The 72,089-nt window shown below is 37.7% G+C and overlaps 2 protein-coding genes and 1 long non-coding RNA gene across 3 annotated transcripts; 1 reads left to right on the top strand and 2 right to left on the bottom strand.

Annotated features, from left to right (window-relative positions):
* Positions 1-12,215: 12,215 nt before the first annotated feature.
* Positions 12,216-15,469, top strand: LOC149148252 (uncharacterized). Its single transcript, XM_089442117.1, has 6 exons — positions 12,216-12,467; positions 12,639-12,876; positions 13,021-13,622; positions 13,794-14,031; positions 14,176-14,745; positions 15,430-15,469. The coding sequence occupies exons 1-5, from the start codon at positions 12,216-12,218 to the stop codon at positions 14,712-14,714; spliced, it is 1,869 nt and encodes a 622-aa protein (XP_089298243.1). The 3' UTR covers positions 14,715-14,745; positions 15,430-15,469.
* Positions 15,470-18,109: 2,640 nt separating this feature from the next.
* LOC149148253 (uncharacterized) lies at positions 18,110-20,610 on the bottom strand. Its single transcript, XM_089440878.1, has 4 exons — positions 20,204-20,610; positions 19,795-20,032; positions 19,081-19,650; positions 18,110-18,396 (listed from the first exon to the last, which is right to left on the bottom strand). Exons 1-3 carry the CDS (start codon positions 20,540-20,542, stop codon positions 19,112-19,114), a joined length of 1,116 nt encoding a protein of 371 aa, XP_089297004.1. The 5' UTR covers positions 20,543-20,610; the 3' UTR covers positions 18,110-18,396; positions 19,081-19,111.
* Positions 20,611-20,698: 88 nt separating this feature from the next.
* Positions 20,699-21,059, bottom strand: LOC149148254 (uncharacterized). Its single transcript, XR_016263803.1, has 2 exons — positions 20,895-21,059; positions 20,699-20,805 (listed from the first exon to the last, which is right to left on the bottom strand). It is a non-coding gene; the product is annotated as an uncharacterized LOC149148254 (long non-coding RNA).
* Between the last annotated feature and the right edge of the window lie 51,030 nt (positions 21,060-72,089).

Raw genomic sequence — 72,089 nt, forward strand, 5'->3', positions numbered from 1 at the left:
TTATAATACACTCTTACCCTTATTCTAGTGTTGAATAAAAATGCCGTGAAAAATAATGTGTCTCTAGTTTTGGATGAAAGGACCCTCAACTTTCTTCGCAACTTTTGTGGTCACTAGCCACTTGTGAAAGGAGTAGGCATCTTTAGAGATGCGGTGCCATTTAGAAGGGAAATAATAATAGCAGCAGGGCAAGGGAAATTATTCCATTCGTTTAATTATATCTCATTTGTCTGGTCATATTGTGAGTTGCATTATATATCATGAAATTGTATATATGAGATATGGCTACAGAAATATTGTGGGACATATAAGATGACTAACATGGTAAAAATTATAAAAAACAAAACTCTAGAATAGAGTAATTAACATGGTTTATGTTGTGATTTACATAATCTAATATATACTATTGGATCTAAAGATAAAGTATGCATTTTACCATATATATTTTAACATTGTTTTGGATAATGAGAAATATATTAATACCTTAAGATGCAGAAAGATTTGATCCCTTTTGGTAGAGTTAGAGTTAATATGGATCTAGACTAGTTTAATTCCCCCCTTTAAATAGTTTATATTCCACATGAATATCGTGGGCAATACGTGGGGTTCTCATAAACTTTGAATTCGAAAACCACATAACTTGACCTAGTAAAGTTTACCTAACTACCCAACAAAAATCAATTAAAAAATAATAACATAGAATTTTTATTCTAACATAGGGTTATTTTTATTTTTATTTCAAATTTACCTTAACTACCCAACAAAAATTGATTAAAAAGAAAATTAACTTCAAATTTTTATTTTATTTTGAGTCAAAATGTTTACATAACATAGGACACAACAACATCTCTTACATACAAAGCTTGTTGGAGAGTGTCCCTCAACCCAATTAATAAGATTGAATACATAGTATTTAAACCTTTTAAAAATTAAAAGACTAAACTTACAGTAAATGAACATTGTGGATCTCTTAAGATCATGTTATATGTTATAGAATTATGTTATGATTTATTTCTATATTATTAGATTCTAGAGAACAAACACCTATAAATATTAAATGTGGTAAAAACATGCTATGATCAGATCCTTCCTTCTATTTATAACAAAATGTAAAAAAAATATATTTCAAACTAATGTTTTGCATTATTTTCTGTAACATAAAAATCTAATAGATAATAACAAAGAAAAAAAAAACCTTATTGCATTTAAAAAAACATGAAAATTTAGAAATCTTAAATTGAAACTCTCAATGCTTAGACATAATTTCTTATAAATTATCTCCAATTCTCAAGGTATCTAGTGATTGTGACAATTGTTCATCATAGAATATGAAGATTTAAAATGCATAATTTCATTCCACTATTTTTTTTATAACCCAACTAAAAATTTCTAAATTTAAACACTTAAGAAAAATAAAACTACTAAAGTTAAAAATTAAATTATGCATTAAGGAATTTTTAAAACAAGTAAAGGTTTACATAAACCAAACATAGCAAATATCTGTTTTAATCCGTTGAAGGGCATAAGATTGAAATTATTAAAGAGTTAAGCGCATATTTTATATTAAAAAAAACTTCAATTTATTTATTTATTGATGATATGCATAATTAATCCGTTCACACTTCCATATGAGACCGCCATGTAGGTACACCCTGACTTGATCAAAGATGAGCAATGGGATAAAGTATGCGGTCGAATGACTAGGCATCCGAACCTTCGTACACACTATTCATCCGGCAACCACTCCTTTGACGGGTTATAGGAGAAAGATAATGCTTAAAACTTGTCGTAGAACTATTTTTAAATCACTACGTTCAAAATTTAAACTAAAATGTTTAGTAAATTATAATTCATTTTAATTAATGGTAAAAAAATTATAATTTATTATAAGTTAATAATAATATAATCTTTTAATTATAATTCAAATATACTTAAAATAATTAATCATAATTTTTATCTATACCAGTAATAATAATAATCAATCATACTTTAATTACCATAATCCCCTCTCGCTAATCTCCACCACTCAAATATTACGATGCAATCACAAATGTTGGAAATGCCAGCGACCAAAAATGCCATGTGGGTATTAAATCTCGATGCAACATCTTTTTTTCTGCATTTGGTATTGTCTTGATGAGCCTGCTGGTGTGTTCCACATCGAAACAAATAACCATAATAGAAATGAACGAGGCAGAATATTACAAACAAATAAATTGTTTAAGAGAAATTTTTCGGCGTAAATTACAAGATAAATCATTTGTCGACGCATTTCGAATCAACAAGTATAGTTCGTGGTTCATTGTGGAATTTCACGTCTCATCCTAGCATGCCGAGAGGAGTAAAGAGCACCAAAAGCTGATTTCCTCAAAAGTTGCTCGTTCTGGGTTTGAAATGGTTGATTAGAGCTTCGCCACTGAGCTGTATCAGTGTCCTCGACGAGGTGTGCTCTCTTAAAGCCCTCATTTGATGGTGGTAAGGATGGGAGGGGATTCTTTAGATCTCAGAGAATAGCTTTTCTATGGAAATCAAGCGGCAAGGCTTTCCCTTTATCTTTTAATTTGTGCAGGGTTTTTTACCTATCCATCAGAAAGAGATCTATTTCTGTGAATTTTTGGAAATATACTCGTCTCTGCTTAGAACGGGGAAAAGGGTGCGGCGCGAAATCTTGGTACAGGCCGGGCAACTTGATGTAAAGACGGAAACGTGGCGGGTGAAAACATGAGAACTGGACGGGTTGCTACGTCATGCCTCCGAGGATAGGATTGGAAGAACATAATTTGTATGGACGTCTTGGTGTAAGGTATGACGGTTTTACCATACTATTTTGCTTCTTCTAGTCAAAATTGTATACCATAGTGTTTGCATTCCACAAATTGGCCTTTTATTCCGTTTGTGTCTATCCTCTGAGTTTTTTTCCTATCAGGATTTAGTTTTCGTCTTCACAAAATTTAGAGGATTCATGCTTTTCTGTAAAAATTTCACAAATTGCATGTCTTAAGTTCCCTATCTTCCAACCATCCATGGTCCATCATTTCTGGTTTTGGCTATCTGAAATTTGTATTATTTCCCGTCCTGTTGAAAATGTAATTTCAACCGCACATCAGTGGACCCATGCAGCAACATTAAGGAAATAAACGTGCAACATTTAATTTGCCAAAACCGCTTCAGCAAAACCACCAAAGCATATCGGACCACCTTTGGTCAGTAAGCAGTTTCCGTATAATCGAGCCCGATCCAATTATCCTCAGCCACGTGGTCCTCTATATACGTCAACAGAACTGACATTTCGGAGCCTAAAGTTCAGCATAAAAATGCCTCCCGAAATCCTCCACCGTCGTCCGATCCGCTTCATCGTTCTCCGTCGTTGATTGTTTTAAACCTGCATATGAGCCAACATTAAATACTTGCGTGGAGTAAAAACGAGTTTGGTTGACCGCCGATATTAATTCAATGCATTAATTATGCCCGTAGAAAGTAGATAAGAGTTTTAATTTTAATGTTTTTTTTATGCTGGAGGTATGGGCAAGCCAACGTATGTTTAAAAAAATCCTTTTGTATATGTTTTGTTTGTGTGTTCATTTTTGATATAACGAGCCAAATGAAGATGTGCTCTATGTGGTAATACATTTGCACATGGGATGAACCGGAAGCTCGCGGCAGTGAAAGAACAAGGGAACAGCATGAAATTTTTTTTGTGTTGTTGATTTTTGAAAGGAGGATATGCACAGCAGTGTGGGGAGTATGAACATATAATTTCTTTTGGAGATGCATATGTAAATTTATTTTTACAGCAGTATGTAAAAGAAGACTTTTACACCAGTAAGTGAAAAAGGATTTTTACAGCAGTTTATGTAAAATCTTTTCACAACAGTAAATGTAAATGGGTTTTTACACACCAACAGTGTAAATTCTCAGGTGGAGACAGCGTTTTGTTGAATGTATTTTTTTGGTGAATCCCTCTCAGCAAAGAGGATGAATATGTAGCAGGAATTTTGTTTTAATGAATAGAAATCTTTTTCTGGGTATGTAATACTCTGTTCTCAAGAATTATTTTTTTTAAAAGCTTCCCTGTGCAAAGGATCTTGTGGAGTGAAAGAAACAGAGCATTGCCTCTGTGTGTAGAGTTTTTTTGTTTTGTTTTTGGGATTTTACCAGAAAAATCCCCAACAGTGGTATCAGAGCAGGCTTAGGCTCTTTGAAGGTGTTCAAGAAGCTGAAGGGAGGAGTCTTTTGTTGCAGCAGTAAATCTTCTCCAGCAAAGTGAAGTCTCAGGCAAAAGATTCAGGTATTCCTCAAATTTTTATTTTTGTTACTGTTGAAACAGTCAGTGTTTTAAAATACACAGTCAAGAAATTGAAGCATAGTTGAGGATGCAAGGAATGGCTAGCACCAGCACTAGCATGGGTATGTTTAACACCCAGTTCCCACAATTTAATGGGAAGAACTATGACTACTGGTCAATAACCATGAGAGCTTTATTTATCTCTCAAGATTTATGGGAATTAGTTGAATATGGGTTTGAAGAACCAGCAGATGAAAATCAATTTAACAACTTAACTCAGGGAGAGAGAGATCTGTTGAAGAGCAATAGGAAGAAGGATGCAAAATCCATTATATTGTTGTATCAAGCAGTGGACCAAAGTGTGTTTCCAAGGATAGCAGCAGCTAAGACATCCAATGAAGCATGGCAAACCCTCAAAACAGCCTATCAAGGCATGGAGAAAGTAAAGACAGCAAAACTACAGTTGCTGAGGAGAGATTTTGAAAATCTGAGCATGAAGGAGTCAGACACCATTGACTCATTTTTCACACATGTAATTGGTCTGGTCACACAGATAAGGACTCATGGAGAAACCCTTGAAGAAAGGAGGATTGTGGAGAAACTGTTGAGGGTCCTACCCTCAAAGTTTGATGTGATTGTCACCACCATAGAAGAGACAAAGGATCTCTCAAACTTTTCAGTTGATGAGCTTCATGCATCACTGATAACACATGAGCAGAGGTTGAGTAGAAATGAAAACTCATCTCTAGAGCAAGCCTTTAAAACCCAGATGTCCTTTGGAAGAGGAAGAGGTCAAGGCAGAGGAAACAAGAGAGGAAGAGGCAGAAGCCAGAACAGAGGTGGAAGGAACAGTCCAGCAAATGCTCAAGGAAGAGGCAGCAATCCAAATCAGAACCAAAGCCAAGGCAGCAGCCAACAAAGAGGACAACATCATGCTCAAGGACAAAGGTATGAAAAATCCAATGTCCAATGTTATTACTGTAAAAAATATGGGCATTATGCCAGTGAATGTAGGAAGAAGCAGCATGATATAAGTAATAGACCAAATGCAAATGTCACTAGAGAAAACATCAGCCAAGATAATGTGTTGTTAGCTTGTAACATGGCTGAAACAAACAATGAAGACATATGGTTTTTAGACTCAGGTTGCAGCAACCATATGACAGGAAACTTAGCCCTCTTTTCTGCCCTAGATAAAAATGTGAAATCAGAAGTCACACTAGGAACTGATAGCAAAATTTCTGTTATGGGAAAAGGAGAGGTAAAAATATTTACAAAGAAGGGTGAGAAGAAAACCATAGCAGATGTCTACTATGTCCCTGGAATGAGATGTAACCTCTTGAGTATTGGACAACTTGTTCAAAAGGGTTACAATGTTTTCTTTGTGAATGATGTGTGCACCATCATGGATATAGCACCCAGCAAAAGATGCATTGCCGAAGTAAAGATGACGAGGAACAAGATGTTCCCTCTTAGAATAAGGGCAGATTTGAAAAACAAAGGAGAAATTGCAGCAGTCACCCAAGAGGCTTTCCAAAGCGTGCCAAAGGATGAAAATTGGTTGTGGAACTTGATATTTGGACATCTCAATTTTGGAGGTCTAAACTTGTTAAGCAGAAAAGGAATGGTAAGAGGATTACCATTGATAGAGAAACCAGACAGCCTTTGTGAAGGTTGCATTTTGGGGAAACAACATAGAGAAAGTTTTCCATCAGGTAAAAGCATAAGGGCAAAGGCACCCTTAGAGATCATCCAATCATATTTATGTGGACCGATGCAAGCTCCATCATTAGCAAGTAGCCAATATTTCCTAACATTTATTGATGACTTTACAAGAAAAACTTGGGTATATTTTCTTAAAAACAAAAGTGAAGTGTTTGAAAAATTCCGAAATTTCAAAGCACTTGTGGAGAACCAAAGCGGGCTGCATATAAAAGTTTTGAGAACTGACAGAGGAGGTGAGTATATCTCCAAGGAATTCCTACGATTTTGTAGAGAAAATGGAATTCACAAACAGTTTACATCTAAGTACACCCCACAGCAAAATGGAGTTGCTGAAAGGAAGAATAGGACCATCATGGATATGGCGAGGAGCATGCTGAAGGCAAAGCATTTGCCAAATGATTATTGGGCTGAAGCTGTAAATTGTGCAGTGTATATTTTGAACAGGTGTCCTACAAAAGCAGTGTTGAACAAAGTGCCGGAAGAAGCATGGAGTGGGAGAAAGCAAGGTGTCACCCACTTGAAAGTTTTTGGATGTGTGGCCTATGCACACATACTAGATCAGCTAAGGAGGAAGTTGGACAACAAAGGGGAGAAATGTATTTTCATTGGATACAGTGAGGAATCCAAAGCTTACAGGTTGTATATCCCATCTACCAAGAAGTTTTTTGTCAGCAGAGACATTCAGTTCATTGAGGAGGAAGATTGGGATGGAAGCATAAAGAAAACAGTGAATGTTACAAACTGTTTGTCTCATGATGAAGATGATGAGGAGGTGGCTGAAATGCATCCCCAAACAACAGTGCCAACACAAGGACAGCAAGGGACACCATTGAGGATAAATGAAAGTGCTTCTTCAAGCACACCACAAGGAGGAAATTCAAGTGCGTCTTCAAGCACTTGCACACCAAATGAAAGAGGTAAGAAATTTAGAAATCTAAGTGACATTTATGATGAAGGAATGAATTCCTTATTTGCCTTGTATTGTCATGTTGATGATCCTATTCATTTCGAAGATGCAATTAAAGATAAGAAATGGATAGAAGCTATGGATGAGGAGATGAATGCCATAGAGAGAAACAAAACATGGGATTTGGTTGAGCTACCAAAAGGTAAAGAAGTCATTGGAGTCAAATGGGTTTACAAGACCAAGAGCAATGCTGAAGGGAAAATTGAAAGACATAAGGCAAGGTTGGTTGTCAAAGGGTACAAGCAGCAATATGGGAGAGATTATGAGGAGACTTTCGCACTAGTTGCAAGAATGGAAACCGTGAGAGCAGTGCTGTCTATAGCAGCTCAAAACAAGTGGAAAGTTTACCAAATGGATGTGAAGTCAGCATTCCTAAATGGAGTGTTAATGGAAGAGGTTTACATTGAACAACCTCTAGGCTATGAGAAGAAAGGTGAAGAGCACAAAGTGTGCAAATTGAAGAAGACTCTTTATGGGCTGAAGCAAGCGCCAAGAGCATGGTACAGCAGGATAGATTCCTATCTATTGGATAATGAATTTGACAAGTGTGAAGGAGAACCCACCGTCTACATCAAAGAAAAAGATGGTAAAATTTTAATTGTTGTCTTATATGTTGATGATGTTATTTTCATAGGTAATGATGATCAGCTCATTGAGAATTTTAAATCAGTCATGAAAGAGGAATTTGAAATGAATGACATGGGTTTCTTGAGATACTTCTTAGGCATAGAAGTAGATCAAAATGAAAAAGGAATTTTTATCTCACAAGCTAGATATGTAAATCAAGTGTTGGGCAGATTTAACATGCAAGAATGCAAAGCAGCGATCACTCCCACAGTAATGGGATTAAAACTCAGCAGAGAGGACAGCAACAAGGATTTTGATCCTAGTTTGTACAAGAGTATTGTTGGCAGCCTTATGTATTTAACAACAACTAGGCCTGACATTATGTTTGTTGTTAGTTTAATTTCCAGATTCATGGAGAGGCCAAAGGAGGCACATTGGCAGGCAACAAAAAGAATTCTGAGGTATGTTAAAGGTACAAAAATGTTTGGCATTTTATATACTGTCTCAGAATGTTCAAATTTAGTTGGATACACTGATAGTGATTGGGCTGGAAGTGTAGATGATCGGAAAAGCACTTCCGGTTATGTTTTTCATATGGGTTCAGGGGCCATTTCATGGGCTTCTAAGAAGCAGTCCATTGTAGCATTGTCTACAGCAGAGGCTGAATATGTGGCAGCTACAGCTGCAGCATGTCAAGCAGTTTGGATGAGAAGAATGTTGAGGAGCTTAGGCCAAGAGCAGGCAAAAGCAACAGTGATTTTTTGTGACAATAGCTCAGCTATTGCATTGTCAAAGAATTCAGTGTTTCATAAGAGAACGAAACACATTGATACAAGGTTTCACTACATCAGAGAATTGGTGAACAATGGAGAAATAACCACCAGAGCATATCGGACCGCCTTTGGTCAGTAAGAAGTTTCCGTATAATCGAGCCCGATCCAATTATCCTCAGCCACGTGGTCCTCTATATACGTAAGCAGAACTGACATTTCGGAGCCTAAAGTTCAGCATAAAAATGCCTCCCGAAATCCTCCACCGCCGTCCGATCCGCTTCATCGTTCTCCGCCGTTGATTGTTTCAAACCTGCATACGAGCCAACATTAAATACTTGCGTGGAGTAAAAACAAGTTTGGTTGACCGCCGATAATAATTCAATGCATTAATTATGCCCGTAGAAAGTAGATAAGAGTTTTAATTTTAATGTTTTTTTTATGCTGGAGGTATGGGCAAGTCAACGTATGTTTAAAAAAATCCTTTTGTATATGTTTTGTTTGTGTGTTCATTTTTGATATAACGAGCCAAATGAAAAATGTGCTCTGTGTGGTAATACATTTGCACATGGGATGAACTGGAAGCTCGCGGCAGCGAAAGAACAAGCGAACAGCATGAATTTTTTTTTGTGTTGTTGATTTTTGAAAGGAGGATATGCACAGCAGTGCGGGGAGTATGAGCATATAATTTCTTTTGGAGCTGCATATGTAAATTATTTTTACAGCAGTATGTAAAAGAAGACTTTTACACCAGTAAGTGAAAAAGGATTTTTACAGCAGTTTATGTAAAATCTTTTCACAACAGTAAATGTAAATGGTTTTTTACACACCAACAGTGTAAATTCTCAGGTGGAGACAGAGTTTTGTTGAATGTATTTTTGGTGAATCCCTCTCAGCAAAGAGGATGAATATGTATCACGCATTTTGTTTTAATGAATAGAAATCTTTTTCTGGGTATGTAATTCTCTATTCTCAAGAATTATTTTTTTTAAAAGCTTCCCTGTGCAAAGGATCCTATGGAGTGAAAGAAACAGAGCATTGCCTCTGTGTGTAAAGTTTTTTTTTTGTTTTTGGGATTTTACCAGAAAAATCCCCAACACGTCCAGGCCAAGGTTTCAAGTTCAGAAAAGGGAAATATTGGGGTAATTGCAATGGATGTTATTGTTGCTGCATGGTTTTCTAAATTATAGTCAGAACGATATTTCGTTCTGTGTTTAGTATCCCTTTTCTGCATGAATTTTCCCTTCCTATGTCATTACTGTTCTTGAATTGCATCTCTGGTTGTCATTTCCCGCCCAGCATGAATGTCACTGGTTTTTCCAGTGACCGGAATTAGTTCTCAAGTGTCGTGTCATTTTAAACTTTGTCGAGAAGGTGAACGCGTGTGGGATGTTACAAGCCACATGGAAGGCTATGGTATTTGTCCCTTTTCCCCAACCTGACACGACCAGAAAGTTTGGCGAATGCCATTTCCAACCCTATAGAATCATAAATGCCCATGCGATGGAAATAGCGCTCGCCCTCTCTCTCCACGCTCCATTCATTTGTTCATGTGTTGTCACTCAGAGGGCGAGCGCTATTTCCCTCGCATGTCAGAGGGCATTTATGTTTCTATAGGGTTGGAAATAGCATTCGCCAAAAAGTTTCGTCCCACGTCATCCATTTCACAATCCTTGTTCTCATCTCTGACATTTCTCTATCCTATTTCAGGAAATTTGTAATGCGGATTGTATACGTGTTTCTCACAAATGCATATGGTGGTGTACTTAAGGAGTAATCTATAATGCGACTTGTTGATGATGGATGGGACGTTGCTATGCATGATAGTCATACATAGCCTGGTAAGTATCTTGATTTGCTGGTAGCTCCTTTTTCCTTCGTACACCGGTTTGCATGTCCCGGAGGTCTGACAATGAGCCGCCGCCATTTTTCTACAAGGACGACTCATTAAAGCACGCATGCAGAACAATCTTTTACTTGAAATTCAAAATTTGAAATTTGAGCGTGCTTCATGAAAGCCCATGCCCTGGGGTGAATGCATGAATGCCTGTGGGGTGGAGAGGATGGCAATGGGGATGTCGATCGATTCTTTAGCAGAAGGTGGCTTCACAAAGAATCTATACCTTCCCTGCTTCTGCAACAACTACACCAATATCATCAACCTTTACTTCAATACCTATCCCTATCCCATCTGTGCGAGGCTCACAGAACTGAATACCTTCGGATGATAAGCGAGGTTAGATCATTTGTTGTTGCTCCTACAACAATTGGTTTTGGTCATATAACAATTTCTCCCACTTCGGCTCCATCTCCAGTCTCTTCATAGCTCAGTTATTAGGCCTTGATTCCAACGCAATCGGTGCCCTTTTATGGTGATAGCGATGGTGTTGTCTCCCCGCAAAATCAAACTCCCCCACCATTGTAGTCGATGTTCATCAGAATGCCACGCCTACGGAATTTATTTCATTTTCTGCGATAGAAGCATACTATAACAACCTATCCACGATTTCTGTGGGTTTCTCTTTTCGTTGCCATATTTTCTTGTGTGCGCCAAACCGAGTCAATAATTGGGTGTGACGTCTGGTGGAATACGCTCATTCTGTCCATCCTTGTTTTTTCGACCATTGTTTCCACAACGACGATCATAGTGGTCGTCCTTCACAAATTCGTGGACGATTCAAGCTGCTCAAACTTGAAAGGCAACATCAACAAGAAAGCAATCCGCTACTAGGCAATTGTCTTCAAGATGGAAGATTGACGAGGAGTTTGGCGATTTCTGCTGTTGAACTACAGATGAGGGTTCGCTGTATCTGGAGATCATGGGGACTTTTGTTAGTGGCTACTAAGATGTGCATTTATTGTCATTTTAATCGTCTTCTTAGCATTTCTCTTTTTCGCCTGGTCCCATCTCGTCTGCCCATGGGACAACGCCTCAAGATTTCCAGTTTGTCTAGTTTTGTGGAGTCAATGTGATTTCCAGTTTGTCTATTTTATGGAGATAATGTATACCTCTTGTTGTTTTTCCTTCAAGTCGCTATTAGAGTTTACTTCTTGAATAAATGTGTGGCTACTAAGATATGCATGTCTTGAAAGTTTAATCGCTTTCTCATTAAGATGTGCATGTATTGCGATTTTAGTCGCTTTCTCAGCATGCCTCTTCTTCGCTTAGACCTGTTTTTTGGGGAGTAGTCTACCTAGGCTGTAGAATGGCCCTTTTTCCGGCACCGGCCGGAAAATCGTCCGGCTCTGGCTACCGGAAATCTCTCCCTCCTCCGCCACCATCTCTCAGCTCCACCACCCTCTTTCTCCGCCACCCTCCCTGACCGCCCTGACATTCTCTGACAAAAAAACAGGATGCAGGCAGAGCGCCTGACATCCCTGACCGATCGGGGATGAGCTGGAATTCATTCCATGCGGGGGAGTAGAATGGCGGTCACGAAAATACTGAAGAACTGATAGCAAAAATCCTTCATGTAATCAGCCAGGACAACGTGAGAGCAGAGTATGTCCACGAACCTATGCAAACACGGTGAAACCGAATGAATTCACCTAGGTTCAACTTGGGGAACCATAAGTTTGTAATGGAGTTTCCTGGTTCGAAGCATAGGTAGCAGAAGCATAGGCAGGTGCAGGAGAGACAGTAGTTTACCATAGGCAGGTGCAGGAGAGATAGTAGTTTACCCCTAAAACCCTAACCGGAGGCGTTACAAAGATACGTTACACTCGGCGAAAAACCAGTGAAATGCTATTATTTATTGTAGCAAATGGAAGGAGCTATATAAGGGTAGTTCCGGCAACAAATAGGGCTATCTACATAGAAATTAGAGCAATAATTAGGGAAAATTTAGTATTGCAGGCGAGCTCTTGTTTTTGGGTTTCTCGTCTCATTTCAGTTCTTGAAATGGTGCATCCTGCGCAGATGTTCAAGAACAGATTGCAAGAATATGCACAGAAGAACTCTTTGCCATTGCCTCTCTATGAAGTTGTAAATGAGGGCCAAGACCATCTTCCGCAATTCAAGTGCACTGTAATAATCAATGGGGCAAAGTATGAATCCCTTCCTGGTTTCACCAACAAGAAGGAATCACAGAACGCTGCAGCTAAGGCAACTGTCGAAGATTTGGAATCGCAAGGGTTGATTGTTGAGTTCAAAGTAAGTTTCAATTCTTACTCAAATTCTCAAAATCTTTTCAAATGCTGGTTTTGCTTTCTATTTTATATTTCTTTTTCTGTTCCAAGTTTGTTTGCAAATTTAATGATTTTGATTGAATATGGTGGAGTATGTTATAAACTTCCTTTTATTTATTTGCTGACAACCAAAAAGGAGAAAGTACGGCCTAAAGGTATCCTTGCGGAAGTTGTTACAAGGAAGAATATGCCGCCTCCGAGTTATCGTTTTACAGGGATTTTTACAGCAACTGTGGTTGTTAATGGGGTTTCCTATACTGGAGGTCCTTCAAACAATCAAAGGGATGCTCAAAACAAGGCTGCACTTGAAGCACTTCAGGCAATCGACCCCAAGGCTGCATTTGAAGTACTTCAGGCAAACGACCCCCAATATTGTGAGTTGATGTGGATGGAGAACTAACTATTTGCATTCTTCTCGGCTATCCTTATGTAACTTCTAATATCCTTACATTTCTTTTGCTCTCAACGATGCTATATGTTACTGATCTTGCCACTGTTCCATTGGAATCTCATGTTAGGTAATTCGTTATCGCATGTTGAAGTTAATGCGAAGAATGATTCCAAACAGCCAACTGCACAACCGGATAACTTGGCATCTGATAATCAGCTATTAGAAGGAACTGAATCTCAATCGGCGGGAAATGGTCTAGAAAAGTCAATTGTCGACGGTGCACCTGCTACTGAAAAGGACTCAGAGAAGACAGATGTGGAGAATGCATGTGCAGCTGGACATGGTATAGAAAAGACAAAGGTGAAGGATGCCCATGAAGCCGGAAGGGGAATGTCAGATATAAATGATGCACATTCAGTGTCAGCCCCGCAGCCTCATAATCATATTCAACAGGATCCTTTGTCTGCACAACAAGAAATGGTGCATCCTGCGCAGATGTTCAAGAACAGATTGCAAGAATATGCACAGAAGAACTCTTTGCCATTGCCTCTCTATGAAGTTGTAAATGAGGGCCAAGACCATCTTCCGCAATTCAAGTGCACTGTAATAATCAATGGGGCAAAGTATGAATCCCTTCCTGGTTTCACCAACAAGAAGGCATCACAGAATGCTGCAGCTAAGGCAGCTGTCGAAGATTTGGAATCGCAAGGGTTGATTGTTGAGTTCAAAGTAAGTTTCAATTCTTACTCAAATTCTCAAAATCTTTTCAAATGCTGGTTTTGCTTTCTATTTTATATTTCTTTTTCTGTTCCGAGTTTGTTTGCAAATTTAATGATTTTGATTGAATATGGTGGAGTATGTTATAAACTTCCTTTCATTTATTTGCTGACAACCAAAAAGGAGAAAGTACGGCCTAAAGGTATCCTTGCGGAAGTTGTTACAAGGAAGAATATGCCGCCTCCGAGTTATCGTTTTACAGGGATTTTTACAGCAACTGTGGTTGTTAATGGGGTTTCCTATACTGGAGGTCCTTCAAACAATCAAAGGGACGCTCAAAACAAGGCTGCACTTGAAGCACTTCAGGCAATCGACCCCAAGGCTGCATTTGAAGTACTTCAGGCAAACGACCCCCAATATTGTGAGTTGATGTGGATGGAGAACTAACTATTTGCATTCTTCTCGGCTATCCTTATGTAACTTCTAATATCCTTACATTTCTTTTGCTCTCAACGATGCTATATGTTACTGATCTTGCCACTGTTCCATTGGAATCTCATGTTAGGTAATTCGTTATCGCATGTTGAAGTTAATGCGAAGAATGATTCCAAACAGCCAACTGCACAACCGGATAACTTGGCATCTGATAATCAGCTATTAGAAGGAACTAAATCTCAATCGGCGGGAAATGGTCTAGAAAAGTCAATTGTCGACGGTGCACCTGCTCCTGAAAAGGACTCAGAGAAGACAGATGTGGAGAATGCATGTGCAGCTGGACATGGTATAGAAAAGACAAAGGTGAAGGATGCCCATGAAGCCGGAAGGGGAATGTCAGATATAAATGATGCACATTCAGTGTCAGCCCCGCAGCCTCATAATCATATTCAACAGGATCCTTTGTCTGCACAACAAGAACATTTGAAAAAGGAGACAAAGGATACCTATCAAGACAAAGTACATGGATCTAAGGGGATGCAGCAAATCAGTCAGGAGCTCGATCTAACTGAACCCATCAGCAAGAGGAGTAGAAGTGAATCTGAGAATGCTGAACAAATTTCTCAAAAAAAGAAAAAGAACAGAAAGGAGACTGATAGCACAGCTTGACAAAGCCTAGAGTGTGCATTGTCTCATTCTGGTATAACACAGTGAAAACTTTCTTCATATTTCCAAATCATTGATTTTTGTCTCAATTCTTGAGCTATTTCGTTTTATTGATTTTAGCATAGAAGGACATTTAGTCAGATTTATTATATTTATAGGACTCAGATTTCTCAGAAACCTCATCATCTTGAAGTTGAAACAAAATGAACTCTTTATGGCTGTTACTCTTGCTAAATAAATATATCACGAGTGCATATCATATATTTCCTTGTTTTGCAATGACCCAAGAAAAATCTGTATAAGATGACGCAACATCGCAAGGTCATTTTGCAACAATCTGTCATGTGATTTGGCTTGGTAACCATGATGTAGTAGCTATTGATTAACATTTTTTCTTGGTTCTATGATTACTTTGTTTCAATAGTTGTGAACTATGGAATTTTCCGTTAGAGGTTTGGTTAATCAGCTAACATGAATAAAGAATATTGACTTATATATGTGTATCGTTTTCTTTAATTCCAACGTTTGAATTTCAAATTAGAAATTGGGTTCCTGTTCATTTATTTTCTTCTTGAAGCATAGAGTCCTAGATCTAATAGGGTGTACCATAGCAAATTCGGCCGAATAGACCTAAACGATCCAAAACTTGGGAATTTTGATTTGGCCTTTGAATAATTCACTATAATTCAATTCGTTTGGCATGTGTTGCATGGTGCAGCATTTTCCAAGAAGATCCAGTCTTTCGAAATAGTAAAGAATGCATAATCTCAGTGCCTGTGTCATGGAGATCAACTTATTCTCAAGAACAAGAAGCTGATGCAGAGCCCTGTGATACCATATCTGACGCTGGAATTTTGTCTATTCTCCAACATGCTGCTTGTCCCTAGAATGTTGTTTGTTGCTCCAGTTTTGTGTAACTGTATAAAGAATATGATGTTTACATATTACTTTGCACTTGGCTTGTACATTCTGCTGCTTGGCCCGTACATCCTGGAATGAAACTTACAAAGTTTTGTTGCCTGCTGCTTTGCCCATATATTCTGGAAGGAAACTTAAAGGATTTATAGTGCTTTTAAGTGGTATATTCTGAGCTTTTTTCCCAATTTTCTACTGGACTTTTTTTGTAATTGTATTGAATTTGTCCAAATTTGAATTTGGTGAGTACTCTGCTGCATAACATATTTCCATTCCGTTCTCCACTAGAATGGCGTTGCGTACATGTAGCATACAGGATATGTATGCTGCGTACCATATTATGCTATGAATATTGAATCATATTAATATACTCTAGAGTCCTTGTTTCTATGATCCGTCAAAACTGCTATAGCAAAAAACATTGCTCCCTTTTCTCATCTTTTAGCATTTGGAAAATAATTTTGCCGGACTTCATTTTTTTCTTTGTCATTTTAGCTATCACAAGATGCTTCTCAAATATGGATTTTTAGCATTCTAGCTATCACTAGAGTAGTTACTAGGAAATGCCTTTCATTCCTATAAAGATGGTTTTTTCCAATATCGATCTCAAGTATTATGAAGTAAAGCTCATTTTTTTTCTTATAGATTTTATAAACTCGTGAATGTCAGTGAGGTTGAATGATAGTTCGCTTTCTTTGACATAATGATTGTCTAGAGTCTTGAAAATATCTCTTCTGGGATACCATCTTGGCAATATAGCAATTTAGCTCTATTGCTGAAAATGTTTAACTTGCATGTACATGGAAAATTACTACCTTATCTGAGTTGATAGAAATATTGAATCATTTTAATATTCTCTAGACCGGAAATTTAAGTATGAAATTCAAACTAGCTTCTAATATGCAAACTGTAAAATGTATTTCTAATGATTTTATGGGTTAATGTAATATGAAAATTATTACACTAGCTTTTAATATGCAAACTGTAAAATGTATTTCTAATGATTTTATGGGTTAATGGAAAATTAGCCCACCTGCTGGTATTAGCCTAGCCCCTAACACTAGCTTCTAATATGCAAACCGTAAAATGTATTTCTAATGATTTTATGGGTTAATGGAAAATTAGCCCACCTGCTGGTATTAGCCTAGCCCCTAAAGGATGTTGTTGCCTTCTAGCACCTTGTCATCCTAGCTACTAGTTTGGAATATGATGTAAGAAAAAAATGGAAAATTAGCCTACCTGCCAATATTAGCCCCTAAAAATGGTGTTGCCTTCTAGCACCTTATCATCCTAGCTACTAGATTATAATGAATGGCCCTTCAATCTATAAAGATGCCTTTCCAATATCCAAGTATTCTGAATTAAATCTCATTTTTTCTTGTTAATTGCCTAAATTCATCAATGTCGGGAAGATTCTTTGATATATAGTGATTTAGGTCTCAATCTCTAAAAATGCAGAACTTGCATTACCATTTTAAACCAGTGGCTTAAAAATGGAGTTCAAATTTGGAAAGACGGATACTAAATGGAATGCCTTAGAATCTAGTGTAATAATTTTCATATTAAAATCTAGTGTAATAATTTTCATATTACATTGACCCATAAAATCATTGGAAATACATTTTACAGTTTGCATATTAGAAGCTAGTTTGAATTTCATACTTAAATTTCCGGTCTAGAGAATATTAAAATGATTCAATATTTCTATCAACTCAGATAAGGTAGTAATTTTCCATGTACATGCAAGTTAAACATTTTCAGCAATAGAGCTAAATTGCTATATCGCCAAGATGGTATCCCAGAAGAGATATTTTCAAGACTTTAGACAATCATTATGTCAAAGAAAGCGAACTATCATTCAACCTCACTGACATTCACGAGTTTATAAAATCTATAAGAAAAAAATGAGCTTTACTTCATAATACTTGAGATCGATATTAGAAAAAACCATCTTTATAGGAATGAAAGGCATTTCCTAGTAACTACTCTAGTGATAGCTAGAATGCTAAAAATCCATATTTGAGAAGCATCTTGTGATAGCTAAAATGACAAAGAAAAAAATGAAGTCCGGCAAAATTATTTCCCAAATGCTAAAAGATGAGAAAAGGGAGCAATGTTTTTTGCTATAGCAGTTTTGACGGATCATAGAAACAAGGACTCTAGAGTATATTAATATGATTCAATATTCAGAGCATAATATGGTACGCAGCATACATATCCTGTATGCTACATGTACGCAACGCCATTCTAGTGGAGAACGGAATGGAAATATGTTATGCAGCAGAGTACTCACCAAATTCAAATTTGGACAAATTCAATACAATTACAAAAAAAGTCCAGTAGAAAATTGGGAAAAAAGCTCAGAATATACCACTTAAAAGCACTATAAATCCTTTAAGTTTCCTTCCAGAATATATGGGCAAAGCAGCAGGCAACAAAACTTTGTAAGTTTCATTCCAGGATGTACGGGCCAAGCAGCAGAATGTACAAGCCAAGTGCAAAGTAATATGTAAACATCATATTCTTTATACAGTTACACAAAACTGGAGCAACAAACAACATTCTAGGGACAAGCAGCATGTTGGAGAATAGACAAAATTCCAGCTACCAATCACCAATCCTCTCAGATAAGCATAGTCCAGCGTCAGATATGGTATCACAGGGCTCTGCATCAGCTTCTTGTTCTTGAGAATAAGTTGATCTCCATGACACAGGCACTGAGATTATGCATTCTTTACTATTTCGAAAGACTGGATCTTCTTGGAAAATGCTGCACCATGCAACACATGCCAAACGAATTGAATTATAGTGAATTATTCAAAGGCCAAATCAAAATTCCCAAGTTTTGGATCGTTTAGGTCTATTCGGCCGAATTTGCTATGGTACACCCTATTAGATCTAGGACTCTATGCTTCAAGAAGAAAATAAATGAACAGGAACCCAATTTCTAATTTGAAATTCAAACGTTGGAATTAAAGAAAACGATACACATATATAAGTCAATATTCTTTATTCATGTTAGCTGATTAACCAAACCTCTAACGGAAAATTCCATAGTTCACAACTATTGAAACAAAGTAATCATAGAACCAAGAAAAAATGTTAATCAATAGCTACTACATCATGGTTACCAAGCCAAATCACATGACAGATTGTTGCAAAATGACCTTGCGATGTTGCATCATCTTATACAGATTTTTCTTGGGTCATTGCAAAACAAGGAAATATATGATATGCACTCGTGATATATTTATTTAGCAAGAGTAACAGCCATAAAGAGTTCATTTTGTTTCAACTTCAAGATGATGAGGTTTCTGAGAAATCTGAGTCCTATAAATATAATAAATCTGACTAAATGTCCTTCTATGCTAAAATCAATAAAACGAAATAGCTCAAGAATTGAGACAAAAATCAATGATTTGGAAATATGAAGAAAGTTTTCACTGTGTTATACCAGAATGAGACAATGCACACTCTAGGCTTTGTCAAGCTGTGCTATCAGTCTCCTTTCTGTTCTTTTTCTTTTTTTGAGAAATTTGTTCAGCATTCTCAGATTCACTTCTACTCCTCTTGCTGATGGGTTCAGTTAGATCGAGCTCCTGACTGATTTGCTGCATCCCCTTAGATCCATGTACTTTGTCTTGATAGGTATCCCTTGTCTCCTTTTTCAAATGTTCTTGTTGTGCAGACAAAGGATCCTGTTGAATATGATTATGAGGCTGCGGGGCTGACACTGAATGTGCATCATTTATATCTGACATTCCCCTTCCGGCTTCATGGGCATCCTTCACCTTTGTCTTTTCTATACCATGTCCAGCTGCACATGCATTCTCCACATCTGTCTTCTCTGAGTCCTTTTCAGGAGCAGGTGCACCGTCGACAATTGACTTTTCTAGACCATTTCCCGCCGATTGAGATTTAGTTCCTTCTAATAGCTGATTATCAGATGCCAAGTTATCCGGTTGTGCAGTTGGCTGTTTGGAATCATTCTTCGCATTAACTTCAACATGCGATAACGAATTACCTAACATGAGATTCCAATGGAACAGTGGCAAGATCAGTAACATATAGCATCGTTGAGAGCAAAAGAAATGTAAGGATATTAGAAGTTACATAAGGATAGCCGAGAAGAATGCAAATAGTTAGTTCTCCATCCACATCAACTCACAATATTGGGGGTCGTTTGCCTGAAGTACTTCAAATGCAGCCTTGGGGTCGATTGCCTGAAGTGCTTCAAGTGCAGCCTTGTTTTGAGCGTCCCTTTGATTGTTTGAAGGACCTCCAGTATAGGAAACCCCATTAACAACCACAGTTGCTGTAAAAATCCCTGTAAAACGATAACTCGGAGGCGGCATATTCTTCCTTGTAACAACTTCCGCAAGGATACCTTTAGGCCGTACTTTCTCCTTTTTGGTTGTCAGCAAATAAATGAAAGGAAGTTTATAACATACTCCACCATATTCAATCAAAATCATTAAATTTGCAAACAAACTCGGAACAGAAAAAGAAATATAAAATAGAAAGCAAAACCAGCATTTGAAAAGATTTTGAGAATTTGAGTAAGAATTGAAACTTACTTTGAACTCAACAATCAACCCTTGCGATTCCAAATCTTCGACAGCTGCCTTAGCTGCAGCATTCTGTGATGCCTTCTTGTTGGTGAAACCAGGAAGGGATTCATACTTTGCCCCATTGATTATTACAGTGCACTTGAATTGCGGAAGATGGTCTTGGCCCTCATTTACAACTTCATAGAGAGGCAATGGCAAAGAGTTCTTCTGTGCATATTCTTGCAATCTGTTCTTGAACATCTGCGCAGGATGCACCATTTCTTGTTGTGCAGACAAAGGATCCTGTTGAATATGATTATGAGGCTGCGGGGCTGACACTGAATGTGCATCATTTATATCTGACATTCCCCTTCCGGCTTCATGGGCATCCTTCACCTTTGTCTTTTCTATACCATGTCCAGCTGCACATGCATTCTCCACTTCTGTCTTCTCTGAGTCCTTTTCAGTAGCAGGTGCACCGTCGACAATTGACTTTTCTAGACCATTTCCCGCTGATTGAGATTCAGTTCCTTCTAATAGCTGATTATCAGATGCCAAGTTATCCGGTTGTGCAGTTGGCTGTTTGGAATCATTCTTCGCATTAACTTCAACATGCGATAACGAATTACCTAACATGAGATTCCAATGGAACAGTGGCAAGATCAGTAACATATAGCATTGTTGAGAGCAAAAGAAATGTAAGGATATTAGAAGTTACATAAGGATAGCCGAGAAGAATGCAAATAGTTAGTTCTCCATCCACATCAACTCACAATATTGGGGGTCGTTTGCCTGAAGTACTTCAAATGCAGCCTTGGGGTCGATTGCCTGAAGTGCTTCAAGTGCAGCCTTGTTTTGAGCGTCCCTTTGATTGTTTGAAGGACCTCCAATATAGGAAACCCCATTAACAACCACAATTGCTGTAAAAATCCCTGTAAAACGATAACTCGGAGGCGGCATATTCTTCCTTGTAACAACTTCCGCAAGGATACCTTTAGGCTGTACTTTCTCCTTTTTGGTTGTCAGCAAATAAATAAAAGGAATTTTATAACATACTCCACCATATTCAATCAAAATCATTAAATTTGCAAACAAACTCGGAACAGAAAAAAAATATAAAATAGAAAGCAAAACCAGCATTTGAAAAGATTTTGAGAATTTGAGTAAGAATTGAAACTTACTTTGAACTCAACAATCAACCCTTGCGATTCCAAATCTTCGACAGCTGCCTTAGCTGCAGCATTCTGTGATGCCTTCTTGTTGGTGAAACCAGGAAGGGATTCATACTTTGCCCCATTGATTATTATAGTGCACTTGAATTGCGGAAGATGGTCTTGGCTCTCATTTACAACTTCATAGAGAGGCAATGGCAAAGAGTTCTTCTGTGCATATTCTTGCAATCTGTTCTTGAACATCTGCGCAGGATGCACCATTTCAAGAACTGAAATGAGACGAGAAACCCAAAAACAAGAGCTCGCCTACAATACTAAATTTTCCCTAATTATTGCTCTAATTTCTATGTAGATAGCCCTATTTGTTTTCGGAACTGCCCTTATATAGCTCCTTCCATTTGCTACAATAAATAATAGCATTTCACTGGTTTTTCGCCGAGTGTAACGTATCTTTGTAATGCCTCCGGTTAGGGTTTTAGGGGTAAACTACTGTCTCTCCTGCACCTGCCTATGGTAAACTACTGTCTCTCCTGCACCTGCCTATGCTTCTGCTACCTATGCTTCGAACCAGGAAACTCCATTACAAACTTATGGTTCCCCAAGTTGAACCTAGGTGAATTCATTCGGTTTCACCATGTTTGCATAGGTTCGTGGACATACTCTGCTCTCACGTTGTCCTGGCTGATTACATGAAGGATTTTTGCTATCAGTTATTCAGTATTTTCGTGACCGCCATTCTACTCCCCCGCATGGAATGAATTCCAGTGTTAGAAATTAAATGGAAGTTTCTAAATCTTAATGTGACCCAACTAATTAAGTCATTCTATAATTAAAAGCATTAAAGCATTAAAGGATTAAAGCATTAAAGCGTTGAATTGGTATATGATGGACGTACCAGACTTAAAGTTAAATATATAAAGGATTGGGTCCTCTCTCTCCCACACAAGAGTTGTATTCTTCTCCATCAAGAAACACATAAGGAAGTGAGGGCAAGAGGAGAGAAACCGAATTCTGAGAAGAAGACAGAAGACAGAAGACAGAAGATGGCAGCCATTACATCTTCCGCTGTTAGTCAAGGTATGTCATCTTAAACAACATATTAAGTTCTGAATGTGAAATATTTGGTGTTGATGATCTTTGGGCTGTTAGTAGTTATATTTTACATTTGGTATCAAAGCAAATCAATAACTGAATATTTCCTATGATTGCAATTGAGCTTTACTCATGATGTTAATCAAATCCGTAAGCGCCCTTACTCGCTCAGCATCGTTTCGATTTTCAAGCTCAATTCTTGCCTTCAAAATCCGAGCCATGTAATTGCGCTGCCGGTGTCAAAACGCCATCCTTTAGGCCTTCGCCTGTAATGGGATCCTTCAATCCGCCTTTGGCAAACTCGTGCGAGATCGCTTCCCTCTCGTAGGTATGGCCATTTGAAATGAGAACAGGGTCGTCCTTCACTTTACCTCTCAGGCGGATCCGAATTCCATTGACTGAACTGTGTACTCTTTTCCGAGTTTCTGAAGTGATGTCCGAACTTGTTTCTCCCATTATGCACGTGATGTCATATTTATGCATTAATTTAAAGTATTTGCAAGTAGTAAGTATAATTGATGGCGCGGAGATGTATTAAAGCAAGATTTTCACGCTGGTCAAGGTGAACTGATTTGGTTTGACGCCTGCTCTTTGCATTTCATAAAACAACTGCAAAGCCAATGGATTCGATCCTCTGACCTCTGAAATCCAACTAAAAAACCGACCAAGAAATTAAAATTTCCGTCTGCTTCACGGATACCCAATTCCATAAACATTCACATCTCCACTTGCGTTAGTTGTTCCTCTCATTAAATGTGTGATGCTGAACTCCCACCAACTTAAGGTTTATTATATATGTAATGTGTATATATTTCTTGGCTCGCTATAATGGAAGAAACCTGTACTTTGCTGGCCAATAAATAGTAAGACGCGGTGGGGTTTCCCGATGGGCCATTGGATCTGGAGGTTTTATTGAAAACATTACATGCGGTAGACCATTGGGCCTTAAGATTTTATTGAGTGCGCGGCATTGCGGATTCGGTGTTTGGGAGCTTGGTCACATGGGACCAGATTGAGGCCGCCAATATTGGGTGTTTAGAAATGCATGATCTGAATATTTGAAGTATGAAATAAAGGGGTTTCAATCGGGTCTTTTCGTGCATCATTTACTGTTTTGGTAAAGTTTACTGGTGCAAAATAATTGTTTGAAATTTGGGCATAAAAGTAATTGCTCTATGACTGATTGTTTTGCATAAGGTATGTGTTATAAATTATTTATGCACATGAGATTTATGATTTTGTTAATCACCAAAGTGGTCAAAATCAGAATGTTGTTTTGCAAATTATTTATGCACATGAGATTTATGATTTTGTTAATCACCAAAGTGGTCAAAATCAGAATAATCATTTAGTGCATAAGTGACATAATGATTATTGATAGAAATTGCCAGTTATAATAATACCAATTAAAAACTGGCGTCACTAATGATAGAACCTGAGAACTTACCCAAAGGAAAGTCTTGTTCTATAACTAGTTGACATGATGAGGTTTGATAGATATTTTGATTAAATAAATATTGATCATCCAAAGATGTCAATTCTATTTAATTGAATATATTTATTACCTACTTATGTTTTGGTATTTAATTATGTTAAGTATAAGATAGTATCTACCCAAAGGAGTGCTATATTATACTATTATGTCTACATCTGAATCGCGTTAGTTATGAGCTTATAGTTATTTCATTTTTGATTTGCAGGTTGTCTATCTTTCGTATGTTTTGAATCAAATTTAGTTGAAGTTCCTATTAATACATGGTGGCTTGATACTGGTGCTACAACTCATGTTTCCAACAATATGCAGGGATTTCTTACGATCCGAACCATAAATCCAAATGAAGATCGTTTTCTTTTTATGGGAAACGGAATGAAATCTTCAATTGAAGGCATTGGGACTTATCGTCTAATTCTAGAAAGTGGATATGTATTAGACTTATACAGTACCCTTTATGTACCTTCATTATCTAGAAACCTTATTTCCGCAAGTAAATTGGATATTTCTGGTTTTAGATGTATGATTGGATCTGGTTGTTTTGATTTATATAAGAATACTGATAATGTTGGTTCTGGTATTCTAATTGATGGTTTATATAAATTGAAACTGAATGACACTTATGCGAATTCCTTGTTGAATGTAGTAAATAATGTTGGATGTAAACGTAGCAGGTTGAATGAAAATTCTGCTTTCTTGTGGCATAAACGACTAGGTCATATATCCAAAGAAAGAATGATGAGATTAGTAAGTAATGAAATTTTGTCAAATTTGGACTTTAGTGATCTAGAATTATGTGTGGATTGTATTAAAGGCAAACAAACCAAACATAATAAGAAAGGAGCCACTAGAAGCAGCCAGCTTCTTGAAATAATACACACTGATATTTGCGGACCTATGGACACTCCAGCCTTTAATGGAGAAAAGTATTTCATCACTTTCATTGACGATTTTTCCCGTTATGGTTATGTCTATTTGCTTCATGAAAAATCTCAATCTGTGAATGTCCTTGAGACATTTGTAAAGGAAGTTGAGAGGCAATTAGATAAAAAGGTGAAAATCATAAGGTCTGATAGAGGTGGTGAATATTATGGTAAATATGATGAGTCAGGCCAGTGTCCAGGTCCATTTGCAAAATTCCTCGAAAGTCATGGCATATGTGCGCAATACACAATGCCAGGTACACCACAGCAAAATGGTGTAGCAGAAAGGCGCAATAGGACGTTAATGGATATGATTAGGAGTATGATGTCAGATTCTACACTACCTAAGAATTTGTGGTCGTATGCTCTCAAAACCACTAATTATTTGTTGAATAGGGTTCCTAGTAAAGCTATTCAAAAGACTCCTTTTGAGTTATGGACTAACAGGAAACCTAGCTTAAGACACCTGCATATTTGGGGTTGTCCAGCGGAAGCGAGAATTTATAATCCACATGAAAAGAAATTAGATTCTCGAACGATCAGTGGGTACTTTTTAGGTTACCCTGAGAAATCTAAAGGGTATGTGTTTTACTGTCCTAATCATAGTCCTAGAATTGTAGAAACTGGTAATGCAAGATTCATTGAGAATGGTGAAGTCAGTGGGAGTACTAGAAGAGAAATAGTAGAAATAAAGGAAACAAGGGTAAATGTTACATTGCCTAGAATAGTTCCTCCATCTACTATTACTCCAAATGTTGTTCCAGCTGTTGTAGAACAGCATGATGATAATGAACAACATATAAATGAAGAAGTACTTCCTAAAGGAAATGACTTACATAATACTGATATGCATGAACCACAACAAGTAGCATTAAGAAGACCTCAAAGAAATCGTAGGTCAGCTATTTCTGATGATTATGTGGTTTATATGCAAGAATCAGATTATGATATTGGAATCAATAAGGATCCAGTTTCGTTTTCACATGCTGTAGAAAGTAAAGAGTCAAAGGAATGGATTAATGCCATGAAAGAAGAAATGAAATCCATGCAACAGAATGAAGTTTGGGATCTTGTTGAGTTACCACATGGCTGTAAAAGAGTCGGATGTAAATGGGTTTTTAAAACCAAACACGACTCTAGTGGTAATATCGAACGGTATAAAGCTAGACTTGTTGCTAAGGGTTACACTCAGATAGATGGTGTTGATTACAAGGAGACATTTTCTCCTGTTTCGAAAAAGGACTCACTAAGAATAATAATGGCATTAGTAGCTCATTATGATTTGGAGTTGCATCAAATGGATGTGAAAACAGCCTTTCTGAATGGAGATCTTGACGAGGATGTTTATATGGATCAACCTGAGGGTTTTTCTGTAGAAGGTAAAGAACAATTGGTGTGTAAACTTAAGAAATCAATATATGGGCTTAAACAAGCATCCAGACAATGGTATATTAAGTTCAATACCATTATTACATCTTTTGGTTTTAAGTAAAATACGGTTGATCACTGTATATACCTAAAGATCAGTGGGAGCAAGTTTATTTTTCTGGTCCTTTATGTTGATGACATCTTGCTTGCTGCAAATAATTTAAGTATATTGCGTGAGACTAAGGAATTTCTCTCAACGAACTTTGAAATGAAAGACATGGGAGAGGCATCCTATGTGATTGGAATAGAAATATTCCGTGATCGATCACAAGGAATATTGGGATTGTCTCAGAAAGGATATGTCGAAAGGATTCTAGAGAGATTTGGAATGAGTAAGTGTTCACCTGGGATAGTTCCTGTACAGAAAGGTGATAAATTCAGTCTCATGCAATGTCCTAAGAATGATGTTGAACGAAAGGAAATGGAATCAATTCCATATGCATCTGTTGTTGGTAGCCTGATGTATGCTCAAACCTGTACTAGACCGGATATCAGCTTTGCGGTCGGTATGTTAGGGAGGTATCAAAGTAATCCAGGAAGGGAACATTGGCAAGCTGCAAAGAAAGTTTTGAGGTACTTACAAGGCACGAAAGATTACATGCTCATGTATAGAAGATCCAATGAATCAGAGGTGATTGGATATAGCGATTCAGATTTTGCTGGATGCATCGATACTAGGAAATCGACTTTTGGTTACCTGTTTATGTTTGCTCAAGGTGCCATATCATGGAAAAGTGCGAAACAGACTATCGTTGCTTCATCCACTATGGAGGCAGAATTTGTGGCATGTTTTGAAGCCACAATTCATGCGTTATGGTTGCGGAACTTTATTTCAGGACTTGTGGTTGTCGACACCATTAGCAAGCCGCTGAAAATTTATTGTGATAACTCTGCAGCAGTATTTTTCTCAAAGAACGACAAGTACTCTAAAGGTGCCAAACACATAGATCTGAAGTATCTTGTTGTGAAAGATGAGGTTCAGAAACAAAGAGTGTCAATCATGCACATCAGGACAGAACTTATGATTGCAGACCCTTTGACGAAAGGGTTACAACCAAGACAATTTAAGGAATATGTTCAAAGATGGGTCTTGGTTGTATTAATAATAATTGATGTGTGACATTCTGAGCTCTTTTATGTGTTTCTGATATACAATTATGTGTCTCTTGTTTTAATGTAGTAGTACGTATTTTATGTAATTTTAAACAAGAAAGAGTCTTATAAAGATATTATGTTTAATCATTATGATATAAGACATTATGTGGACCATTATGCTGTTTTATATAAATTATGAGTATGAATTGATGGATTGCTGGTATTGTAGTATATGGAAGGGAATGCATTGAATTAATAGTGCACAACCGCCATAACTCTCAGCAATTTATCATGGTATGATGTTCAACACTTAATATTATGAATAGTCGGGTCAAGTGGGAGAATGTTAGAAATTAAATGGAAGTTTCTAAATCTTAATGTGACCCAACTAATTAAGTCATTCTATAATTAAAAGCATTAAAGCATTAAAGCATTAAAGGATTAAAGCATTAAAGCGTTGAATTGGTATATGATGGACGTACCAGACTTAAAGTTAAATATATAAAGGATTGGGTCCTCTCTCTCCCACACAAGAGTTGTATTCTTCTCCATCAAGAAACACATAAAGGAAGTGAGGGCAAGAGGAGAGAAACCGAATTCTGAGAAGAAGACAGAAGACAGAAGATGGCAGCCATTACATCTTCCGCTGTTAGTCAAGGTATGTCATCTTAAACAACATATTAAGTTCTGAATGTGAAATATTTGGTGTTGATGATCTTTGGGCTGTTAGTAGTTATATTTTACATCCAGCTCATCCCCGATCGGTCAGGGATGTCAGGCGCTCTGCCTGCATCCTGTTTTTTTGTCAGAGAATGTCAGGGCGGTCAGGGAGGGTGGCGGAGAAAGAGGGTGGTGGAGCTGAGAGATGGTGGCGGAGGAGGGAGAGATTTCCGGTAGCCGAAGCCGGACGATTTTCCAGCCGGTACCGAAAAAAGGGCCATTCTACAGCTTAAATAGAGTACTCCGTTTTTTGGAATAAGAAAGAACATTATGTTCTAGTTTTATGTACGTTCCATATTTTTCTAAGTGTAGGTGAAATGGGGCCTGTTCTACGATTTACTTTTCTTAACTATGGACGTTGCATGTATCTTTAAATCATAACATTATGATACATATATTATGATACGATTTATTATGATTTAAAGATACACGAAATAACGTTGGATGCTTTATGTTAAAAAACTAATAATATTAAAAAATTAAAAGAAAACAGGGGTTGTCACGCAAAGTTAACTGTTAATAAAACATGATTGATTAAAAAAACACAACAAAAATTTATATTTAAAATTTAAAAAAATACAAATTGCTATATAAATTGAATTTAAATTAAATAAATTTATATAAATTGAATTTAAATTAAATAAATTTATATTAATTGATTCAAGAAATTATTATAGGTTAAGTTTATTTTTTGAGTGGAGAGATATCTAATTTTATTTGTATTTAAAAAGAGATTTACACTTTGAAAGATTTGATATTTTTTTGTTTGATTGATCTTTATTTAAATTTTTTAAATATATATAATACAGAAAGCAATATTATGGCAATTTTTAAAAAATTATTTACCAAGTCACAAAATAACTATTACAAAATTTCTTAAATATATATAATATAGAAAAAAAATATTATAGAAATTTTTAAAAAATTATTTACCAAAACACAAAATAGCCATTACAAATTTTGATATCAAAAGAGACATTTACTCGGAGTTTTCTCCCTTGGAGTTTTTTCCCTTTCTGTCATTAATAGATTCCTAGTTAAGTTGTATCTAAGCTGATTTAATTTCTTAAATATGATATGGAAAAAAATATTATAGCAATTTTTAAAAGATTACCCACCAACATACAAATAAGTAGATAGAAAACAGTAAATAGAAATTTTGATTTTTCACCCAACATTGCCAAAGGACACAATTACTTGGAGACTTTGCCTCCTTTAAATAGACTATATTCCATCAATACCATGGGTCAATACCATGGGTTCTCGTAAACATGGAGCTCAAAAACTGCCAGTAACTTGACTAAGTTTAACTACCCAATAAAAATTAATAAAATAAAATTACCTAGAGTCTTTGCCTACTTTAAATAGACTATATTCCATCAATACTATGGGTCAATACCATGGGCTCTTGTGAACTTGGAGCTCAAAAATTGCGAGTAACTTGACTAAGTTTAACTACCCAATAGAAATTAATAAAATAAAATAGTAACATACCATTTTTATTTTTATTATTTTAGTTTGAAGTTGGGTTATTTTGTTTTATTATTTTATTATTTTTGTTTATAAAACATAAGATAACATTACAACATCTCTTTCAAAAGATTTGATCTCAAGTTAAGATGGATCTATAATTTCCCCCTTTAAATAGATTATATTCCACATGAATACCATGGGTCATTTTTATTTTTATTATTATTATTATTTTATTTTTTTTGTTTTATTCCCTCCACACTGCATGCTTAAACACCGCAGAAACGGGCACTTTAAACATTTAACTAATTATTAAAGATCCTTCTGGCGGGGTTGAATGATGTAAGTTACCAGTAGGAGGTGATCGCTAAATTTGTAGCCAAGGATTTTTTTAATGTGTATTATGGTGCTATAATATATCTTGAGTAGATTAGATTATAAAAGGTGGAGTTTAAAGGTTTGATTATTTTTCATTTTCAATATTTTTGGTGAGTGAATAATTTTTAGATTTCAATATTTTTGGTGAGAGAGTAATTTTTAGATTTCAATATTTTTAGTGAGAGAGTAATTTTATATTCTAAATTGCATGGTTGAAATGAATAAATGATTCAAGGTGAAACACTTTGTCATTCATATTCATAAAATTTATATATATATATATATATATATTAATTATATTAAGAAATTATAAAATCTAATTCAAAAATTAAATAAAATTTGAAAGTTTATTTATATTAAAATAGTGTACTTATCTCTCATTTGGATTATTAGAGAAGTGGGTACAAGGAGTGAGATTCTATCGCCCCACTTAACCAATAAGTAGATGTGGAAACATGCCCCTTGTAGATGGCATTACATGGCAACAACTCTACTATCCAAATCCTAAACCAAATGAAACATCAAGGGAAGGATATGATGGGTGAACTCGCATGTGAAAGGGAGTTGGAGATGGTGTTGAGCATGTAGACTAATGGATATGGAGGAGACAACAATCATCATAATATTGGTCATTTGTTTAAGCTTGAAACCAACCTTCATTCGAATAGCTATAAGTTAGGTGAATGGAGGTAAATGAAGAAGGGTAGTGACAAGATTCATGTAAGGGAGGTGGTAATAATGTTGAGCGGGATAGAAACCATGGAGAAAAATGTTGTCCAATGAGCATAGTTGATTAAAAGGGTAGAAAACTAATTTGTGCAGGATAAGGAGACAACTCAGGGAAATAGTGAGGATGAGCCTGCATGGATTCATAGTCTACAAGTGATGTCCTCTAGACAGTTACAAAGTTGTGGATAGGTTGTGTTAGTGGGTGGAGAGATCATGTGATTTTGGCCCTTACCATGCCCAAAGTTTGAGTTTCTTTGGGGAGTTTTAGTTAGCCAAAATTGGAGCTTGCATGACCTAGTAATCAAGCGAGTGAGTAGGCATTGAATTTTCAAAGGCTTGGGTGGCATAAACATGTAATACGACCTACCAAGGCATCTAACCCATGTAACAATTACTCTAATATTTGGCATTCCTTAGAAATATATAACTACAATCCATCCCTATACAATTTTATTTGGAAATCATCCTCCCTTTTAGTTGAGACTCTAAATGAATTGGAAAATGTTTATATCCATATTGTTTTTTCTTTGTGATTAAACTAGGTGCAAAGAAGCATGTGGAAGCTAAAAGGAAATTGGGCCAATACTTACCTAGGGAAGACACGAGTTGTTGGGATTTGGTTGGTGGAGGGGGGCCCTATAGGTTATAGGGCTAATGCTAGCCTAAGGTGCTAGAAAGGGTTGTTTGAGGTGTTTAATTTCATATATCTTTGGTGGAACTCGTTCAAGATTGGGGGTGTTTCAGATGAAATCAATTTAGTGCAATTGCGAGCTTACTTTGTGTTGATGTGGCTCTTTATTTTCTATATTGGAGTTTGGGTTGAGCAATAAAGTATTCCTTATTTACTTTCATCGAAGTGGGAAGGAAGGTGGAGTTTTGTTCTTGCTTTAGGTTAGGGTTTTTTCTCAGGAAGGGGGAACAAGTGGGTAAATTTTCTTGTATCTCGGCGTGGTTGGGAAGCTAGTAATTTGTGCTATAGGCCAATAGTTTCTTTGGCCGCAGACTACCTCATTTAGATTTCCCCGTTGGTCATCGCAACTTGGTTTTCGCAAAATACTCATATTTTTTGGCCCTGGTCATTGAGGGAAATTTCACTATGCCAAAGGAGAGGGGCCCAGTGAGGATAGGAGCTACATATCATGAAGAACAAGCATGTAAATGGAATTCTCACCTACATAACAAGGTTGCAATATTTGCAGCAAGGTATTAGAATAGATCCTTGTGGATGTGCAAGAAGAACTAAACTGGGTGGAAAGGGAAGTTGCTTCTCAAATATCTTTACTTTCTGATTCTGCAATGAGGGAGGAAAGGGAAGAGTGGATCCTAGAAATGAGGAAAATGAGGAGTGGGGAAAACTAATACATGCAAGCCATAGATCTCTATTAGAAGATGAAGTTTCTTTTGGGATGAGTGGTACTGGATAGCCAAGAGTCGAGGAGGGATATGTTATAGACTCTGGAACATATACATGGTCATTTGAAGCATAATGCTTGCATACTAGATATGATTGATTGTTGAGTGGCTAGAATTGAACACCTTTGTATCCCTCTAGTAGACCTAGCAACCCCAACCCCTATAGCAGGCTCATATTCTGAGCGAATCACTTGATTATCTAATGACTCATGTTTATGATTTTATTTTTTTCATTGGTTTTTCTCGTGGTTGGATGGGCCAACAATGTAGTATGGGCCTATTTAATTTCAGTTATGTTGTGTTCTATCTCTCACTTATGACCCTTCGCATGGGTCCATTTTTGGGTATGGTATGGTCTGGTCTCCCTAGTGAGAGACCATAATGAACTATGAAGTTTTATTGATGTAAAATCATGCTTTGAAGTAATAGAATTCACTTTACATGAAAAGAAAAAAATAATATCGTAGCTATATAAATTAAATGGATGATAATAAAGATAAACATCAATTTATAATAACCATCACACAATTACCTCATGATACATCTAACATTACAACAACAAGAAATCATAAAAACTGACTAAATAGTAATTTATTTTAAATTATTATTGATTATTTTGATGTTCAAAATTAGGGTCACTCCAGCATCAACACCTTGAACTTCCAAATCTATTAATTAAAACAAACTTCATCAACATCGAGTAATGCATATTGTGGGGGCACTTGTAGCTTAATGCAACTAAGTGCTTCCAGTGATTTAATGAGCTCCCCAATCCCATGAAGCACAAGACGACACTAATGTTTAGTAGTAGCTGGCGACCACTTTGAATGGGTGAGTGCAGTGTTGAGTGAGTTTCTTAGGAGAAAAACATCATGAAATATTTTGTAAAGCTTGCTTAAACCCAAATAAATTTAATTTGCATAGATACCTTCTTTAGAATCACCTAAATTTGAGTACTTAGAGGAAGAAGGAGTTAGATCAAGGTGGGTTGGTCCTTCCTCCATATGTGCATAAACTACATAGAGGGAAAGTTTCCAATTGCAATTGCACCTTTGGTGCTGGTTCTGCAACAATAACTTCCTCTTATCAATGGAAAGAAAACATGCTAAGGGTTATAACAATCTTCCTTCATACACTATCATTTTGCTTGATGCCATCAATGGCCACCTCCAACTTGCATGTTATCTACATGACAAGTTTACTCCTACTACAGACATTGCATCTTATCTAGCTCCTCGTTTTAGGCTCATTTATTGTTGCTTAACGTGTATCTAATTGGGAGGAGGCTCTTGCCATGTTGCATCCCTTATTTTCTAAACAAATTTGAAGCCTTATTAAAATACGGACAATGGGAATACATAACGATGGGTTTGTACGTCTCACTTTTAATTATTATAAAATTCCTACGTCTACTAAATTATATTATTCATACTTTATCATGTATGGTGACTGTCACGATAAGTCCTTTTCTAGGAAAAGGTACTCCAGTGACGTTACATGTCACGTTTATGATGCCTCCATTTTGCTTTGGCGTTGACGTTGTCTATTGAGGTACAAAATGAATTTGACGGGTAAATTACCCGTCAATGGGTGATTTGACTGTTATATATAGGTAAGAAATTTACAAAATCGTCAATTTTTTTTTGGTTAAAATTGTAAACACTAGTAGCCAAAACCGTCAAAATTGATAAGTGTGCCTATTCTAAAATTCCAACCCATTCCCCAGGTGATCAGGTGCTCATGTCCTAAGTGTCGTAAAATGCTCAAAATTTAAAATGCTCAGAACTGGTTCAAAGTTGAACGATTGGGAAAGTGCTCGTCCTCCTGATTCCGACACCGCGAATGGTTTGAAAAACGGTCGCCGTATGAGAAAGTTATGGCAAAAAGAAGAATTTCTCACTAACATTGAAATTTTGAATTTTTCAAAAAAAAAGTTTAGAAAAGAATATTCCACATAATATTCCTTGGAATATTCCTTTTTGGGCAGCCAATCACAGGTTGCCACGTGGCAGGCTCGGAGGCAGCCACGTGGCCTGGATGACATCAGCAAATGTACGTTGAACAACAAATGGCAAGCTGCCACGTGGCAAGCCCGGAGGGCGCCACGTGGCCCAAGGGTGACGTCAGCAAAGCTGAGCGCATGTTTAAAATTTTGTTGGCAGCGGAGAGGTTTGAACACACGACCTCCTTGCCACAAGCATCAGACCTTACCATTGGGCCACAACAAGAAGACTTGACATGAAAGCGGTAGAATCTCTTTATGAAGTTTAAACTTCATTTGGGCGGGACCTGAACGGGGCCAGCCCCCATGCCATACGACCCAGCCCTAGAACCGTGGGCCTAAACCCTTAACTGCTGGCGCGAAATCCAATGCAAATAACCACCACCGAAATTTTTGGTCACATGCGCATTCATCACAAGCAGTTAGACTGGCGGAAATTTTGGCGGAGCGCCAAATTTGGGCGGACCCACCATATTTGGCGGGCTTAACTGGCTCCAGCTAAAGTTAACTAGAGTTTTTCAAGGGCAACTAGCAGTGGGGAGTAAATGGCCATAACTTTGACTAGGAAAGGCGGTTTTGGACGAATTTTTTTTTTATTTTGGGTATTTTCGACCTTTTGAAGCCATTGGTGCAGGTCTTACAGCCATATGAGGTCATTTGCAGATGTTTTGGAGCCGTTGAAGTTCTAGGAGCCACTAGGGCCCAGTATTGGGAGAACTGTATAGGGTTGCAGGTATCCATTGGAGGTGAACTAGTAGTCAATCCTGAAGGATTCAAGTGTTCTGAATCCGTTTTTACCATATATTCCACCTGTAGATGCTTCTATTCAGCTGTATATTCAATTTGAGCATTTAATTAAAACAAGGACAGGCCCAATTGGGAGCCTTGGACCCAACAGACGTAGCCCAGGAGGGGTGAACTGCTTTATCAACTTCTTTTGCATCTGTGGTTGATTTATTTTGCAGAACAAATTCGTTTTAGTGTGTTAAACAGTAAAAGGAAATAATTCTACTATACTTAAATGGGTCATGAACAACTGAAAATTTCATTTGTTTTCTTTTTGCAAGACATGGACATCTTTTAAACATGTATATATCTGAATTGATACCTTGCAAACCATTTACAAGTAGTTTCAAATTCAGATCAAGTTGGTATCAGAGCTATGTTGTTGTTTCTTTGTATCAAAAGCAGTCAAATAAACTATAGACAGAGCCTGAAACGAGCCAGGAAGCCTTCGAAATGCTCTTGTTATACAATTGAAAAGTAGATAAATGCTCTTTCAGTCAATCTCTGGTGTAGTTGTCTTTTGATTGTTTTTGTGCAAAGATCTTCTAACTGTCTTGCAAGTATTGATGCTTACCAGGTAGAAACTTAAAAGAGGGGAAGGATAGTTGACTAGAGAACGAGAGAATCTTCAGTAAAGGAAGGCCAGAGAGCCATCACCTCCACCTTCAATTTCACCCTCAAGAATCTCAGCAGAAGCTTCAAGAATGTCTGCACATGAAGGAGAAATTCCTGCAGACATGGATCCAAAAGAAGAAGAAAGAGTCTTCAGAAAGGCTTTCTTGGACCTCAATGAAATGGTGAGGATATTGTACCAAGAAAGAAATGAGAAATTGGCTGGAGAAGGGTCCAAACATCCACATGAAGGAGAGGGCTCTTCAGGAGGTAAGAAGGATGATGATCATTCCAAGAAAGGACATGGAGGTAATGGTGATCCACCACCCCCATCGTCACCTTCTTCCTCTTCATCCTCGTCTTCTTCTTCTGTGCATAAGCATAGATCCTCTGGAAATATTTCCTTTTTTGAAACTTGATGTAAAATTCGAATTACCTATGTTTAAAAGTGAAGTGAATGCAGAAAAGCTTGACAACTAGATTAGGCAGTTGGAAGTTTACTTGAGGATCCAGAATATGCATGATGATGCCACAAAGATTCAATTGGCTTCTTTGAGAATGGATGGAGCAACATTAGTCTGGTGGGAGGCCAAGACTAAAGAGGAGATCAAGGAATTTGGTAAGGTTACCTTAACATGGCCTGAATTTCTGTTAGCCATTAAAAAACAGTTTTATCCTCTTGCTCACATGCAGAAAGCCATTATGAACTAGCAAAATTTCAGACAACTTAAGGGTCAGAGTGTCCAAGACTACACCCAAGAATTCAGGAGAAGAGCTCTCTTGTTAGGGATAGATTTATAGACCCAAGAAACCTTGCTGAAATACATTGGTGGCTTGCATAGCTACCTTAGACACACCATCTTGATGTTTAACCCTACTAGCCTGGATGAGGTTTGTGTCCAAGCTACCCATTTAGAGGCAAGGGGAAAAAACACATTTGAAGAGGGTAGAAACAAGACCCCCAAGGGGAAAAACAAAGAGAAAACCTCCAAGGGAAAGGGCAAAAAGAATGCATCTGTCAAATAGGAGAGTGAGAAAGTGATCTGTAAACACTCTTCTAAATCAGGCCATGAGGAGAAAAACTGTTGGAAATTACATCCTGAAAAAAGACCTCAATTTAACAAATCCAAAGGGAAACAAAAAACTGCTGCTACTACATCTACACCACAAGATTTAGGGGATGATTCAGGTGATGAAACCAAAATTGCAGCCATGGGTTTGAAAATCTTGAAGGGAAAAGAAATTGAAACTCAAGCCAACACTAGTACCTCAAACTGTCATGTACAAGCTCCTAATGAGGAAGAAAGAATTGAACTGTTTCATGTGAGGGTGATTTCAAAACATACTAAAATTGACACACTTTTTGATAGTGGGTCTCAAGAAAACCTTATATCAGAGGACTTGGTCAAGCAGCTTAAACTTGAGACCGTTCCACATCTGAAGCCATATCCACTTGGATGGATTTTCAAGGATGCAAATTTACAAGTTTAAAGAAAGTGCACATTGCGCTTTGCAATTACTGCACATTTTATTGACACAATTGAACTTGATGTGGTACCTTTTGATATAGCAGGAATTGTTTTGGGAAGTCCTTACTTGTTTGACAGGAAAGCTATCTTTCATCGCCATGAAAATAAATATCATCTTTTCAAAGATGGCAAGGAGTTCATTGTTAGAGCTCATCGCAAGAAGAAAAATATAGCGATGGTGAATGCAGGACAGGTAAAAAGGCTGGTCAATTCAAGTAAGAATTTTGTTCTTCTTATGATTAAGCCCAAGGTTGATGTGAATCATGAGTCATTTGACAATTTTGATCCAAAACTTAAGTCAGAACTGTATGATGTAGTTGATGCATATCATGAGATGTTTCAGGAGCCAACAGGTTTGCCTCCTAAGAGGGAGATTCAACATGAAATCCATTTGCATCCAGATTGTCCTCTTCCAAACATAGGCATGTACCGCATGTCTATTATGGAGAATGTTGAAATAAAGAAGCAAATCAAGGACTTGTTGGACAAGGGTTTCATAAGGCCAAGTACTTCGCCATGTGGGTCACCGATTGTATTGATTCCAAAGAAAGATGGCACTTGGCGTATGTGTGTTGATTTCAGGTCCTTGAACAAGATAACGGTAAAGAATCGTTACCCACTCCCAAGGATAGATGATTTGTTAGACAAGCTGAAAGATGCTCGATATTTCACTAAGTTAGACTTGCGCTGTGGATATCATCAAGTAAGAATTGAAGAAGGTGACATTTGGAAGACAACCTTTAAAACCAAACAAGGACTCTTTGAGTGGCTTGTGATGCCGTTAGGTTTGTGCAATGCACCTGCAACTTTCATGCGGGTAATGGATGATGTCTTGCGTCCTTTTCTTGATGATTTCATTATTGTCTACTTAGATGACATCTTAATTTTCAGCAAGTCTAGAGAAGATCATGTCATGCATGTTAGGAAAGTACTTGATGTTTTGAAGAAGAATCAATTATTTCTTAAAATGTCAAAGTGTGAATTTGGAAAGACTTCTTTGGTTTATTTGGGACACATAGTAGGAGGAGGTGCTTTGAGAATAGATCCTGCTAAAATAGAGGCTATTGTGAATTGGCCTACTCCCAAATCCATAACAGAGGTAAGAAGTTTTTTGGGTGCAGCTCAATATTGGAGGAAGTTTATCTCCAACTTCTCTTCTATAGCAGCTCCTATGCATGCAGTGACAAGTGTGAAGCATGCTTTCCAATGGGGAGGCAAGCAGCAAAAATCTTTCGAATCTTTGAAAGAGAAGATTAGTTTAGCTCCAGTCCTTGCATTACCGGATTTGAGACAGCCATTTGAGATACAAACCGATGCTAGTGATTATGCCATGGGTGCAGTTCTTCTACAGCATGGTAAGCCTATTGCTTTTCATTCTGAAACTTTTAATGGTGCTGTTGTAAATTATCCTACATATGATAAGGAGTTGTATGCGTTGGTACAAAGCGTCAAAAAGTGGAAACACTATTTGATGGGCAAAGAAACTGTTATACATACCGACCATTAGCCCTTACAGTACTTGCAATCACAAAGCGAGTTACAACAGTCACGACACTTCAGATGGATGGGCTTCTTGCAACAGTTCCATTTGGTAATAAGGTACAAGAAAGGTACTTTGAATAAGGTTGTTGATATGCTTTCAAGGCCTATTATTGGTGCTATTACTTTACTTAAGAATGATTCCATTGTACATGATAGTTACATAGAACAATATGCATCTGATGATGACTTTAAAGATGTGTATGCTAACTTGAGTAAAGGGAATCATGTAGAGGAAAATGACTATCACATGCATAACAATTTGCTGTTTCATTTGGGCAAGTTGTGTATACCACAGGGGGAGAGAATAAATGTCATAAGAGAAGCTCATTCTTCTCTTATTGCTGGCCATTTTGGGGTAAGCAAAACAGTTGCACATTTACGGAGGTATTGCTATTGGCCTCGCATGGTAGATTCTGTTTTAAGGTTCATAAGAGGTTGTTCATTATGTGCTACAAGCAAGCCTAGTAATAGGAAGCTTGGCTTGTATACTCCTTTGCCGGTACCTTCTAGACCATGGGAGAGCATCTCTATGGATTTTGTAGGAAGTTTTCCAAAATCTAGAAAGCAGCATGATTATTTATATGTAGTAGTTGATCGTTTCAGCAAAATGTGTATACTTATGCCTTGTAAGAAAACTATAACTGCTGAACAAACTGCTGAATTATTTTTTCATCATGTATGGATTCACTTTGGTTTGCCTACTTCCATTATTAGTGATAGGGATTCCAGATTTGTGGGGAATTTTTGGTCCAACCTATGGGAGATGATGGACACAAAGTTGAAGAAAAGTATTGCTTTCCATCCGCAAATAGATGAACAAACTGAAGTTGTGAACAGAACCATTGTGCACCTCTTGAGAGGATATTGCAGCAAGCATCCCAAGCTTTGGGATGAACATTTGCACTACATACAGCATGCTTACAATCGTGCCAAGCACTCTTCCACAAACACCTCACCGTTTGAAGCTTGTTTTGGTTACTTGCCAAAATCACCTCTTGATTTCATTCTTGAGAAAGATGTCGCCATTGAGGGACATAGTGATATTGACAAAGCTCGTTCATTCATTGAAATAATTCAGCAAATACATCAGCAAATTCAAGAACATCTTGAGAAGAGTCAAGGCAAGTACAAGGAAAGACACGACAAGCATAGAGTCGATCACAAGTTTCAAGAAGGGGATGAGGTATGGTTGTACATTAGTAAGGAAAGGATGCAAGGAGAAGGTAAAAAGCTTAAGCCTATTTGTTATGGTCCATTCAAAATCCTCAAGAAGGTTGGAAATAATGCTTTTCAATTAGATTTGCCTTCCTACATGCAAATGTATTATGTTGTCAATGTGGAGAACTTACGTTTGTATGAACCTCCTTTGATTGTTGATCATGAAAGTGTTTTTCAGCTGCCATCTATAGAAGATTTCTCGCCAGAATTATTAGATGAGCTGAAAGAAGATACAATCCTTGACAGAAGGACACGCACTTCAAGGAGGGGCAGTGTAGATTATGTTCGGGTTGGTTTCAAAGGCAACAAAACGAACAAGGCAAAGTGGATGGAGGTGGACAGAGTGAGGGAGCTGTACCCTCACCTATTTAATAGGTAGTTGAAGGCTTTTGGGGTCCAAAAGCTTCCCAATGGGGAGGCGTGATCAGGTGCTCATGTCCTAAGTGTCGTAAAATGCTAAAAATTTAAAATGCTCAGAACTGGTTCAAAGTTGAACGACTGGGAAAGTGCTCGTCCTCCTGATTCCGGCGCCGCGAACGGTTCGAAAAATAGTCGTCGTATGAGAAAGTTATCGAAAAAGGAATAATTTCTCAATAACATTGAAGTTTTGAATTTTTCAAAAAAGAAAATTTAAAAATAATATTCCACAAAATATTCCTTGGAATATTCTTTTTTGGGCAGCCAATCACAGGTTGCCACGTGGCAGGCTCGGAGGCAGCCACGTGGCCTGGATGACATCAACAAATGTACGTTGAACAATAAATGGCAAGCTGCCACGTGGCAAGCCCGAAGGGCGCCACGTGGCCCAAGGGTGACGTCAGCAAAGCTGAGCGCATGTTTAAAATTTTGTTGGCAGCGAAGAGGTTTGAACACACGGCCTCCTTGCCACAAGCATCAAACCTTACCATTGGGCCACAAAAAGAAGACTTGACATGAAAGTGGTAGAATCTCTTTATGAAGTTTAAACTTCATTTGGGCGGGACCTGAACGGGGCCAGCCCCTAAGGGCCAGCCCCCATGCCATATGACCCAGCCCTGGAACCGTGGGCCTAAACCCTTAACTGCTGGCGCGAAATCCAATGCAAATAACCACCGCCGGAATTTTTGGTCACATGCACATTAATCACAAGTAGTTAGACTGGCGGAAATTTTGGTGGAGTGCCAAATTTGGGCAGACCCGCCATATTTGGCGGGCTTAACTGGCTCCAACTAAAGTTAACTGGAGTTTTTCAAGGGCAACTGGCAGTGGGGAGTAAATGGCCATAACTTTGGCTAGGAAAGGCGGTTTTGGACGATTTTTTTTTTTGATTTTGGGTATTTTCGACCTTCTGAAGCCATTGGTGCAGGTCTTACAGCCATCTAAGGTCATTTGCAGAGGTTTTGGAGCCGTGGAATTTCTAGGAGCCACCAGGGCCCAATATTTGGAGAACTATATAGGGTTGCAGGTATTCATTGGAGGTGAACCAGTAGTCAATCCTAAAGGATTCAAGTTTTCTGAATTCGTTTTTACCATCTATTCCACCTGTAGATGCTTATATTTAGTTATATATTCAATTTGATCATTTAATTAAAACAAGGATAGGCCCATTTGGGAGCCTTGGACTAGCAGACGTAGCCCAAGAGGGGTGAAATTCTTTATCAACTTCTTTTGCATCTGTGGTTGATTTATTTTGCAGAACAAATTCATTTTATTGTGTTAAACAGTAAAAGGAAATAAATCTGCTATACTTAAATGGGTCATGAACAACTGAAAATTTCATTTGTTTTCTTTCTGCAAGACATGGACATCTTTTAAACATGTATATATCTGAATTGAATACCTTGCAAACCATTTACAAGTAGTTTCAAATTTAGATCACCAGGAGGCCCACCGAAAGTAAATGTGAAGCATGTCTGCCATGGATCTATCGCTGTGTCGGCTTTTACGTTAAGAAACAACCATTTACAGCTATTGCCTCCAGAGTTGGTGGGACCAGCCTTATCTTTGTGTGCAGTGGAATATTTTTAAAATTTGATTAACGGTAGCGAAGTCAAACTGTTACAAAGGTGTGAACAATTAGTTATAAGAAAGTTTATAATATAGCCTCGTATAGTTGTTAGGCCTGTAGATGTAATTATTCAGACTTTAATTTTTTCTTTAATTATATTTGACAAACACATCGCAACAATTTGCCCTTCCATTAGTATTTGTAAATATATTTCATTTTTAATTATTATAACTTAATGCAATCTACCAAATTATATTTATATTTTTCTAGATGTACGTCTTATTTTCCATCATTATAATTTAAAGTGATCTAGTAAATTAAATGTGCTTTAATTTAGCATGTTTATAGTGCCTTTGCCGTACAAAAATATTTTTAATTAAGATTACATGTCGCCATTATCACGTCACCCTTATGATCCCCAGAACACGTCACTTGTATGACGTCACCTTTATAATGCCAAGGAGGCCCACTGAAGGTAAAGGCGAATATATGAAATAATAGCAAATGATCTTTTCGAAGAATAAGTTCGCGCTGAAAGGCTTCCCACCAAACGTCTCGCGTTCGATTCCTACGCGTCTACAACATGGATGACACGCGGCCGACTCCTGAAGCAGGTACCCCCCTGGGCTGAAACACAACCCATTCATTATGTTTTTACTGAATTTCCATTAGAAGAATTTATGTTTCTTGCTATTTTCATTTAAATATTGCCGATTAAAGTGTGAGTTCTATAGAGAGTTGTGTTTAGGGTCCATTACAGCTCACAGATGAATTTAAGTTGAGCTTAAAAACCCTCGATGTGATTATTTGCAATGAAAGGAGGACTTCCAAATCACACGAAGTACTGTAAATCTTGCGAACTTATAAATTTGGATTAAAAAATATTAGTACTAACAGGTCTATTAGTGAGCATATTTTTCATAGTCACTCAGCCATGATTATAATAAGTTATTCATCTAGCCACCAGGGGTTGTTAAGCCAGGAGTAGAGGCTTCCATTAGGCAGGAGGATTTGATTGATTGATATCAAACTTTAGGGATCTAATCTGCCTATATAGTTAATAAGACTTTTGTAATGACGCGTAGAATGTATTAATAAGATTTTACATTAATTTTCTAATAATTAATCTCAGTAAGGATTGATCAAAAAATTAATGTGATTTATCTAGAAACGTTTTGTTTAATAAAATTCCACATTTAAAAATAAGTACCGTACACAAAATGGATCTCAGAGTTGTACATGTTTATTATTCATCATCTTTCGCATAGTGGCTAAGCCATGATTATAATAAGTTATTCATCTTGCCACTAGGGGTTAAGCCATTCTTATGTAACTTATTCAACTTTCACAGTCCTTTTTAGGCCAAGGCAGGAGCAAAAACTTCCATTATGGAGGGGGCTTTCATTATTTGATGTCTCTAACTGCAGTAGTTTTATCTGCTGAGATAGTTATCAGAGCTTTGTAAGGACGCATAGTATTTTTATCTGCTGAGATAGTTACCAGAGATTTGTAAGGACGCATAGAATATGTGCTAATAAGATTTCACATTTTAAAATGGTAGTAGGTGGAATTGCCTGGAAAGTTATGGAAATTCTAGTTATATCTAGAGAGAATCTGGCAAGGGTTTTTGTAAATCTAAGTTATAGTTGTTAAACTTTAAAATTTTAAGTGTTCTAGATGTTTTTGATGGTGCTGAATCTATTTCCACCAGCAAAAGCATGATTTAAACAATGCCTTTACAAGATTTTTTGAAATTTTTTTACCTGGATTCCGGCAATTTTTGACCATCCTAACAATTCCTCTGACTCTATAAACCACTCCTTTAACATGAGCACCATATGAAATGGATAAAGATGTTAAACTCCCTCTCCCAACGGTTGTTAATTTCTGGAAACCAACTGCAGTCATTTCCTTAAATTACGGAAATCAACTGCAGTTAATTAATTTTTGTTGGGAGCTTCTAGAGTGGTCCATTACTCCCTCTGCGATTCTCTACCATGATTTGTGGAACACTTGACACATAGCCAACAAAAGCTTGATGGAAGCTTGGCTATAAATACTTCTGTTTGGTCCCCAAGCTCACAACTGAATCTCCTTCAGCCTTACACCATCAAATCTGAGTGTGGAGAGTTTGGAAGTGCCAAACAGGATTTGGGAACGATCTTTTGTCTTTATAAATCCTTTGCCTAACCTCCCCTCTCACATTGCGTTCTCGTCTCTCTATCTTTTTTCTGTTGTGGTGTGATCTTTGGAACACTCCTTCTATTTCCGGAGCCCCTTCTATTTCTTAAAGTTGAGGCTATGTGCGCAAAAGTCTCAGCGGGGGTGTAGTGTTGCAGAGTTTGTAATTGCAGATACAAGTAGTTGAAGGGTGCCACCTGTGCATGGGATATTATAGCATATCAATCCGCAGGAAGGGGCCGATCTTACCCAGAACAACATTGTGAAATGGAGCCGCAGATGACGTGCATGATATAAGTGTTGGTGCAGGTGCAGAAATTATTTGGTGTAAATCCGGAAGTGATCTCCAACAGCTATAAATTGTACATCGTATATTGAGAGCCGAAAAGCAGATCAAGGTTTTAAGAGAAAAGGTTGAAGCTGTACCCAGTGCCAAAACGTGAGGGAGAAATAGTGAAAGATTGTGAGCAGTATCAATGGCTGGAGGTATTTTTCTTGGGCATTAAAGTTTATTCCGCATTAAAGTTCAGATTTAACATTGTTAAAGTTTTCGATTCTTTTTAAGTGTTTATTCCCCATTATAGAATCGTTATTTATGCTATCATTTGGTATCAGAGCCCATATTTTATCTTTGTCTTGGTGTTTACCATTAAAATGAGGGTTTTCTGGAGTTTTTTTATTTCATGTGTTTTACCCGATTGAATGAGGTCTCTTGTTTCCGTCTGTTGTCGTCATTCTGTATTTTGGTCTGTCTATCAAATTAATTGTAATGAGAGTGCAATCCAAACTACGTTCGAAACCCGTTTGTAAGATCTCAGGTTTCAATTTAACACCATTGTTTGGAGGATTATTTTAATTGCGAATCTCTAAATTTAAAGTCACTTGTAAAAGTACAAGCTGAGCGATTGTACAATTTGTTTTTACTTGAGTAAAAAGAGGAATATAATGAAATCAATGAGTGGCTTTATAAATAATGATTTTTTTTTTTGACATATAAAGAATTTTTAGAATGTACAGGGGAATTCCAGACTCTTCACTAAACACTAAAACGTAATGCATTACATAACAGATTCCCATTACAGAACCTAATTAGAGTTTTAAGAATGTACAAACTAAATGCTTGTAATATTTATTTGGTTTAATTATATGCTATTTTGGATGAGTATACGAGACCCATCATTGAATGTTATGCATGAATATTTTAGTTTTATTTATGCAATTTATAATTATTCTCATATCAAGTTAATTTTTATGAAAGAAATAATGTCTAGTGATTCATATAATTTTAATTGATTAGAGAATAGCCACAACATCTCTAATTAAATAATATTATGATTGATTAGGATCACAAAAAGATTATTTAGACATTAATTGTAATTAATTATACTAAATATAATAAATTTTATCCCACGGGAATTTTTATTATATTTATATAATTAATTAGGATAAAATATCAAATTATTCGTAACTTACCCATAGGAATTATGAATTAATAGTTTTATCATAAAATTTAAATCTAAGATAGAATTTATATCGAATTATAATCATAATATACCCTTTAGAATTATGAATTAAGTAAATAATTTGATAAATTCTATCATAAAGAATAATTGAATCTGCTTGAATTGGAAAGTTAGCCCACAGGCAATTTTTATGTCATTAGATTCAATTTTAAGCATGATTTACATTGGTAAAGCATGAAATTTATTTTTTTAGGCCTCAATTTTAACACATGCATGTTATTTTTAATTTTATGCAGTTGTACAACCTGCAAATTTCTCTGAAATTCGTTGTGATATCCCTGAACTTCAGGAAGATAACTATAAGGTCTAGAAGGAGAGGCTTCTCCTTCATTTTGGGTGGATGGACATAGACTATGCTATTAGGAAAGATGAACCACTAGCACTCAATAATACCAGCATTGTAGCGGACATCATGCTTTATGAACGATGGGAGAGATCTAATCATCTAAGCATGATGTTCATGAAGACTAAAATTTCAGCTGGTATTCGTGGTTCTGTTGATCAGCATGAAAAGGTCCGAGACTTGCTGAAAGCCATTGATGATCAATTCGTCACTTCAGACAAGGCACTAGCAAGCACCCTAATCATGAAATTCTCATCTCTAAGGCTCACAAGTGTGAAAGGTGTGTGCGAGCACATCATGCAAATGAGGGACGTTGTGGCTCAATTGAAGAAACTCGAGGTTGAAATATCAGAGTCTTTCCTGGTGCACTACATTCTGAACAACCTTCTGCAACAATACGAACCCTTCAAAATCTCATACAACACACATAAGGATAAATGGTCAATTAATGAACTCATGACCATCTGTGTTCAAGAGGAAGAGACACTGGTGATGGAACTGGGAGAAAGTGCAATGTTGGCAATGGGAGGAAAGGGTAAATCTCAATCCAATCGGAAAGGGAAAGGTAAAGTACCTCCCCAAGCCGATATCAAGAAGGATTCCAAGTGTTTCTTCTATAAAAAGAAGGGACATATAAAGAAGGAATGCACCAAATTTCAGAAATGGCTTGCGGACAAAGGTAATCCAATCTCATTTGTTTGTTATGAATCTAATATGGTTAATGCCAATATTAACACCTGGTGGATTGACTCTGGATCAACAATTCACATTTTGAATTCCTTGCAGGGTTTGCAAAACCTAAGGAAGCCAGTGGGAAGTGAGCAAAGCATATTATCAGGAAACAAGATGGCCTCGCATGTGGAAGCTATAGGAACATGATATTTAACTTTAAGTAGTGGCTTTGTTTTAGAATTAGAAAAGACCTTTTATGTTCCAAGTTTTTCTAGAAACTTTATTTCAGTTTCAAGACTTGTACCTTTTGGATATTCCTTTAACTTTTTAGAAACATCCTTCAGTTTATTTTATAAATATGATTGTGTTGGGAATGGTATTTTGTCTAATGGTCTTTACTGCATTAATTTACAAAACAATGTCACTTATGATTCAATGCATGTTCACACTAGCACTAAAAGATGTGTTATTAATGAAGATTCCTCTAAATTATGGCACCAGAGACTAGGTCATATCTCCATAGAAAGAATTAAAAGATTGGTAAATGGAGGGGTACTTAATACTCTAGATTTTTCTGATTTTAAGACTTGTGTGGCCTGCATAAAAGGAAAGCAGACCAACAAGTGAAAGAAAGGTGCCAATAGGAGTTCGGACATATTAGAGATCATACATACTGATATATGCAGTCCAGACATGGACTCACATGGTCAGAGATACTTCATTTCTTTTATAGATGATTACTCACGATATATGTATCTCTGCATGCTTCATAAAAAGAATGAAGCATTAGATGCCTTTAAGATCTTTAAGGATGAAGTAGAGAAATAATGCTGCAAGCAAATTAAGATCGTGAGATCAGATAAAGGTGGAGAATATTATGGTAGATACACAGAAGATGGACAAGCACCTAGGCCATTCGCAAAATTTCTTCAAGAGCATGAAATTCTTTCCCAATACACCATGCCAGGTTCACCCGACCAGAATGGTGTAGCAAAAAGAATAAATCGATCATTATTGGACATGGTGCACAGTATGCTTAGCAGCTTCAATCTTCCTAAATCCTTGTGGATTGAAGCACTTAAGATGACAGTGTATATATTAAACCGAGTTCCAACCAAGGCTATTCCTAAAATGCCATTTGAATTATGGAAAGGTTGGAAACCGAGTTTGTGACATATGCACATTTGGGAATGCCCGTCTGAAGTGGGAATATATAATCCACAAGAAAAGAAGCTGGACCCAAGGACCATTAGTGGGTATTTCATTGGATATGCTAAAAGGTCTAAAGGTTACAAATTTTATTGTCCATCTCACAGCACTAGGATTGTGGAATCAAGAAATGCAAAGTTTCTTGAAAATGACTTGATCAATGGGAGCGATCAAACCAAGAACATAGTTTCTGAGAAGGATCATTCAGAATCTCAACCTTCCACCTCAAGTGATAGATTGGTTATTGTTCACAGCACCCCTCAAGTACAGACTGGTGTTGAACAGCCAATCGTTGAAGTTCCACAAGCTACTAAAAACATTCCAGTAGATCAGGGAGTTCAAGAGTTGCCAAGAACTTTTGAACAATGAGTTGAACCACATACTTCTCAGGAAGATGTTGGTACAACATTAAGAAGATCTACTAGACCAAAGAGGTCAGCAATTCCTGATGATTATCTTGTGTATCTGCAAGAATTTGACTACAACATTGGAGCCAAAAATGATCTTGAGTCCTTTTCACAATCCATGAATTGCAAAGAATCAGAATTATGGTACGATGCCATGAAGCAAGAGATGAATTTTATAAAGAGCAATGAAGTCTGGGATCTTGTTGAGTTGCCTAATGGTGCAAAATCCATTGGATGTAAATGGGTCTTTAAAACAAAGAAAGACACATTAGGCAACGTTGAGAGATACAAGGCAAGACTTGTTGCTAAGGGATTCACTCAGAAAGAAGGAATCGACTATACAGAGACTTTCTCTCATGTATCTAAGAAAGATTCCTTGCATGTTATTATGGAATTAGTAGCCCATTTCGACTTGGAGTTGCAACAAATGGATGTGAAAACGAAATTTCTCAATGGATATCTAGAGGAGGAGGTTTACATGAAACAACCTGAAGGATTCCCCTCTAATGATGGTGAGAAATTGGTTTGCAAGCTCAAGAAATCATTATACGGTTTAAAACAAGCATCCCACCAATGGTATTTTAAATTCCATAATGTAATTTCTTCGTTCGGTTTTGTAGAAAATATTATGGATCAATGTATATACCTGAAAGTTAGTGGGAGTAAAATTTGTTTTCTTGTTTTATATGTGGATGACATTTTGCTAGCAACCAATGATAAGGGTTTGTTGCATGAGGTGAAACATTTCCTCTCTAAAAATTTCGATATGAAGGATATGGGTGAGGCATCTTATGTCATTGGCATTAAGATCCATAGAGATAGATTTCGAGGCATCTCGGGTCTGCCACAGGGAACCTATATTCATAAAATTTTAGAGAGATTTCGGATGAAGGATTGTTCACCAAGTGTAGCTCCCATTGTGAAGGGTGATAGGTTCAATTTGAACCAATTCCTGAAGAATGACTTTGAAAGGGAACAAATGAAGAACATTGCATATGCTTCTACTGTTGGAAGCCTAATGTATGCTCAAGTCTGCACAAAACCTGACATATCATTTGTTGTGGGAATGTTGGGACGATATCAGAGTGATCCAGGTATAGACCACTCGAGAGCTGCAAAGAAAGTAATGAGGTACCTTCAAGGAACCAAAAACTACATGCTTATGTATAGATGGACAGACAATTTGGAAGTAATTGGCTACTCAGATTCTGATTTTGTTGGATGTGTTGATTCACGCAAATCAACATCAGGATACATTTTTATGATGGCTGGTGGAGCTGTATCATGGAGGAGTGCCAAGCAGAGCTTGATTGCGACTTCCACTATGGAAGCCGAGTTCGTCTCCTATTTTGAAGCTACTTTACATGGTGTATGGCTTAAGAGTTTCATTTCTGAGCTTAGAATTATGGATTCTATCTCTAAACCATTGAGAATATATTGCGACAATTCAGCTGCTGTTTTTATGGCGAAAAACAACAAAAGTGGGAGTCGAAATAAACACATCTACATTAAGTATTTAGCTATAAGGGAATGTGTTAAAGAAAAGAAAGTGGTCATTGAGCACGTTAGCACTGAGTTGATGATCGCTGATCCTTTGACTAAGGGCATGCCACCATTTAAATTCAGGGATCATGTAATGAATATGGGACTTGGTTCCATTATATAGTTTCTCATTGTATGGACAATGTTATTTTAATGAAATTCTTAAATATTGTGATGTTTTTCTTATATTTATGTGCACCTTAATTTGATTTGAGAAAATTCATATGTGTAGGACCAAGAATAAACACAAGGTTTATTCATTAAGAAATTATTGCCACATAAATTTTAATAGAAATAAATACATAGTAATACATGGAAGATAATACTCGTCATTAGAGGACTTATCGCCATGATTCATGTATCTATTACTTAATACAGATTATCAATGGGTTTTAAGATGAGACATTAAGATTGGAAGTATGGACCATGTGGGAGAATGTTAAACTCCCTCTCCCAACGACTGTTAATTTCTGGAAACCAACTGCAGTCATTTCCTTAAATTACGGAAATCAACTACAGTTAATTAATTTCTTGTTGGGAGCTTCTAGAGTGGTCCATTACTCCCTCTGCAGTTCTCTACCATGATTTGTGGAACACTTGACACATAGCCAACAAAAGCTTGATGGAAGCTTGGCTATAAATACTTCTGTTTGGTCCCCAAGCTCACAACTCAATTTCCTTCAGCCTTACACCATCAAATCTGAGTGTGGACAGCTTGGAAGTGCCAAATAGGATTTGGGAATGATCTTCTGTCTTTATAAATCCTTTGCCTAACCTCCCCTCTCACATTGCGTTCTCGTCTCTCTATTTTTTTCTGTTGCGGTGTGATCTTTGGAACGCTCCTTCTATTTCTGGAGCCCCTTCTATTTCTTAAAGTTGAGGCTATGTGCGTAGATGTCCAAGTTGTCAGCGGGGGTGTAGTGTTGCAGAGTTTGTAATTGCAGATACAAGTAGTTGAAGGGTTCCACCTGTGCATGGGAGATTATAGCGTATTAATCCGCAGGAAGGGGCCGATCTTACCCAGAACAACGTTGTGAAATGGAGCTGCAGATGACGTGCATGATATAAGTGTTGGTGCGGGTGCAGAAATTATTTGGTGTAAATCCAGAAGTGATCTCCAACAACTATAAATTGTACATCATATATTGAGAGCCGAGAAGCAGATCAAGGTTTTAAGAGCAAAAGTTGAAGCTGTACCCAGTGCCAAAACGTGAGGGAGAAACAGTGAAAGATTGTGAGCAGCATCAATGGCTGGAGGTATTTTTCTTGGACATTAAAGTTCAGATTTAACATTGTTAAAATTTTCAATTCTTTTTAAGTGTTTATTCCCCATTATAGAATCGTTATTTATGCTATCAAAAGACTCCTAGTTCTGACTCAGTATCATCCCTTTTTTATCTGTTGGCTGGAAAATCCCCATCTGTGCAGTTAATCATTACAAAGAGAAATTGGAAATGTGATAATAATTTCCAATTTCGCTTTGTAATGATTACCTGCACAAGTGGGGATTTTTTTATATTTTTAATATTAATCGTGTTTCCAGCCCAAGAGAAAAAAAAAGGTACAGGAAGGGATGCTACAAATCCCCACTTGTGCAGGTAATCATTACAAAGCGAAATTGGAAATTATAACGAAATTGGAAATTTGATAATTTCCAATTTTGCTTTGTAATGATTACTTGCACAAGTGGGGATTTTTTTATATTTTTAATATTAATTGTGTTTCCAGCCGAGGAGAAAAAATAGGGTATAGGAAGGGATGCTACTAAGTCAATATCGGTCAAATTTCAATAAGTAAATCAGTGCCCAAGAAATTGGTGTAATCAATATCGGTCAAATTTCAATAAGTAAATCAGTCCCCAAGGAATTGGTGTAACAATTGGTGGGATGGTATCCCATTCAAGCGGTCTACCATCTTTATTTCCATATGAATTCCAATGTTCGCTCTAAAAATAAAACAAAATCAAAAGCAAGCTTGTCAGGTAATCTTTACTCATATTTTGCAATATTTTTAAAATTTAATTTACAAAATTTAAATTAAATAATTAATTTAGTTAATGTGATTTTAGAAATAATTCAAAATTTATCATTAAATTAATTTAAATTAAAAAATAAAATTTAACTAAAAATATAAATTTGAGGAACCCATAAAACAATGCAAAGGCACCTTACATGGAAGTTAGAGTCCACTCATAGGGATATGAGACTAACCCATAAAACAATGCAAAGGCACCTTACATGGAAGTTAGAGTCCACTGTTCTAACACAATACATTTAGGCTAGGAATTAATAAAGTGATTGCATTTCGATGTATAAAGGTCTTGATTAATAGTGATTTTCATAAGTTCAATATAATATTGGATAATAATTATGATTTATATTAATAATCATAATTTAATATAAATTATGATAGAAATTATATCTATTAATTAATTACTTAATAATTTTGAATTATTCATATAATTGTTTGACTTAGCTAATTTAAGATATATAGAGTTCAATTTTGGGAAAAGCATATGATTAATTTACTTTCGAGAAAAGTATATGATTATTCATAAAATTAAGCAATTTTATTTAATGTATACCTTTTCAAAGAATTAGATTAATGTATACATTTTTCAAAGAATTAGATTTTGATGTAAGGAATAATTTTAAAACTACTAAAGCATTTTGGGATATATGATTATTTGTATGAGTGATGGGGTCAAGAATAATCAACAACATATTGGAAAATACCATTCAAATGGGTCCAAGTAAAGATTTGATGGTCCCTTCGGGTAGTTCTTATCTCCCTTAGAGGGGAATGATTTGTCAACGAGAATCAGTGTGCACATAATTGAAGTCACCTCCCACTTAGATGTTTTTATGGCACTTATTCATACAATTTTATAATTTTTTGTAATTCATTGACTTTTGCTTGGTTTTTCATTACCTCAAACACTATTGGTCTTTTCGTGCCACTTTGTATGTGTGGTGTGTGAGAATTATTTGAGAGTTTTTTCAAACCTTTATTTTATATTCTTCAATAGGGTGGAGAAATGACTTTATACTTTTGGTCTTTTCGTGCCACTTTGTATGTGTTTTGTGGGAGAATTATTTGAGAGTTTTTCAAACCTTTATTTTATATTCTTCAATAGGGTGGAGAAATAACTTTATACTTTGAAATGTCAATTTTCAGATGTTTTTATCGCACTTATTAATATAATTTTATATATTTTTTTGTAATTCATTGACTTTTGCTTTGTTTTTCATTACCTCAATTATGAAAAACACTATTGATCTTTTCGTGCAACTTTTTATGTGTGGTGTGTGAGAATTCTTTGAGAGTTTTTTCAAACCTTTATTTTATATTCTTCAATATGGTGGAGAAATGACTTTGTACCTATGAGATGTCAATTTTCATGAAGGCTTTATTTTAATCATGGAAGGATATTTTATGAGTAATTTATTTATTTATTTATTTTGTCTTTTTATTATTTATTTATTTTTATTTTTTTAAATTATTTTATTAATATTATGTTAAAAAATATTTTATTATTAATTTTAATAAAAATGTTAAAAAAAATAGTTTATTGATTTTATCATATAATATTGATTATAATATTTATATTAAAAATGACTTCATCATATTCTGATTGAGGTGCGCGCTAGTGGTTGGGACAACAAACGAGGATTAATGCAGGGTATCTTTGAGTATTGTACCACTGTCCCCCACACGCTGGAGGTGATGGGTGCGGTGGCCCTTGGCATGATTGCATGCAAGGGAGGTGGGAAAGGTGGCAGCGAGGGTGGTAGAGGTGAAGACTTTAACGGGAGCGAGGGTAGACAGGTGGGTGGTGTAGTCGGGTTTGTTTGCAGACAGGTGTTACACAGTAATTTGTCACTGTCTCCCTGTCAGTCACCTTACTGTGTCGAGAATTCGCAATAATCAAGTTCATGCCTTCTGAACTGGCCCAAAACCCACTTTTCCAAAGTTTTCCTCATCAACGCGTCTGTTTCTAAATTATCCGCGCTGACTGGCGGCTCGTAGTGTATTCAGTGCGCTGCCAGCGCGGAAGCACATCACCTTTCCACGCTGGTCGCATTTTATGAGCCAGTGCGCCTCTCCTTTGTATCGGGTCGCGCTGACATGACTTTCCCAGTCATTGAGGCGCGACGTCAGCACGTCAGTTACCTCATAATCCGCGCTGATCCTGTTTGGGCGAATTTGTTCCAACAGCCAGCCTTCCAGATAACTCCAGGTTTGGTTGTTGGCTTTGTGAGTATCGACTCCCTTCTATGGCATGTCTGTTCGACCCTTTGTAACCATTTCCCTCAAGGATAAGCTCATCCTTCCACCCTTTTAGGAGGCTCCTTCTCCTATATAAACTTCCACCATTACCATGAGAAGCTAGTTTGGATAGTTTGGAATAGCTTGGATTGTGTAGAGCTTATAGTGCTCAGATTGCTGCTACTATAGGTATTTGGTGTGCTAAGTGTGGAAGTGATTGATAGCTTAGGGAAGGTTGTTTTGTGTTGCTTGTGTGAGAGAGAGTTTCTTGTCTTGGGAGAATCATTTCCAGAGGTGAATGCTTGAGATGCTTGCTGACTGGCCCCTCCTGAGAAGGATACCGACGTCAGAACATTTGGTTGTACTCTTCTCTGTCTTGATTAATAATAGATGACTGCTATTATTATTCCATTCTCATTTGTACATGCAATGGTTAAATGTGAATTACATCTTTTCTGACTGATGTATGGTTGCTTTTACTAGATTTCACGCTTGTGTTTGTTTCCTCTTCGTGTGTGCAGGTATCTATTCGCGGAGATCGCGGAGCATTGTGACCAGCCAAAGCGAAGGAGCGAAGGCAACATCTCTTCATCAAACGACAGCGCTGGAATCCAAGTAGGTGCTCTTTACCTCTTGTTTAATCGTAATTAGGAGCATGCATAGCAGCATTGTTTGATTGTTGCTAGACCCTTGCTGGGCTAGTAGGGATCGCCTCTATCCGTAGAGGGGATTTACCTCTCCAACACCTTGCACAGAGGGATATAATCTGGAAACTTGGATATGGGATCCACCTCCTCAGTGTCTATGTCCTCCACGCCCTCTTCAGCCTCCAAGTCCACCACTTTCCCATTATCCTTAGCACTCAGTTTTTCTTTCCTCTAGGCCCATGTAGCGGCATGCTTCCTTGGTGACTTGCGCACTAGTATGGGCTTCTTCTGTTTTCCTTCTTGGGTTTTGGGACTTCTTTCATAGGTGTATACTTCGGCTTAGGTGATCTCGGCACCATAGGCATTATAGCTAGAACCTCCATGCTCATCACCTCTAAAGCATCTCCCTTAGAGGTGACAACTCCCTCAGTACTAGCAGTTTCTCTTGGTCTGGACATTGTGATGAGAATGAACTGTTGGGTTTCCTCGGGTAACTTCTCAAATACAAAACTAGTGACCAGATCAACATAACGCTGAGGATTCATAAACAATCGAAAGCTCAACACAGAATTTCTAAAGATGCAAAGTGTTTTTCGATGGACGACCACATGTAATTTATAGGCAACTTCGAATTCAAATTCGACCGTTCCCCCAAAAATCCATCCATAAATGTTTAATTGGCGGCAGATTTCCAAAGATTTCACCCTTAAATTCAGTGTTAAATGCCTTAAATGTCGCCCCCCACTCCTCTTAACCGTCTCTTGGCAATCAAATCATGAACAATGACTATAACGGTTACTTTCTGGTTGCACTATGTGGTCTCTCCCCCTATAGCACAACTCCTTTTGCGTTTCTTCTGCGACTGTGACACCATCATTTTTTTGTGTAGACCCCTTGTCGTGCAACTCTACAAATCAAGAAGTGTAATTTATAGTCTTGCGCCTCCTTGCAGCTACCTGGAGCGCTAAGACTATGCTACCGTCATGTAGTCATTGGGCCGAATCCCCAGTGTATGGCTTCAATCAGCTTCCATTTACGCGTCTTGGAAATGGATCTCCATTCAACTTTGTGAGTTGAACTGCTCCACCATCTCTAATCTCCTTGATAACATATGGTCCCACCCAGTGCATTTGAAAATTTCCTAGAAACTTATCAAACTTACTGTCATATAATAAAATCAAATAATTTACCTTGAAAGTGTGTAGTTTGATGTGTCGATTGTGCCAAGATTTTTCACGTTCCTTCTGAACCTTATGATGGAATGTAGACAAAAATCTATCTTCTTCCAACTCTATTAGCTATGCGAGCCTTTATTCCAAGGCTCCACAGTCCACCATTCCTGTGAAGGCAGCTATGTGTAGACTAGGCACAATGTACTCCATAGGCATCACAAATTCTATGCCATTGACCAACCTAAAAGGTGTCTGACTAGCAAGCTTCTTACAGGTAGTTCTGTAAGCCCATAACACTGTTGGTACGCGAATGTCCAAATCATTCCATTGTGCATTGAAAACCTTGGTCAACGCATTCTCTGATATCTTATTAAAATATTCAACCATTCCATTGGCCTAAGGATGATATGGCGTACTCTTCTGATGATAAACCTAGAACTATTCTATCAGCGCGTTGATTGTTTCATTGAGGAAATGCGTACCACGATCACTCATCAGTACCTTTGGGAAACCAAACATGGTAAACACATATTCAAATATAAATTTCATTGTTGTTTTCCCTGTACAGTCCTTCACAAGCTGTGCCTCCACACTTGGTCAAATATTTAGTTGCGGTGATGATATACCACACACCCGTCTTCTTACCTAGAGGCTGAACCAGTCCTACAAAATCAATTGCCCATTCCTCAAATGGTTGTAATGATACTTGCGGATTCAGAGGCAGCTCATCCCTCCATGGTGGCCTGCCCATTCTATGACATGCGTCGCATGCCCTACAATATGATTTAGAATCCTTCTGCAGCGTTGGCCACCACAACCCAGCGTGCAAAATCTTATGCGCAGTTGCTTTTCCTACATAATTCCTTCTCACAGATCCTCCATGAGCTTCAACAAGTATGTTGTTCTGTTCAAAGTCAGGCACATAGCGTCAAAGTATCTCATCTAGCCTACTATAACTGAAAATTCTGTCGTGCGCACCACCATTCTTTCTTCTGTTGGTTAGTGTACCCTTCTGGAGCCATTCCTATAGTCAGAAAGTAGATAATGTCCGCAAAGTGATTATCCGCTATGAGCACCACGAAGCACTACACGTCAGGCAACCTTTCCTCCAAATTGATAGGCTCCTCTCATGTTTCAATGTGTGACAGATGGTCTGGCCCTACATTCAATCTTCATGGCTTCAAAATCACTTTGAAATCATACTCCTGCAACAACAACAACCATCTGCATATTCCCCCCCCCCCTCAACATAGGCTTCTTAACTAGATATTTCAACACAGAATGGTCTGTGTACATCTTGAAATGTTTTCCTAGCAGGTAATGTCTGAACTTCTGGAGTGCGTACATGTTAGGTCCCTATAATATTAGTGATCTCCCCATTACTATTGTCGTTGTATCTCTTATTTTTATTATTGTGCCCCTATTGTCCCCATATTGTTATTATTATGCCCCCATAGAATCCCTCTATTGTTATTTTTGTGCCTTTATATTATTATTGTTAGGTCGACTTGGTTATATTGTGACCTCGTAGACTCCTATATATAGAAAGGAGGTTTTGTCATTTGAATCATCCAAGAATTGTTCATTTGTGTAATGTAAAGGAGGTTGCCCCCTTGAAGAGGCTTATTTCTAAGGCGTTGATCTATCTTTTCTATCTTTTTGTGAGCTAGTTTCATAACATTTGGTATCAGAGCTTTGGATTCTAGGGTTTTGCTGCTCCAAATAGGTGATCGTGCCATTTTCGCTATAACTATTTTTCTACGACGTTTCAGAAACTAAAAAAAAAAACCATTTGGGCCAAAAAAGTTATGAACTTTGGATTTGCGGAGACATGATCTGAGGAAGTTGGCGTTTTTGCAGACCCGCGAATTACATTCCAGACAGGTGACCTAGGGAAAATCATCATAACTTTTGTTTTGAGCATTAGATTGAAATCTCGTAAGAAGTTTTAGAAAGAGGATGGCCTCTAGTTTTCTGTGTATCAGTTTCAAGTACTAAGGTCAAAACAATGACACGTGGCATGTCGTACAAGTTTGCTCTATGGAACTAGTCTCTAATTAGGTCACCATGGAAAATTTGGCATAACTCTTCCTTGGAGAATGCAATTTTGATCAGACTATTGGCATTGGAAAGAGGATGCAAAGGGCTACTACAGGTCACGATTTCAGAATTGGGAGATCCAAAATTACAGAGGTACATTAGATTCAATATCAATCTCCTACAAAGTGAAAAAAGGTGTGTAATTTTTTTAATTTTTGCATAAGCTTGGTTTGAAAAACTAGTTTGAAAGAATTCAAAGGGCATAGTGAAGCATTATTATCGGTAATTGATGCCCCGAAGAAAGAAAATGGAAAAACCTAGTAAGCAACCTGAAATCTCTAGCATGACTCATGAAGAAGAGGAAGAAATGCAACATGATATATCAATATTACGAAACCAAGTGCAACAAATTTCACTCGCACAAAAGGTAACAGAAAATAAGATGGATGGTTTAAAGAAGAAGCTAAGATGGATGGTTTAAAGAAAGGCGTAGAAGCTAAGATGAATGACTTGGAATCTAAGATGGACGGTGTGGAGGCTAAGATGGACGGCGTGGAAACTAAGATGGACAGCGTGGAAGCTAAGATGGATGGCATGGAAGATAAGATGGATGATTTAAATAAAGGCATGGAAGATTTGCAGACAAATTTGAAGACAGATTTGACAAAGTTTCTACAAGGAATTCTTACTAATGGTGAAAGGGTAGTAAAGGAAACTCATGATGAGACCAAAATAAATGTTAATCATGATTTCATACTCTAATGTTGGATCGAAGAACCACCATATTCCAAAGATCAATATGAGGAAGTTTGATGGGAAGGATCCTGAAACATGGATACTACAGATGGAGCAATTTTTTGATCTCCGTAATGTGCAAAACACACAAAACGTATGCATTGAAACTTTATATTTGGAACCAAATCAGTTTATATGGTATCAATGGCTTTTCTCTTGTAAACAAATTGTCACTTGGGCCATTTTTACGGATGAAATGACAACAAATTATGAGGATACAAAAAGAAACACTTTTTTTAGGCAATTGATAAATCTCAAACAAAAGGGTTCAATGATGGAGCATATTGAGGACTTCCAAAAATTGAATATAAGGGTAAAAGATATTCTAGAGGAGCATAGGATTGATGTGTTCATAGGGACTTTAAAAGATAACATCCAACATGAGGTTCGCCTTTGGGAACCAGATTCATTAGAGAAGGCATTCAGGTTGGCAAGAAAAATGGAAAGCAAAATTATGGCAACAAGGAAGCCTACCACTCACAATCATAAAGATGGAAGTGTTACTGCCCCTAGCCATCCACAACCTATAAGGTTGACACTACAAAAATTGGAAGAAAAAAGAGAAAAAGGGCGTTGTTACAGTTGTGATAACAAATACACTAAAGGTTATAAGTGTGGCAAGAAGAAATTATTTTACATAGATTGTGAAGAGGAGGAAGAAAAGGAACAAGAAACATCAAAAGAAGAGGATATACACCAGGAACAAACCTTAGAAAAAGAAGAAATGAATCTGACCATATCTTGTAATGCATTGGCTGGAATTACCACTCCTCAAACTATCAAGATAGAAGGGCATATCAAGAAGAAAAAGGTAATAGTGTTGATTGATTCGGGAAGTACCCATAATTTTATTCATTGTAAGATATCTAGGGAATTAAATTGCTTCCTATATCCAGCACCAGAGTGTCAAGTGATGGTTGCAAGTGGAGGAACCATAAATTTCTCAGGAAAGTGCCATAATATAAAGTTATCCATGGGAGAATATGTATTGAATAGCCCAATGCTTTCCATTCCAATGGGTGGTGCTGATGTTGTATTAGGAGTCCAATGGCTACAATCCTTGGGTACAATAGCTTTTAATTTTCAAGAACTTTTCATGAAATTCTCTTTAGAAGGAAAGGAAGTTGAATTAGGGGTATCACAGGGAAACCGAGAAAGATAACCAGCTCTAACGGAATGACAAAGCTTCTGAAGAAAGAACAATGAGGCATAATTCCACAATTATGTTCACTAGAGGTTCCCACATCGAAATCATTCGTTTCTCCAGATCTCCAAAAAGTCTTGGACAATCATTCCAAGGTATTTGAGACTCCCAAGGGCCTCCCACCTATTCGTGATCATGATCATGCTATTAATTTGATTCCATGAAGTGTTCCTCCAAACATCAGGCCTTACAGATATCCCCATGTCCAAAAGAGTGAAATTGAATGTATGGTTGCAGAAATGCTAGAGGCTGGTAGAATTCAACCTAGTCAAAGTTTTTTCTTTGCTCCAGTAGTATTAGTCCACAAGAAGGATGGACCATGGCGCATGTGTCCGGACTATAGGGAGCTCAACAAGCTCACTATTAAAGATAAATTTCCCATTCTTGTCATTAATGAATTATTGGATGAATTGCATGGATCAATTTACTTCACCAAGTTGGATCTTCATTCAAGATATCATCAAATCAGAATGAAGACTGAAGACATTCCAAAAATAGCATTTATAACTCGTGAGGGTCATTATGAATTTTTGTTCATGCCTTTGGGCCTTACTAATGCACCTTCTACATTTCAAGGTTTGATGAATTCCATTTTCATACCCTTCCTTAGAAAATTTGTGTTAGTATTTTTTGATGATATACTAATCTATATCAAGTCTTGGAAGGATCATGTCCAACATGTCGACATGGTGCTCAAACTATTGGAGGAGAAACAATTATATGAAAAAATATCCAAATTTTTCTTTGGAGTACAAGAGGTGGAATATCTGAGTCATATTGTATCTCATGAAGGTGTTAACGTAGACTCTAGAAAAATTAAAACCATTAAGGAACGAAAAATCCCCACATCCATAAAGCATCTACAAGGATTTCTCGGGTTGACAGGGTATTATCACAAGTTTGTTAAGAATTATGGGAGAATAGCAGCACCTCTAACAACATTATTGAAGAAAGATGCATTTTCATGGACTCCAGAAGAAACAAAGGCCTTTGAACATCTTAAAGAGGCAATGTGCCAAGCACCAGTCTTAGCTACACCGAACTTCACAAAAACCTTTATTGTGGAATGTGATGCCTCAGGAAATGGAATTGGTGCTGTTTTAATGCAAGAAGAAAGACCCATTTCTTTCGAAAGTCATCCAATCAAAGGAAATTATTTACACAAAGTTATTTATGAGAAGGAAATGTTGGCAATACTACATGCACTTAAGAAATGGCGACCCTACCTAATGGGAAGACACTTCAAGGTAAAAACATATCATGATAGTCTTAAATACTTTTTAGAACAAATATTATCTTCAGAAGAGCAACAAAAATGGGTCACAAAGATGTTGGGTTATGACTTTGAAATCATCTACAAAAAAGGGAAGCAAAATTTTGTGGCAGATGCACTCTTAAGAAAGGATGAGGATGTGGAAGCATTTCTTTGCGACATTTCTATTATCCAACCAAATTGGATAAATGAAGCAAGGGATGAATGGAAGAATGATGAGGAAGTGTGGGTACTCATTCAAAAGATATAACAAGATCCTAGTACATCTGATACATTTATCTGGAAAAATGATTCGTTATGGTACAAGGATCGGTTATACCTATGTAAGAATTCCCAACTCAAACAAAATATTCTTAGGGAATTGCACACCTCTCCCTTAGGAGGGCACTCAGGATTTCTAAAAACCTACCACATGGTTAAGAAGGATTTTTTTTTGGGATGGGCTTAAATCGGATATTCAAAATTTTGTTGCAAAATGTTTGGTTTTCCAACAAAATGAAGTTGAAACAATTAAGACTCCGGGACTATTACAACCTTTATCCACTCCAAGCCAACATTGGGAGGAGGTTTCAATGGATTTTATCACAGGTTTACCCAAGTCCAAAGGAAAGAGTGTTATCATGGTGGTAGTGGACAAACTTACCAAGTATGCACACTTTTGTGCATTATCTCATCCATTTAAAGCGAGTACAGTTTCTACTGCATTTATGGAAATGATTCAAAAGCTACATGGAAACCCAAAGATTATTGTAAGTGATAGAGATCCCATTTTCACTGGAAATTTTTGGACATAATTATTTTCTTGTCTTGGTACTCAGTTAGCTCATAGCTCATCTTATCATCCTCAATTTGATGGGAAAACTGAGATAGTATACAAATGTTTGGAAGGATATCTTCGTTGCTTTGTATCTGATAAACATACATAATGGGTCAAATGGTTGCCTCTGGCTGAATGGTGGTATAACACTTCCTTCCATACAACAACAAAAATGAACCCATTTATGGCACTTTATAGATATCATCCACCATCCATCACATCATATTTAAGAGAAAATTTTAAGGTTCAAGCAGTGGAAGATCACATCAAGCATCAGCAACAAGTTCTCCAACTCTTAAAGGATAACCTCACCTTGGCACAGAATAGAATGAAACAACAGGCGTATCAACATCACAACTGTTAGCACCTAAATCTGCCTTAGGCTGAAGGAAGGAAAAAATTAGGGTAACCACAAACAACACTCATTCTGGTAGCTAGACCTACCAGAGTGGGAGAGGGCTCTCTCCGAGTCACGCTCAGTGAATATATGATCGAAAACGGTCTGAGATGACTTACAATACACTGTTTACCTTATCTTGGTAAGTGGATAGGGATTTTGGAAAATATTTTATGAAGTGACCGAGCTTCTGGGATGTATATGGGACTGGCGCTCAGCAAAGAACAGAGAATTGAAAATGAAGGCACAGATTATTCCGTGAGGCAAGGTAGGCGGAAAGAGCAGCAATTTTGGTTTAAGGTAACGCGGAATGGAAAGATTGCTGAAGAAAGTGAAAAGGGCATAGTCGCATGAATCCTTTTCAATAGAGGAATGACACTGCACATGAAATTTTCCCATAGGCAGAGCAATATAAATTGAATTCTACCTAATCTCACTTAGAAAATTTCACTGAAATGAAACGTGAATTGAATTATGAAACATAACAAGATACATATGAAACATAAGAACACATTTGCTACACTCACAACCACAAGAATCTCATGAAACAGAGCCGTTGCCTTTCATTAATTCTCTGTCAAAAATACACAGTGTAGAAACAAAGTTTCTTTCCCACAGTCTCCCAGAAGTTACAAGCCAGCCCTTGACTATCATGAATTTCAGTGATTATGGACCAAGACCTGAACCAGCAGGGGCCAGACATGAGGGAAAATGAGTAGCATGACTTTCTCCATCAGATCATGGCATGTCCCTAGCGAAATTCAGCTGAGTGCATGGAGTGGGACACCTAAAATTGAAATGCACAAAGAGTTTTGATCTCTGACGGAGGGCTGACCAGACCGACTCTAACATTGGCTCCAATGGGGGATGGTAGCTCCTTGGAGGTGCCAAGAACAACATATCTCTGGAGGAGCTAGATAGTGCCTTTTGTCCATTGGGCTATGGAGACATCATTTTGATAAATAGCATAGGACCCTGACTTATTTATACAACTGGAATAACCCAGAAACTGACTCAAACTTGACATTGAAATAACTCAAAAACTGACTTTACCGACTAAAACCAAACTGAAATGAAAATGGTATTTACAATGACAGTGGAAGCAGCATTAATAGATCAACAATGATATCGCTTGAGCAGCCAACCATTGATCAGCCCTCCAGGATAGTCTTCCCTGTTCATCTCCTTCAGAAGAAAGGCATTCTACCCCCTATATGCTGCGATCTTGAGAGGACCTTTCCACAGATTTTCGAACTTTCCGTGCTTGCCTTTCTCTTCATTCCTTGCATCCCACTTCAACACCACATCATCCAGCTGAAATTTATCCACTTTTTCTTTCCTGTCATAGATTTTCTTTATCTTCTCCTGCAACTTGGATGTGTTTTTGAAAACTTCTTCTCTTGTTTGCTGCAAGTGGATCATTTGATTCAGCCTTCTTTGCATGGGATATTCCTCACTGCCAGCCTCCTAAAGAAGTTTGACCACCGGGGCAGCAAGAGAAGTGGGAAATACTATGTCCACTCCATAAACCAGCTCAAACGGTGACATACCAATAGACTTTTTCTGACTGATCCGATCTGCCCAAAGCGCATGGACCAGCCTCTTGTTCCAGCCCTTCTTATTTATTTCCAGCAACTTCTTGATGATGTTGACCAAGGATTTATTTGAAGATTCCGCCAATCCATTGCCTTGCAGATGATAGGCAGTTGAATGACCCAAAATTATGTGATATTTGTGACAAAATTCCACCATCCTTTTCGATTTGAAAGTTGCTGCATTATCAGTGATTATTTTGTTTGGACAACCAAAGCAAGACAAGATGTTATTTTCGAGAAATGAAATGATTACCGTGTCCGTCGCTTGTCTGGTAGGGGTTGCCTCAATCCATTTTGTGAAATAGTCCGTCGCTGTAAGGATCCACCTATGCTGTCTGGAAGAGGCGGGATGAATTTCCCCAATGAAATCCAAACCCCACTGCTGGAATGGAGCACTCACTTCGATAGGCTTAAGTGGCAAAGGCTGTAATTTTTGTTTTCCTTCGAAAATTTGACACTTATGACAACGCTTAACCATCTTATGCACGTCAGCAAACAAAGTAGGCCAGTAGTACCCCGCTCTCAAAATTTTGTTTGCTGTTGACTTCCAAAAAAGATGACCTCCACACTCTCCTCCATGGAAATCCTCCATGACTTTCTTTGCCTCCTCTTCCACCAGAAAATTTAACAAAATGCCACCGGGATCTTTCCAATACAGTGCAGAATTCAAAATACAAAACTTGGCAGCGTTCAATTTGAGTGTTCTCGCTTTGTTTCTAGTCATGCTGGGCAGTGGTGATAGATTTTTCAGTACATATATTATATCAGAATACCATGGCGACAAAGCAAAAATTTCGGATACCTGAATTGAAGTTCCTTCCTCATTCCTCTCGGACATGGCAATGATCAGATTTATGTCCAATGCATGCAAGTTTGATTCAGCCATTAGCTTCACCAACCCCTGCTCTTTGACCAGCTTGGTAGGCTTTATCTCCACATCGTATTCTAGCAAGGTTGCGATCCATTTGCCTCTTCTCCCTTCTGGATCAGTCTGCACTAAAACATCTTTCACAACAGTATTAGGAACATAGGCCAGAATGTGAGAATGTAGAATATACACCCGGAAATCCTTCAATGCCTTCACCAACGCTAGGGCTTGCTTCTCAATGATGTTGTACTTCAAAGCTGCATCCCTTATAGCCCTGCTGAAGAATGCAATGGGTATTTCATGATCATCCCTCTTCTGCAATAGTACCGTTGCCATAGTGTGCTCAGAAGCAAATGAAAACAATATGAAATCTTGAGTGTAGTCTGGGCTGACTAGAACTGGAGCTGAAGAAAGGGCCAATTTGACCAAGTTGAAAGATTTTACCGCCTCATCCGTCCATTTCACCTGGCTGTCCTTCTTAAGCATGTTGGTCATTTCTTTCAAGTGTTCCGCAAGATTAGGCACAAAGTGACACAGAAAATTCATCTTACCATTGAATGACTGTATCTCCTTTTTATTCCTTGCAGATCGATTTGCTGAATTGCTTGCACACGTGCTGGGTCTATGCGGATGCCATCTTTTGAAATGATATGCCCAAGTAATTTGCCTTCCTCCATGGCGAACAAGCTCTTCTTAGGATTCAGCGATAGACCATATTTCCTGCACTTTTGAAAGACGATTTTTAGGTGATGCATGTGCTCTTCATCATATTTTGAAAACACCATCAAGTCATCCAAGTACACCACCAAAAACACATCCTTCTCATTTGCAAACGCCAAGTCCATTGCCCGCTGAAATGTGGCACCTGCATTCTTTAAACCGAATGGCATTTTGGCATAGTGAAAGGTTCCCCATGGAGTGGTGAATGCTATCTTGTCTCTATCATCTTCATGGATTGAAATTTGGTTATATCTGGAATAACCATCAAGCAGCGACATACGAGATGCCCCCACTACTCGCTGAAGTATATGGTCCATCTTGGGCAGTGGATAGTTGTCCTTCAATGAGACCTTGTTTAGATTTCTGAAATCAATGCATAGGTGGATCTCACCGGTCTTCTTGCGTACAGGTACTAAGTTAGATATCCAATCTGAAAATCTGATAGGCACAATGATACCTGACTTGTACAAACTATTTACCTCCTTTTCGATAGATGGCAGCAACTTTGGATTGATCCTTCTCAGCTTTTGTCTAAATGGTTTCTGATTGGGCTTGATAGATATTGTGTGCTGAATGATATTCGTATCATAGGTCTTTAAATAAGAATAATCCCAAGCAAATACATCTGCAAATGAAGCCATCAAACTGATATATTTGTCCTTGATTTTTGGCGGTAATGCTTTGGACAATTTTACCAACTTTGGATTTGCAGCTGTACCGATGTTGACCTCTTCTACACCCTTCTTTGTCGGCTGCAATGTTGGCTTGCAGGCTACATCATCCTGATCAAAAAGTTCCTCTAGGGGTATCAAGCCTTTATGAATGATGTTATTCTTCAGCTGTAATACATCCATTTGATTGATTTGCACTTCATCTGTACCATTCTCTCTGTTCTCATCGTTTTCCACATCAATTGAGGTCTCTTTGAACTTGCCTTGGTTGAGTAGAAAATCCTTAATCTCCTCATCATCTTGGAACACTTGCCAATGTCGCTGATTGTCTGGGATGGTTGGACGATGCTTGACATGGATTTCAAATTTATTGCTGGAGTTCATGGGGATTTTCAAGCTGCTCACTGCCTTGGCAAGAGCATCAGCAATACTATTTTGTATTCGTGGCACACATGTCAAGGTGTATTCGGAAAATAGCTTCAAGATGTCTAAAACTGCATTACGATAGGCCCGCATCCTAGGATGTTTTGCTTGATACTCACCTCTGACCTGTTTTATCACCAACTCGGAGTCGCCATATACCGAAATCCTCTTTGTGTTCAGATTTCTAAGAATCTTCAAGCCAGCAACCAGAGCTTCATATTCAGCTTCATTATTTGAACATTCAAAGGCCAGCTTGTAAGAGCAAACTCTCACGCTGCTAGGCACTTTGTTTGGGGCGGAGAAAGGACTACGTACCCAAATACCAATACCAGCACCATCATTCCCTACTGCTCCATCAAAATCCATGGTCCACAAGCCTTCTTCCTCCTCTTGTAAGTGCTGGAAATCTGTTTGTCGTGCCTTGTCTACTTGTTGTCCATCATTTTCAGCTGATTGCCCAATCTTTTGCTGCTTTTCTTGTCCTTATTTCTTCAAGATTTCTCTAAAATTTTCCATTATCTCCAGAATGTCGTCTACTTCTACTATCTGACTATCTATTTCATTTAAACTATCTGAAAACAAAACAAAAGACTCTAAATCTGTATGTACATAGTTAATAGGATGATTTATCGGTTTCTCCTTGCTTGTGATCATATATTTCATCTTTTGTTCCTGATATAATTTCCTCATTTGTCCAAACACCGGGATTGTTGCATAGGAGAAATCTAGCTGTAGTGTCCCCTTCAATTTTGCTACCCAAGACCTGGAAAGAAGCATGCCAAACCTTGGAGGAATGTCTACTACCACTACATCCATCAGAACGTGTTTCATAGGAAGCTGATCTAAACTCACAACTAAGTCTTTGATGAGCCCTATGCACCTTACTCTGTTGGAATTGAATGAATAGAGATCATGATATTGGCGGGTGATGTCCAGACCAAGCTTATCCATGATAGCCTTGGGCATGAGATTGTGAGAAGCTCCGGAATCGAACATGGCATTGTGTAGCACAAAGTCATGCAATCGTAAACTGATATAGAAGGGTGGCACATCGCTATCGGGAGACTCACCATTTGTTGCTGGCCCAAAAATCATTTCAGGCTGATCATCTTCTACATTTACCATGTCGGACATTGGGTCCAAATTCAACATTTTAGAAATCTGTCCTCTATAACTGTTGTTCTTCATTATCTCAGTCAAGGGGATGGATACCTTTAGCTTAGAAATCTCATTCTCTAGGCTAAAGGTGGGAGTTCTTTCTACCTCTTTGACTGGGATCTCTTTCCTTTCCTTCTCTTTTGATGTGGCTGGTTGCTGTGATTGTTCTACTGATTTTGATTTGCTGCTCTCTGGAACAACCGCCTCCTTTCCCTTTCTTTGTGTAGCTGATGGATCCTTCTTTGTTGTTTCATCCTCCTTCTTTTTCTGAATTGGTTTGGCTGGTACATCTCTGTTTCTAAGGGAATATCGCTGTTGTTGTGCGGACAAAGCATTCATATACCCTCTTTGATATTCTTCTGATTCTTCCTCCAACACGGTGTCGCTAGCTAGAATAAAATCGGTGTCTTGGTGTGTAGCTGAATTTACTGCACATTCTTCCTCTTCAGTGATGTAAGTAGGCAGCTCATCTAGAGTAAATAGATGTTTTTCCTCGCCTATTACATTCCCGTCCTCATCTGACTCTGGTCCATGCACAAAATTCTGCTGCAAAGGTGTTTGTACCTTGTGCTGTCTACTCTTGAGTTCGTTGATCTCTTTGTCTTATCCTATATTGTGGCTGTTGTTGGCCATGAAAGTTAGGATTCCTAATTTGTGGCTCTGGCTTGTCAAGTTTTACCCTTTCAAGCATCTGTTCTACCTTTTTGAGAAGCTGATCCATTGAAGAATATTCTTCTTTCACCGTGGTTTTCTTCTTTGCTTTCGCTCTAGCTCTTTTGGACAACAAATTTTCCTCAACGCTGACCGCAATTATCTGCATGTCTTCCATTGTAGCCAGTTCTCTCTCTCTTAATTGGTACGCCATGTCAGCATCAAAACCATCCGGAAACTTCATCATTGCTAGTCCCACAGGTGGCTTTAGATGGTCTGGGATTTCATTGTAGACTGCATTAAATCTAACACAATAATCTTGGACCGACTCACCGGCATTCCGCTTGATTTGTTCATACTCGGCCAGAATTTGAAGGGGATTCTTTTTCACTTCCCACCGGTTCAAGAACTGTCTTTGTAGTTCCACCAAGGTAGTGATACTTGCAGCTGTCAAACCTCTGAACCATTTCCTCACATCACCTGCAAATGTTTGCACAAAGAGCCTCATTGCCACGTTCTCCGCATCGATCTCATGAAGTTCATAGAAATCTGCCATTTTATCCACATGTTGCTGAGCTGTAATACTGTTAGGAGTGCCATCAAAAAACGGGATTTTACTTTGATAGTCATTTGGCATGTCATCTAGGACTTGGGGCAGAACAAGGGGTGCGAAACGGGCAGCCATCATTCTCGGTGGATTTAGCCTTGGAGGTGTTGGAGGAGTGTGCACAGTTTGCAAGGGGCTTGCACTTGGAGTTTGGGGCTGTGTGGCAATGTAATTATCAATTAATCTATTAGCTCTTTCTGTCTCAAGGTCTACAAGAAATTGCGGATTGGGGACAGTGTAATCAATAGCCCTTTCGGATTTAGACTCAAACAAAGATATTTCAAATCGTTCGTCAAACTCAAGCTCTTCAAGATACTCAAAAATGTCGGGACATGAATGGGATTTGAACACGGGAGCTATGGTGCTTTCTTGACGGAGGAGTCTTGGGATCAAATTGGGATTTTCGTAAATGTGAGGAGGGTCCGGGTCTGGATTCGCTCTGGTATATCGTCTCAAAGCCAGCGTGCTATTGAGAGAAATTACGGGACACAACCAACTTACTCAGCCTTTCCAATCCTAAGCTCATCATCCGGAAGCCTAGAATTCTCATGAAACAAGGGGATTTGATTTTACTTGTTCCCCAGCGGAGTCGCCACTATGTTAGCACCTAAATCTGCCTTAGGCTGAAGGAAGGCAAAAATTAGGGTAACCAAAAACCACGCTCAGTCTGGTAGCTAGCCCTACCAGAGCAGGAGAGGGCTCTCTCTGAGTCACGCTCAGTGAATATATGATCGAAAACGGTCTGAGATGACTTACAATACACTGTTTACCTTAGGCTAGTAAGTGGATAGGGATTTTGGAAAAGATTTTATGAAGTGACCGAGCTTCTGGGATGTATATGGGATTGGCGCTCAGCAAAGAACAGAGAATTGAAAATGAAGGCACAGATTATTCTGTGAGGCAAGGTAGGCGGAAAGAGCAACAATTTCAGTTTAAGGTAACGTGGAATGGAAAGGTTGCTGAAGAAAGTGAAAAGGGCATAGTCGCATGAGTCCTTTTCAACAGAGGAATGACACTGCACATGAAGTTTTCCCATAGGCAGAGCAATATAAATTGAATTCTACCTAATCTCACTTAGAAAATTTCACTGAAATGAAAAGTGAATTGAATTATGAAACATAAGAACACATTTGCTACTGACTCACAACCACAAGAATCTCATGAAATAGAGTTGCTGCCTTTCATTAATTCTCTGTCAAAAATACACAGTGCAGAAACAGAGTTTCTTTCCCACAGTCTCCCAGAAGTTACAAGCCAACCCTTGACTATCATGAATTTCAGTGATTATGGACCAAGGCCTGAACCAGCAGGGGCCAGACATGAGGGAAAATGAGTAGCATGACTTTCTCCGTCAGATCATGGTATGTCCCTAGCAAAATTCAACTGAGTGAATGGAGTGGGACACCTAAAATTGAAATGCACAAAGAGTTTTATCTCTGACAGAGGGTTGACCAGACAGACTCTAACAGCAGCGAAAGAAGTTTTGATGTAGGTGATTAGGTATTCCTACGACTATAGCCATATAAACAAATGTTCCTCAAGCAAGCTAAGAAGGATAAAAAATCATCACCAAAGTATTATGGTTCGTACAAGGTATTGCAAAAGATAGGCACTATGTCATACAAATTGGAGCTTCCTGCAGCTTCTTGAGTGCACCTAGTTTTCCATGTTTCATGCTTTAAAGAAGTTTATAGGTGACAAACTTTCATTTCAGACAATATTGCTAGAATTTGATGAGGAAGGAAAAATCATATTGGAACCTGATGGAATCAAAGAAACAAGAAATCGACGGCTATGAAACCGATCAATTTCAGAGTATCTCATCAAGTGGAAGAACTTACCCATTGAAGATTCCACATGGAGGACGAGAATTTTATACAAAAGCATCCAAAACTACTCAATCAATGAGGACAACACTTTTTTGAAGGAGAGGGGCATGTTAGGTCCCTATAATATTAGTGATCCCCCCATTACTATTGTCGTTGTATCCCTTATTATTATTATTGTGCCCCTATTCTCCCCATATTGTTATTATTGTGCCCCATAGAATCCCTCTATTGTTATTTTTGTGCCTTTATATTATTATTGTTAGGTTATCTTGGTTATATTGTGACCCCATAGACTCCTATATATAGAAATGAGGTTTTCTCATTTGAATCATCCAAGAATTGTTCATTTGTGTAATGTAATGGAGGTTGCCCCCTTGAAGAGGCCTATTTCTAAGGTGTTGATCTATCTTTTCTATCTTTTTGTGAGCTAGTTTCTAGAGCCATTCCTATAGTCAGAAAGTGGATAATGTCCGCAAAGTGATTATCCGCTACGAGCACCATGAAGAGCTACGTGTTAGGCAACCCTTCCTCCAAATTGGTAGGCTCCTCTCATGTTTCAATGCACGAAAGATGGTCTGGCCCTGCATTCAATCTTCGTGGCTTCACAATCACTTCGCAATCATACTCCTGAAACAACAACAACCATCTGCATATTGCCCCCCCTCAACACAGGCTTCCTAACTGGATATTTCAACACAGAATGGTCTGTGTACATCTTGAAATGTTTGCCTAGTAGGTAATGTCTAGAATTCTGGAGTGAATATACCATAGCCAACCCTTTGTGCTTTGTCGTCGAATAATTATTTTCAGCCTTAGACAATTTCCTGCTCGCAAATACTAATGGGTGATCCAATTCTCCTTCACCGACATGTGTTAGCACTTCTCCTAGCGCAATACATGAAGCATCCACATGCACAAGAAATTCCTTCTTCCAATCCGGGAAGAATAGGATCGACACGGTAACCATTTCCTCCTTCAATACGTCCAGACTCCACTGACATTCTTCATCCCAATAGAATGTGGTGTCCTTCTTCAGTAGTTTCTCCATAGGCATAGTAATCCAAGCATAAATTTTGATGAAATTCCGATAGTATCCCGTATGGCCCATCGTAGCGCGCAACTATTTAACACTCCTAGGGGCTTCCAAATTTATTATTACCGCGATCTTAGCAGTGTCCACCATAAGTCCTTGCCTGCATACCACATGACCCAGCAAGATCCCAAAAGGGACGCAGAACAAACATTTCTTTAGGTTTAGCGCAATTTGGTACCTTCGGCATGTATCCAACATCAAGAACAAACTATCTACATG

The sequence above is a fragment of the Pinus tabuliformis genome, chromosome 9 (assembly GCF_031772625.1).
Source record: "Pinus tabuliformis cultivar Carrire ecotype Pingquan chromosome 9, CPIR1, whole genome shotgun sequence".
Lineage (NCBI taxonomy): Eukaryota > Viridiplantae > Streptophyta > Pinopsida > Pinales > Pinaceae > Pinus > Pinus tabuliformis.

What these genes read in the sequence shown, in the direction of transcription:
- LOC149148252 (XM_089442117.1), top strand. Translation starts at nt 12,216, where the DNA reads ATGGTGCATCCTGCGCAGATGTTCAAGAACAGATTGCAAGAATATGCA. An exon ending in GGTTGATTGTTGAGTTCAAA is followed by an intron (nt 13,623 to 13,793) that starts GTAAGTTTCAAT and finishes ACAACCAAAAAG; the next exon opens with GAGAAAGTACGGCCTAAAGG. An exon ending in GGCAAACGACCCCCAATATT is followed by an intron (nt 14,032 to 14,175) that starts GTGAGTTGATGT and finishes ATCTCATGTTAG; the next exon opens with GTAATTCGTTATCGCATGTT.
- LOC149148253 (XM_089440878.1), bottom strand. Translation starts at nt 20,542, where the DNA reads ATGTCAGATATAAATGATGCACATTCAGTGTCAGCCCCGCAGCCTCAT. An exon ending in GGTTGATTGTTGAGTTCAAA is followed by an intron (nt 20,033 to 20,203) that starts GTAAGTTTCAAT and finishes ACAACCAAAAAG; the next exon opens with GAGAAAGTACGGCCTAAAGG. An exon ending in GGCAAACGACCCCCAATATT is followed by an intron (nt 19,651 to 19,794) that starts GTGAGTTGATGT and finishes ATCTCATGTTAG; the next exon opens with GTAATTCGTTATCGCATGTT.